This window comes from Phaseolus vulgaris, chromosome 5 (assembly GCF_051622355.1).
Source record: "Phaseolus vulgaris cultivar YP4 chromosome 5, ASM5162235v1, whole genome shotgun sequence".
NCBI lineage: Eukaryota > Viridiplantae > Streptophyta > Magnoliopsida > Fabales > Fabaceae > Phaseolus > Phaseolus vulgaris.
This window is the reverse complement of record NC_143502.1, coordinates 9,191,019-9,263,107: the sequence shown is the minus strand read 5'-3', so window position 1 is coordinate 9,263,107 and position 72,089 is coordinate 9,191,019. Positions and strand designations below refer to the sequence as shown.

General features: G+C 33.0%; 2 protein-coding genes and 1 long non-coding RNA gene across 7 annotated transcripts; 2 read left to right on the top strand and 1 right to left on the bottom strand.

Annotated features, from left to right (window-relative positions):
* The first annotated feature begins 10,009 nt into the window (after positions 1 to 10,009).
* On the top strand, positions 10,010 to 16,673 carry LOC137835099 (C2 domain-containing protein At1g53590). The gene is made up of 12 exons (XM_068643445.2): positions 10,010 to 10,816; positions 11,068 to 11,142; positions 11,821 to 11,964; positions 12,132 to 12,224; positions 12,323 to 12,454; positions 13,255 to 13,407; positions 13,493 to 13,534; positions 13,737 to 13,785; positions 14,291 to 14,383; positions 14,463 to 14,646; positions 15,085 to 15,208; positions 15,393 to 16,673. The coding sequence occupies exons 1-12, from the start codon at positions 10,691 to 10,693 to the stop codon at positions 16,413 to 16,415; spliced, it is 2,238 nt and encodes a 745-aa protein (XP_068499546.2). The 5' UTR covers positions 10,010 to 10,690; the 3' UTR covers positions 16,416 to 16,673.
* Positions 16,674 to 49,294: 32,621 nt separating this feature from the next.
* Positions 49,295 to 64,703, bottom strand: GSL04 (glucan synthase-like 4). 5 transcript variants are annotated; one of them, XR_016520911.1, is made up of 41 exons: positions 64,366 to 64,703; positions 63,787 to 63,887; positions 63,317 to 63,432; positions 63,119 to 63,206; positions 62,883 to 62,981; positions 62,645 to 62,764; positions 62,370 to 62,462; positions 62,193 to 62,284; positions 61,796 to 61,922; positions 61,240 to 61,377; positions 61,090 to 61,166; positions 60,824 to 60,995; positions 59,796 to 59,921; positions 59,591 to 59,708; positions 58,609 to 58,937; positions 58,122 to 58,174; positions 57,958 to 58,018; positions 57,782 to 57,860; positions 57,655 to 57,704; positions 57,329 to 57,415; positions 57,114 to 57,245; positions 56,940 to 57,031; positions 56,785 to 56,869; positions 56,527 to 56,687; positions 56,319 to 56,442; positions 56,128 to 56,219; positions 55,881 to 56,049; positions 55,566 to 55,717; positions 54,883 to 54,989; positions 54,684 to 54,806; positions 54,528 to 54,608; positions 54,257 to 54,425; positions 54,060 to 54,171; positions 53,411 to 53,530; positions 53,192 to 53,307; positions 52,728 to 52,811; positions 51,910 to 52,022; positions 51,595 to 51,824; positions 50,349 to 51,194; positions 50,057 to 50,242; positions 49,295 to 49,757 (listed from the first exon to the last, which is right to left on the bottom strand). XR_016520911.1 is itself a non-coding variant. In XM_068643444.2 (41 exons), exons 1-41 carry the CDS (start codon positions 64,616 to 64,618, stop codon positions 49,521 to 49,523), a joined length of 5,898 nt encoding a protein of 1,965 aa, XP_068499545.2. In that variant the 5' UTR covers positions 64,619 to 64,692; the 3' UTR covers positions 49,295 to 49,520. The 5 variants fall into 5 exon arrangements, 3 of the variants coding, with proteins under 3 accessions (XP_068499545.2, XP_090158324.1, XP_090158323.1); XR_016520910.1 differs by having other exon boundaries at positions 54,119 to 54,171; positions 54,540 to 54,608; positions 64,366 to 64,702; XM_068643444.2 differs by having other exon boundaries at positions 54,540 to 54,608; positions 64,366 to 64,692.
* Positions 64,704 to 65,675: 972 nt separating this feature from the next.
* Positions 65,676 to 67,931, top strand: LOC137835097 (uncharacterized). Its single transcript, XR_011085012.2, has 2 exons — positions 65,676 to 65,808; positions 65,897 to 67,931. It is a non-coding gene; the product is annotated as an uncharacterized LOC137835097 (long non-coding RNA).
* The last annotated feature ends 4,158 nt before the right edge of the window (positions 67,932 to 72,089 follow it).

The following is a 72,089-nucleotide window of genomic DNA, read 5'->3' as shown; positions in this document are numbered from 1 at the left end:
ATTAATGTTCAGAATTACAAGACCCAATCCTACTCCACACTTGAGATGATAAAAAAAACTCTTTGAAATCTTGAAAATTGTTTTTGATTGATCTCTATTTCTTAGTTGTTGCATAAGAGTGTAAAACAACCTTTTTTATACTCCAATTGAGTGGTTAAAAGAGATAAATAAAAAACCAAAAAGCCGTTGGAATCATTTAAAACAGATTGGAACCACATAACAGAAATTTGTTAAGGTTTTCAGAAAAACAACCAGTTGAATTTCCGAATCAACCAATTGAATCAGTTTGACAACAAAGTCAAAACAAAGCCAAGCTTTTCAAACTCATTTTAAAATTCACTAAGTGTCAAACAATCGGTTGAATCAACATTTCAACAGGTTGAAATTTCACACTCTTTAGAAAACTCATCTTATCAAAAAGATTAAGATTCATTTAACCTTGGATCATCTTAAAGAATGGATTAATAATTCAAAGACTACTAGACACACACAGAAAAGTAGCAGTAAAGTCTTCCAACATTCCTCTTGGATTTGGAGACATCAAAGCACCTTGTTCAACAAAAATTTGTCCCTGAGAATGGATATTGAATCCACAAGGAACAGTTGAATTATCAAGTATAAGATTCCCTAAATATATATATAAAAAAAAAAGTTTGTTGGGAGATTTTACCAAGAATTATAAAGAAAGCAAGTCGAAGAGTTTGTTGGTTCAATTGTGAAAATTGAGATTGGGGTTTATCCTTCTTACTGTTTTGTATTTTGAAAAAGTATAGTAATATTCTATCCTTTGATTGATGTTGATGCCCATATAAAAGTTATTTATATCGATTCCTCACATATAAAACTATTAAGAGAGTCTCTTAAATATTGATTCCTCGCATATTTATAAAACTCTTTAGCATTACGATTCGTTGTTGATAGTAATTAACATTTCAAATTTATTCCTAGCATTCAAGTATGTTAAGCATTATCATTTGGGTCAGAAACTTAGAGATACTTTCCAATCAAATCTAAGGATCTATATCATGATAAACAAGCATTACAAATAAAATAGCAATATCAATCATCAATAAAGAACAAAATATTATATTTAAATATCTCCTCAATATATAAGAGTTTGAATAGATTACTCCTAATCCCATAAGATATAATTAGCCACTCATGTTGGACATTACAAGCATGAAAAGAAGATTCATGATGTTTCTCCTTGATGGTTGCTTCCTCTGGGGTTTTCTAAAACCTTCTATTCTCTCAATTCCTCTCTAGGGGTGTGCCTCACACCTCATATTTATCCTAGTTGGGCTTGGAATGAGTGACTTCTTGCTTGGGCGTGATTCGACTCGCCTGGGCGAGTTGGACGAAAACAAGCCCAACGTCTCTGAAGTGATCTCGCCTGAGCAAGATTAGGCTTGCTTGGGCAAGCACTTGAGCATTCTAGCTTTCCCTTTTTATCTTTGTCTATTATCCTTTTGTCCTTTCATCTCCATTTTTCCCTAGAATCCCGAAATTAACACAAATTTGGGAATAAATTTTTCTTATAAAAATTATAATCACAAAATATGTAAAAAGGTTTAAATTCATAAATTAAGGGTTATATTATAGTTATTTTATCAATTAATATTCATAAGTGCCTATATTTAAAGACCACCTCATTGTTCACCCGAGCCAATTATCCTCTCGTAGCCAGATCCTGCAGGATATAACCATTTGTATGTAAGACAATACAACAAGTTAAAGCTTTAGTGAGTTTACTTGCTGAAATAAGATTTATATGAAAAGAAGGGACAGATAAAGCATGCTCTAACTTGATATCCCTATTAAATTGGATGGTCCCTTAGGACATGATTAGGGTTGTTGAACCTGTAGGAAGGTTTACCAAAGAAATTAGTGATGGAGTTCAATTAATAAATAATTTTGGATTTGAAACAATTTGATTAGTTGTCCCAGTATCCAAAATCCATGGTTTTGTGAAGACAAAATTTACTAAAGTATTAAAGTTCATGAGAAAACCTACTGCATTTGCGTAAACATCATGGTTACCTGAATTAATCATCGACAATTGTTGTTATGTCTCTTCCTGTATAATTAATGAATATGTTTGTTGAATGTTAGGTTAGGGAGACATCATCAAAATATTAGATCGACACCTTTATAAGTGTCATTGAGACCCATAAGAAATTGCATTAAACGATCTTCTTCCTTCTTATCATTGTGTGCTTTCATTTGATTACAAGGAGAGGATGAGTGATATGTCTCTAACTTGTCCCAAAAGCTCTTGATTTTTATGTAATATGACGAAACAAACATAGTACCTTGAGTAGTTGTGGCAATGACTTTCTATATCTGAAAAAACGCATGAGTCATTGATTTGCTCTCCGCGTTGGGTAGTTTGAGTCATTCAATTTCCCTAAGACAAGTAGGTGTTCGAGTTTATCTGAATGATGTACGTAGTATGGATTTGATGTATCTGTAACTACATCTTTGAAGTTTTCGACAAACATGGTTGTCGAGAAAAAAAAAGGCGAATGAATTTTTTGCAGAGTCACCATAAACGGTGTTCTCATACCATATCAAATATTATGGACAAGATATTTTTGTATATCCATTCAACGCATGTGTACGGTTTATATCAACCAGATTGGAGAGATATGCTCCATATAATTTGTTACTCCATATGTTATGTCTATCTATCAACAATTACACCAAACTATTGCCTTATTTTTATAACGTATATTATACATAGATACACTTTATATAAAAAAAATAAAAATTCCAATAAACTCTTTTATTATCAAAATAATTGATGCAACTTTCAGAGTACAATTTCAACCCATCATGTTAACAAATAATCTGTAAAAAGAGGCTAGAAAGAAAAAAATGTAGCTGGAAATATTTAGTTTCACCATGCACACTAAATGTTCCAATCAATGACAACTTTTGGACACTTGTTGGTACCAAAATTTCATATTGTGAGTTGTTGCTTTTTTGTCTCTTACTTCCATTCGTTCAGACACAAGCATTATTTAAGCTTAATCTTTTTTTATTATTATCGATCAAATTTTACTAACATTTTATAAAACCAGATTAATATGAGACATTTCATCTTTATCAAACCAAATTCATATGACACAAAACCTTAAGTCGGTTAAATATATTTTTTTATTTTTATAATTTTATGTAAAAGTAGTTTTTTTAGTTTAAACTTTAAATGTTTTGATATTTGTAATAATAAAACTATTTGAATGGGTTATTGTTAAAAAATTTATATAATAAACAAATTATCAGTATAAATTAAAAGTTTAAAAATATTTTATGTTAACTCGTTACTTACGTAAATATTATTATAATCTTATAATATAATTTATGCTAAAAAATTATTTACTATAATAAAAAACATATTTAAAGTAGAAACAAAAATTAATTTTACGTTATAAAGGAAAAACATATTTAAACTAACAAATAAAAAATGAGAATAAAAGGTGATGAATAAATTTTAGAATAGCTGAAAATATATTAATAATCCATTTAATACGTAGTACAAGATTGATCAGATCGAGGTGGCTGATTTATGACGTGTCATGCCTTTCCTTATTTTCTTAATGAAAGAGTGACGATGTTATCTGAACAACCCATTCAAGAATAACGTGGGAACATGCATGCTCAGTACCAATTCAATGCATCTCAAAGTAAATTAAAAGTAATAAATATTGAAATGATACTTTTTTTATAATTAATGCTGATATTACATTGATGATATCCACCTCCTTTTTATTTTTATATAATTTATTTATTTAAAAAATTAGTTGATTTTCATTTTTCAAATATTAATTTGTCTAAAAATTTAGTTGAGAAATTCTTAATTTGTAAATTTCAAACTAATAAATTAGTTTATTCACTTAAAAGTATTTGGTAAAGCGAGTTAATAAATATAAAATGATGTTATGTAAATATTGTTTTATTTTCACAATCAATTTTGAGGTTTTTTTTCAATAAAATTGTATTTTTTTAAGTTATATATAAAAAAAATTGTTTTTGTTTTATTATTAGTCTTTTTGAAATCTAGTTTTTTTTAAAAAAAAAGTTGTTTTTGAATGTTTGTTGAAAATTTTGTTTTTTTTTTCTTATTTGGATTTCTTGTATAATTTGTTTAGTCTCAATCAATTTTTGTTTGTTTAATTCAAGAGGTAAAAGATAAACATCTCATGATTATACACTTGAAAATAATGAGATATTGAATACATCAGTAGATGTTGATTTTGTTGATAAGATTATGTTGAATTTGATTGACGCTTGATTGATTAAGTTTGACACTATGTGAGAATTGAAAGAGAGAAAATCTTAAGAAAGTAAATTATGAATTCATTGTTGAATAAACTTGAGCATCAACATGTCTCTTTTACTACTTTTAATTGTCTACTTTATTTTTCTGCACAACAATCTCAATCCTCCTTTTATTTTCATTGTTATTTCTAACCTTTTTTTTTTACTGTAGATAAGTCTTAAGTACTAATTAACTGAATTTACTATTGGACTCACTAGGAGATGACTTAGGGTCAACTGACCATAATCATACTATCATCTCTTTGGTGTTAGACTGTCTAACACTGCACTAAACAGTCTACATTAATTATCATTTTAATTTGACGGTAAAACAACATATATCACATCTATAAAAGCATCCTGCTTAGATTCCTCATGATATTGAGCTAGAGTGTCCCTCATATCTTTGACACTTTTCATAGAGTTGACTTTTGACAACTCTTCTTTAAAAAAGGCACACCTTAAAATGTATGTAGCCTTGGCATTTAGTTGATATCTCCATTTCTGACCTTCTATCTAGATTTCTCTAGGCACCAATAAATCTGTTACTATACTCTAGAAAAGCAAGCATCTCAAGTTTCCATTCTTCATTCTTTTTCCAACAAATAATGGTGGACGATTGAAAGCAAGTCCTTTAGAGTTCGTTGTACCAAGGATATTTTCCTCTAGTTCTGTAAGGAACTCACTCCAGAGGCGAGCTTTGATACCAATTGTAGGGACAATTGGCTTTATGAGGGAGTTGAATTGAGCTTGGACTCTTCATACAACAAATATTGCAGACAGTCTAGCAAACAATTTAACAAGACAAGATAAAGCAAACAAGCAAAGCAGTCAGTCCCCTTATACTAACTGCTTAAGAGATTCCACTAATCAAGACACATTTATTACACTGAGTATACCAACCTCTAGGTTACAATGAGTACACTAACATTTCTAGGTTATCCTTCTCAATCTCCCCCTAAGATTAAATTTTTTCAAAGAAACATAGAAAACATTCTCAAAAAGAGCACAAGTAAAGCACACACAAGTATAACTTCACTTAGTGAAGAATTTACAACAACCCAAAGATAGATGCTCAAAAGCTTAAAGAACTATAAGACTTATTGCAACTATTTCCCCCTTTATATATTTGTGTAAGATTGTTGTATATCTTGTGTTGTTTTTTATTGTTGATCTTTTTATATAAACTTGAGATGACACTATTGATGACTTGATCAATAAGGTCTTAATCTTCTACAAAAACTCTTTTAAGGTAGACTTTCAACATGGAAGGTTTTCATCTTTTCTTAAAATCTTTTTCTTCAAATAATTCCATAAAACTCAAATAATTTTGCAAGCATTCTATCTATAGAAACAAGTTATGATTTCAATTTAAATTCTTTTGAATTTTTTTTTATGTGTGACTATTTTTGTATTTGAATGCTTCCTTATATGGATAATCTAATAGTTTTGAAGATCACTTAGTTTGTTTGATTAATTCTACAAAATGTGTTTGATTATGACTTGTTTAAATTATAAATAATGAATGAACAAATTAAATCAAGCCTAACTGCAAGTTAATATAAACTGCAACGTAGATAAATCATTTATCACTCGAGAACTTGGTAGATTATCTAGTCTACTAAGATCTTGTAATTGCATCAACATTAAACAAACATTAGTATAATCATATGTATAATAAAGCATGTAAAATACTTATAGAATTTGTTATCATCAAAACTTGAACACTTGCAAAGTCTATTATTAGACTGTTTAGTAGGGTGCAAACTATCTAGGTCTCACCAATTTATATAGATATATAAACACTATTATTTTTCTAAGCCTATCAAACATTAATCATCATTAGGTTTTGCTCTTCATTAATCCAATTATCAATTTCTGCTTTATTATTAATTAATTTATTGATCATTTTAATCAATAAGTCACTTACCTCTCACATGAGATATAAAATCTTACGATCTTAGTGTCTCTCGAGCTATAAGTTTTAACTTGAGTTATACACCTTATAAGAATCCATATTGTAGCTTGAACAATAGTAAGTGGTGTTGTAATCATTACATACTACTTAAGTGTTAATTAAGCGATGAGTCACTACTTGAGCAATGTCGTACTAGAGAACAACATTTATCAAACAACACAAAATTCAACTACAAATTTAACACCCAAACCATACTCAAACATTTCTCAAACATCAATTATATCGATAATCATCTTCAAATAATCAACTAACATCATATACACTTTAAATTATTCAAAGTTTATATGTGAAGATATACATATTAACTTCCATACACGTTGTTGGAGATCTCACATTGACTAGAGATGAGGACATTTCATTGTATATAAGTGGATGCAAACCTTATCTTATAAGTCGGTTTTATAAGGTTGAGTTAGGCTTAAAGTCCACTTTCTAATATGGTATCAGAGTCATTTAAAGCCTATCCTAGCGAGTGTTTAGTGGACTTATCAGGCCACCCGTTATCGGGTCGTTATCGGACCACCCATAATATGTTGTCCCACGCACAAGCTGTCACTCTCGGTGTGAGTGAGTGTGTTGGAGATTCCACATTGACTAGAGATGAAGACATTTCATTGTATACAAATGGATGCAAACTTTACCTTATAAAAAATTTAATTACCACAATTTTTATACATTTAAACAACCATTATATTAACTAAATAATAATTTAAATAATTTTAACTTCTCTTCCTAGGAGATAGCGTGCTTATAAGCAAATATACAGTTAAAATTTCTAAAAATAATAGTAAAATTTCAAATATCAAATCCTACACTAATAATATATCTCTTTTATAAAACTATCAAAAGACAAAGAAAAAATATGAATGGAATTTTTACTAAGAATTGAAATACTTACCAATATCATAACTAAAATTAATTATTCTCTAAACATAAAAAAAAATTAAAAAAGTGAGTTTAAAAGAATATTTTGTTTGATAAAATAAAAAATAAACCTCTATATTTTATTTATATACTTTACTTCTTTATCCATTTAAAATTTATCTTTAGATAAAATTCAGATTTCGTCTTATATTTATCTTTTTTTTATGTTTTATATACGGTAATACACTAGTCTTAAGTTTACTATTAAAAAATAAACTATAACAAATATTAATAAGTAAAAAAATATAATATCATAATTTAATAATACTAAAACTTAAAAAAATATATTTTTATAATTTTTAACATTCAAATAAAATTATGATATTAGATTTAAGGTTCACATTATTATATAATAATATTTTAAAAAAAATTACTTGAAATGAAACTTACATATATTTTAAATTTTTAGGAAAAAAGTTAAAAATATGTTTTTTTTTTCAAAAAACTTGCTTTGAAATGATGTTTACCTTATTTTAACTTTTTTACCATATATTTTCAAATTAAAAAATTATTTTAATGTTTGATTTGTAATTGACACGTGTAAAGCTTTTTCAATAGTCACCGTGTAAAGCATATGTTAAAGCAACGAAGATGTGAACATAAATAATTATTTGTGTGAACATTAATTACACAACCACTTGTCATTTTCTAAATGTTAATTATTTAAATTTTAATTATAATATAATTAAACTAAATTTTAATATTTTATAATTTAATATTTTCAATTAATTTTTCAATAAATTATATATTTAAAATATATTTTTTATTTTCATTTAAATATTTTATTGTTTAATTTTGTAAACTATTTTCTCTATTGAGTGATTAGTATTTTTAATATATATTTCATATGATCGTTATTAAGATGTAGTTATTACTTGTTCATTAATTTGTATATTTTTTAATTTATAATTTGTTTTTAAGAAAATTGATTAACAAGTTGAAATATTAAAAAAGAATTGATGAATAAGTTAGACATTAAAAAGAAATGATAATAATATTAAAAAAAAATCAAACAATACTTAAATAGAAAAATTGTAAACAGTAAATAAAAAATTTCAACATAAATTTAATTAAAATAATTTAAGTTGATGAATTACTTAAATTTATAAACTTTATAATATTATTATATATTATATATATAGATAATGAAGATATTTGTCGGCTACCAAGTCAAAATGAAATGAACAATATAAACCATCCGATTAAAGTAAAAAGTTTTGACTCTTTAAGATGATCACGTGGAATTCTTAATCCTATCCATTGAAACTGCTGAGTTATCAACATTAGCTACTTATAAAAGTTTACATAAATTAATATTTTACTTTTTGTATATTTCTAAAACTATTTATGAAAAAGTTCATCAAAATAAGTCTGAATTATACTTTAAATTTCACAATTTTGAGTTTTATCAATCTATGTAATGTAATAAAGTTTTCAGATAAGTTAGGTATGTAACTAATATTTTGTCCGTACTATTTTATTTGAAAGTATTATATGCCAATTAAAATTAAAATTAAGTAAGATAATTATAATAATAATAAATTTAAATTATTTAGAAAATATATCAAACTTAATATAATAAATATATTTAAAGTATACATATAAATTAAATGAAAAATATAAAATTAAACATTAAATACAAGAAAGAATTATATTTAACGAAAATAAAAGTAATCCAAAAGTCAGCAATTCAAATATCTACATTTTAATAATTTCTTTGCTATTTAATAAAAAAATTAAACTATAACTATAAACAAATATATTGATTAGCCGTCTTAAGTTTGAACACTCACTTAGTCAAAAGACTTCAATTTCTGTGCCGACATATATTAGAAAAAAATAAAAAACACAAAATCCCCTTTGCCGACACGTTGAGCTCCTATTTGTTGACACGTGCCAACAAACGCATGTTCAAACTTTATACTACACTGAGAAATTCAATATCCCTTTACATCCTTATTATAGATATTTCTATCGTTTTAAAATTTTTAAATAGAAATAAATACATGTAATTATGAAAATATAATAACTAATAATATAATAAATTTTATATTATTATAGTAACATTAATATAACTTTAAATTTTTGTAAACTTTGTCAGAATAAATAACACTGAAACTTTGATTGTGTGTAATTAATATAATTTTAGAAAACTGATTTTTAATTGTGTAATACAAGTTCATTTAATTAGTTAAACAGTACTCAAATCTTACAGTGGTGTGTGTCTGAATTCTACTGAGATTATAATATTTTTTGTTAGGGAAACATTTATAAACTTTTCTTAGAACTCAATCTAACAAGAAAAACTAATGGATCGTTTAGTTCTGTTCGAGCATCTTAAAAATTGGAGATCATCTTATATTTTTTATTAATAAAATTACTATTTCAATGTAGATATTACAAATATGAATTTTATAAAATTGAAGTAAGTTATTTAGTGAATTAATCTTTAAATTTTAGTCTTTTCTCGATTTTTTCGATCTATTGTATCAAAATTAATCCCACTAGCATTTTCTAATCAGTGTGAGGTTTTGTTAAAATTTATTAGTTCTTGTATGATGCAAAGGTTTCGGTGTTTTTCGATGTTTAAATTAGCATTCGGAATATAATATGTAATGATAATAAATAACATTTAATATCTATCTTTACCTTAATTATCATATCTATTTATAAGATTATAATAAATTTTAGTGAGCCTAAATTAAAATAAGTTATCTGATAATATTAAAGTTACATTTCAATTATCTGTTACCAATAAATACTTATTAAGTTTTTAAGAAACATTTCGACCACATAAGTGTAATAGTATTTTGTGTTGCAAAAGAAAAATTAAATATCAGAAGAAAAAAGAAACGTGGAAAATTTAAAATTATTATCCTTTTGGTATCAGATAATGCCTCTGTTGTTGGTGATTTGCAAATTCAGAAAAAGCGGTTCTTTTTTGTGTTAACTTCGGTGTCTCTGTTGTTACCAAATTCTGCTACTCTTTTTTCATTTAGCCGCGTTACTTCTCTTTTACGGCACCGTTTCACTGGCTCTTAATCAATACGAAAAGAGAATTGAAATGGTTCAATCCCCCAGCCTCTTAATTGGGACATACTCGCTCAAACTTTCCCTTTTACTTTCTGGAACCATTTTTTTTTAATCTTGGAATTCTTTTTAACTTAAGAGACAAATTCCTGTATCTGCATGTAGTTGTCACAACAGTGGCGTATCTCCTTCTGGATTTGGATATTCAATTATTTATACCTTTTAGGTTTGGGGGGGGCAAGACACGGATTCAGTTTTTTAATATACCGGATTTTGGGTTCCTTCATGGGCATGCATTTTGCTTATCAGGTTCAGGGTCGGATTTGGATCAATGGGTGCCTATAAAGTTTGAAACTTTGGTTCTAGGAGTGGTGGTTTCAGTTAAGGGGTAGTTTTGCTGTTTTGACTTTTTTTTAACCTTGTTTTGGGTTGAAGGGGATGGATATGACGGAAGTTTCAATCTTGCACCATGTGGGGATTGTGCTGATTGCGATTTGGATTCTCTCTGCATTCAATTGGTGCCACTCTGTTGTTTACTTTGTAGCTCTGATCTATCTTTTCCTGGTGAGGGTCATTGGATGGAGATTTGACAACTTTTGGATATATTTGATTTGCTATTTTTGTCTTTCCCTTTTATCTTTGGTTTTGCTATTTGTTTAGTTAGTTGATGATGTGGATAAGAAAATTAAAATAAAGATAGGGGCTTAGAGAAGGAATCGTTATTTGGGTGTTTTGTGGTGTTTGTCTAAAGAGTAGAGAAAAAGATGTAGAATATTACTATGTTTCTGACTTTGATTTTTTTTTTCTTTGGAAAGGTTCATGAGCGATATGTTACGAGGCTGCGGAAGAAGTTGCAGTTTGAGGAGAGGAAGCAAGCTAATCAAAGAAGGGTAATTCTGCTGACTTTATTGTGGTTACTTTGATTTTGTGGATAGTGGAGTTTGTGGGGAAAGTGGTAACTTAATTTGTTTGAAAAGTAAAGAAAATGAACAGTGGTCAATGAAGAAAAAGGAACTGGTATCAGAATAAATTCTTCTTTTTAAGGTAAACCGTTTCCCTGAAATTGAGGCAGAAGCTGACCTTGGAGAAGAGATGAAGATAAAATTGAAATCCATGCTACCCCACCCCATCAGTGTTTTGAATGAATTAGTACAGCATTATTCATGGATAAGTTTCTCTTGGATGAAATTCCAAGATTCTCTGTTTTTGTGTGGGTGTTTTAGAAAACAATGCTTTCATGTTTTGGTCCTACCATGTATATATCCAGTTTACTGAGCTGGAAACTAATTTTATTTGAAAATTAATTGAAAGGTTTTCTTCAATCGATGTTGAAGACGAAATTATATGACTTAATTGAATAAGGAAACAACTAAAACTATGGAAAAATATACAACTCTCTCCTGTAGTAAAATACACTATATATTTTAATTTTTCTTTTGTAAATTAGTATTTAGTTCTTTTATTTTATAATTGCAAGTTTAAATTTGAGACATGGAGTTCTAACTGCATGGATTGTGCTATAATGATTTACTGATATAATTTGCGTAATGTTCTTTATTCTACTTCAGGTGCTTTCAGATTCTGAAACAGTCCGGTGGTTGAACCATGCAGTTGAAAAGATATGGCCTATATGTATGGAACAGATTGCCTCTCAGAAAATATTATTCCCTATCATACCATGGTTCTTAGAGAAGTACAAACCTTGGACTGCTGTATGGTTCAAACTGTTTAGTTATTTGTCTTTGATTGTGCTTGATCAAACAATATGAATTTCATATTCTGTCTGACTTGGGTTATTTTTATGTTTGTGTGAATATAAAGTTGTTTACTTTGACTTTTGGTGTGATAATATATTGATATATGTCAACTACATTTGCAGAAGGAAGCTGTTGTTCAGCATCTATACCTGGGGAGAAACCCACCTTTCTTTACTGAAATTAGGGTTCTTCGCCAGACTGAGGATGACCACTTGGTATGTGTAATAAAGCAGCATATCAAGAGAATATCTTGTTCTGCATCTGTGAATGTTTTTTTTTTTGTTTTGACTTAGGTACCGTGTAATTCATGCAGGTTCTGGAGTTAGGAATGAATTTTCTTACCGCTGATGATATGAGTGCAATACTTGCTGTCAAACTAAGAAAAAGATTGGGGTTTGGAATGTGGGCAAAACTGCACATTAAAGGAATGCATATTGAAGGGAAGGTATGTCATTGAAATTTTGATTTTACAGTGACATATTTGTTAAATAATTTTGTTTTTCTGTTATTTGCTCAATACAAGTTCATGGATAAAAGCATGGATTCAGGGATATGCATGTGCCAAGATACAACGGGAATTCCTTATGAATTGATTCTTAGAAATGATCTTTTGTATTGAAGAAGAGTTGATAATGGAGTATTGAGTGAGATGAAGTGGTGTTGCACTTTGTTAGTTATCATTAAATAATTATATTTGAAGAGAAGGAATACAGAATGACAGAGGAAGTTATATTTTTTATTTGAGGAAATAGTTCTATTTGTTTATATTTTCTATTTTTTAAATGTAGTTATAAAAGGGCCATTTTTGTTTTCACCTTGTTGCCGTGTTCAAAGATTTATTCTGTTCAAATATTTGTGAATAGGTAACAAATTGGCAACAGATTTTTTTTCCTGTGAATGCAAGAAAAAATGAAATCTGGAAATGTTTTCAAAATAAGCATGGCCCTTGTTTTTGTTATATTCAAGTATTTCACCATCCTTCTTAAGTCTGACCGTAAAGTTTTTAATTATACTTTAACCTTTATTATACCTAGGCTATTAGTATTGATGAAACACTTGGTGGATAATTATTATGAGACTTGTATAGTTGAAAGCTAATTTCATATATCTAAATGCAGATTTATAATGTCTTCTCTGGTAGTTAGGAGAGAAAAGGGAATAAAATAGAATTATAAATTATTGTTGCTATTGTTGTTATTATTAATCATTTGATAATGTTATTTTATTGTTCTATTCTCTCTGTAGATATTAGTTGGGGTAAAATTTCTACCGACATGGCCTTTTCTTGGCCGTTTGCGTGTATGCTTTGTTGAACCTCCATATTTTCAAATGACTGTCAAACCTATGTTTACTCATGGGCTTGATGTGACTGAACTTCCAGGCATTGCTGGGTGGCTAGTAAGTATTTTTTTTGCTAAATCTGCCTACGTTCTTACTTGCTCATGCTGTAAATGATGTCTAATTTTAATCCTTTCTTTATCAGGATAAGTTGCTGTCTATTGCTTTTGAACAGACCCTTGTTGAGGTGAAGTTTGTCTCTGTTGTTCACTTTTACCCACCTTCTTACTTAAGTATTTTTGCATATTCTTATCCGTTGGCTTCTTGGGATTGAAATAATGTGATATAAATATCAAATGTGTTAGAAATCTTTGCATCTCTTAGTTTTAGAAAATTATTGTATCTTTTTTAATTATTTATCTATATTTACATATTTTGAATTTTTGCAGCCCAATATGCTGGTTGTTAATGTTGAGAAATTTGTTTCGTCAGAGCAAGGTAAATATGTAATCCTTTTCATTTTGCAATAAATAATTTATTTGTAGCCTTGGTGATTGAGAACATTAGGTATTGTGCTCATCAACATATCATGAACATTTAGGCTACCAGCTTGTGGCAATCAATCATTGTTCAAATAAAGTATAAAATGTCAATTTTACTAGTTGTTATCTCCAATCTTTCAATTTTACTACCTATTCAAGACATATATGGGTTTAGTTCTTCGAGTAGGAATGCATGGGGTTTAACTTTTTATGTAACATTTTCGGAAGTAATCATGATTTCAATTATGGAAAATTCTGGAGAAACTTATGGTTTTCATAAAACAAAGTCATTGATTTTCTCTCATCACATATCTTCAGTGGAGAAAGGACATTTTTATTGCTCTCTCTGGAATCCCTATCGTACAAATCCTTTAGTTTAACTCTGGATGGCATATTCAATCCTTAATATATTTGTTTTGTATTATTATATACTCATCCATCCCTTAATCTTAATATTATAGAGTGTTGGTTCTCTGTGGATGAGAAGGAGCCCGTTGCTTATGCTAGAGTAGAAGTTATTGAAGCATCTGAGATGAAGCCATCAGATCTAAATGGTTATCCCTTACCTATGGTTCTTGTGAGCTTTTTTTTTACAATTTTTATTTGTGCCTGACAAATTATAGTATGTTTCAGGATTAGCGGATCCTTATGTGAAAGGTCATATAGGTGGATACAGATTTAGGACAAAAGTACAAAGGAAAACACTTTCTCCAAAATGGCATGAAGAATTTAAAATTCCCATCATAACATGGGAATCTGATAATCTGCTGGTTATTGCAGTTCGTGACAAGGACCATTTCTATGATGATATCCTTGGGTTTGTTCCATTTTATATACTTTGTATTTTTTAAAATATCTATGTGTGTGCATGCACAATTATTTGCCTTTAAGACGCTGGTTAAGAAAAAGGGAGAAACTACTTATTGAAAGGGAAAGCATCATTCCCATATACCCAGTATTTTAGCTTTTGTTAGACTTCCTGAATTTGTCCATTCCTAGAATTTCAGAATGTCTGTCCCTGACTAAATTTTTTCTCTTTTATAGATTGATTACTGAGTTGTATTTCTGAATCATGAAAGTTTAAATTTCGAATGAGTCTGACAACATTTCTCTAAATTTTTTGTTTGATCAATTTTCTACTGTTTGATCAAATGTCTTGCCATCCTTTATTCATTGTATGTTTCCCATGATTTCCTGCCACTTATTCTGTCACTGGTGAATTCATCCAAATAATTTAATGCTGTGCTGTTTTCAGGGACTGTTTTGTGAACATCAACGAATTTAGGGATGGCCAAAGATATGATATGTGGCTGCAACTTCAGAACATGAAAATGGGGAGGCTGCGTTTGGCAATAACTATTCTTGAAGCTAATGGAAAGGTAATCTCCCTCTCAAATATATTTGTACTTATCAATATTTAATAATGCAAAACATTCTGATAAGAACAGAATACAAAAGAAAAATTAAAAATAATAGCATGTGGGGCAATAAGTTGCTCCTATGGTTTTTACCTTTGGTTAGTGTTTGTCTGTTTGATTTCAATTTTGAGTTTTATCTGTACAGGGAGTTGATACTACAAGTGAACAGGAAAAAATGGACTTTAAAGTACCAAAAAATTCATCGGCTGCTAATAACACTACTGATAATAGTTCCTTTTCACCTGTTCCACCTGAAAAATCTCAGAAGTTGGCAGATAACTATGAGCCTATAGACATTGAAGGGCAAAAGGAGACAGGAATTTGGGTTCATCACCCAGGAAGTGAAGTTTTCCAAAGGTGGGAGCCTAGGAAAGGGAAGAGTCGGCGCATGGATACTGAAATTCATGGGGAACCTAATGATTTGGTTGGTAGCGGTAGTTCAACCGTATCTGGATCCTTGAACAATGACAGCAGCAGTTCAGATAATAATAATCCTGAAGAAAAGCACCGAATGAGATCAGTTAGGAGGGGCCTGCACAAGATTGGTTCAGTATTCCACCGAAGTAAAAGGGGGGAGTCTGTTGGAGAGGACATTCCATCTCCACATGATAACATTAGGTCAATGAATTCTAAGGGGATGATCGGTGTGCAGTTTGTGATGGATGAGAACATTTCTGACTTTCCAACTCCTAAGGCTCAGGTAGAAGGGGGATCAAATGAAGGGAGTGGTCCTGAAAGCCCTGCAAAGGGACATGTCAAGGATATGGCAAAGCATATTTTGAAACATGCAGAAAAATCAGCTCGAGGCTTGAGACATGTTCTTTCGTGTAAGTCAAGGAAATCTAAAGATGAGTCTCTAGCAGTTCCAGAAAGAGTAAATGAATCTGGTTCTTCAGATGATGAATCTAACGCAGTTCAGTCTCCCACAGTTGCAACAACTCCAGTTGGCTCTCAGGCTTCGGCCCCTGGCAGCAATGATTCCCCCCTTTCTAGGGTGCCGGTGGTTCAAACAGTTCCATCTAACACTCATGAGGATAATGAAGCACCAAGGGAGATAGTTAATGTAAAAGATGAACCTGAAAAGGCATGCTACCCTCAAAGGTCAAGTGAAGAGTTTGTTAAATCTGATGAATTGGAGCATGTTAAAGAAGAAATTGTGGGCAGATAAGGATTTTGCCACTTTATTCCTCTTAAGAATGTCTCAACCAGCATACATGGTTCAGCATTTCATACCCCTGTTGTTTGTCTTGTACAGTTCGGAGTGTTTCTACAATACTGGCAGATTTTGATTGCAGGAATAGTAGTTCTAGTGATGGATAGACTTTTGTTACTTAAACAAGTTTGGGTTTCAGATGGTGCATTTTGTAAGCAACTAAGCATGTAAATAGCTTTAAATATATACAAAGAGAAAACATATTTAGAATCAGATTTTGCTCTCCTATAGCATCAAGAGAGCTGAGAGCTTATTAACCATTTTTAAATGTAAAAGCATGCAATATTCAAGATGGCTAAGGGTGAATCTTAATGTACTTGATGCCTGTTGAAAGCAAAAACAGCCTGAGATAAAAGTATGTTGATAGCGTAAAGTGATTACCTGATTAAACTTTCGTTTACAAACACGTACTCATGTGGTGATGAAGCCCTCAGATAGCAGCCCTTGGATTAGCCCCTTCTGCCAGAAGGATGATCCGGATTATGGCACAAGATTCAGGACTAGTCAGGTCAGGTTCATTCTCTAGCCAATGTCTTAGAACCTGAACCTATTGTTCCTTAGAGGATCAATATGAACAGAGTGTCTCAGAACCTATTGTTCCTCAGAGGATCACTAGGGACAAAGTCTACATGATTGAAGTTGAGTATCATCTAGTGTTCTTTGTTTTTAATTTTAGTAGATTAGGTTTCACATATAGATTGGAGTGTACTAGGTAACTTGGACTTGTGTCAAATTCATTTTCTCTTCATGAACACCTAGGTTTAGGTATTGGTATCCCTGGCTTTTAGAAACTAGGCCTAGGGGGCGGCATTGACTACAGTTAACCATAGGACCGCCCCTCACTCATCTTGCTCTCTCTCATCTTGTTCTCCAAGTTACTTCTTCCTATATAAAGGATGCCTTGTCTCATGTAATATCACCTCGAATTTTGAAATAGAAAAGAAACTCTGCATGTGTGCAGGAGTGTTTAGTGAGTCTTGAGTGCTCTCAAATTGTTATCTTGAGTGTAGTGTATGTTAGAATATATGGCTTTAAACGAGAGGGGGGTGAATTGTTTAAGAGGAGTTTTTGAAAAAAATTTCAGGTTTAACAAAATTCTTTTTGTAAATCTAGAACAATAATCAAGTTAGCCAAGAATTTAAGCAATTATACAGCAAAGCAACAGAAAAACAATTGGTTTTTTCTTCGAAACAATCAATTGTTTGTATCAGTAAAGCTTAAAACAGAATTTAAATGAATTCAGAGTAAGAGAGAAATACACCAATAGTTTATACTGGTTCACTCTTAAACCAAGAGCTACATCTACTCCCCAGAATTCCCCTGGGTAATCAACTAAGCAATCAAACCAGATTACAAAACACAAACCACCAAAGTAGTGACCTTGAACCTTTCAAGAAACACACTACCTTTGACAAACCACACCAAGAGTATTGATCTTGAACACCCCAAGAACACACAACACTCATTGACAACACAACACTAGAAATACAATAGGTTTAAAAAGGATTACACCTGATCACAGTACAATCTGAATTGAATACAATTGCAATCCTATTCCACTTTCTCTTGAAAACTCAAAGCTTGATGTGAATCTTGAAATCTTAGAACCAAATCTCTCAAACTGAATTTCTCAAAACTGTTTTTTTTCATATTTAAAAACATAAACAAACCATTTATATTTTCCAAAGATTGGTTGAAGCAATTAATAAAGGAGCGTATTCAGTTGGAAAACATTTAAAGCAGATTCACCATTCAAAACTGAATTCTGTTAGGATTTTAAAAGGTTGAAACCACGAAACAACTGATTGTTTTGCTTGACAGTTAAGTCAACCAAACCAAAAACAGTTTTCAACCTTTTCAAAACTCCTAAGAGTAAAACAACCGATTGATTCGACAAAACAACAGGTTGTTTTTCACTTAGTTCGAAAAACACCTGATTTCAAAAAGGTTTTCAATCACATCAGTTTTAGATTCAACAAAGGAGTGGATCACACTTTATTCTACCCAAATCTCATCCAAACATAGCAGCAACACCAACCTTTCATCAATCACATTGGATTTGGATTCTTCAAAGCACATGATCACACTTATCAACAATCTCCCTCTATTTGAAGACAAATCCCTAGTTGCTTGTGTTGATCTTGATTGAATTTGAAACAGCACCTGCAAAACAAAAGAACTATGCAATCCAGAGCATCTCTCATAGCAGGTTATGATGGCACAAAAACCAGTTTTCTACATAACCATAATAGTAGAAAAACCAGCCAAAAAACTAAGCGAAAACATACCAAACAACAACTCCATAAACCATATTTTCTCCCTATTTGTCTTCACAAATAGACTTTAGGAAGAGATGAAAACAGAATAGTCCAAAATAAAGCAATACACACATTAAAAGAACAACAAAGACTTGTCTTCCAAGCTTCACAATCTGTTGTTTCGTGATATCAATCGATTGTTTTTCTTCAATCTTCTTTCCCATACTGCAGCTCAAAAATTTGGTTCTGAACTGCTTCAATCTGTTCATCAAGGGTATGAAAACGTGTATCCATGCTTTGAAATCTGTTGTCAAAGTTTTAAAAATTTGTAACACAAAGATCATGAAGATTTCTTTGGTTTTCAGCAAAGCTATCTAGCCTATTGACCATATAACTCTCAAAGGAAGATATTGAAGGAGTTATATTTCCTTGATGTCCAACACTTGTTCTAGCACCTAATTCAGTAGCAGGTTGTTCTTCATCTTGAACATTCATACCAACACCTTCAGCAACTTCTTGATCTTCTTCATCATGTTCAGCATGAGCACCACTTGTGGAACCACCATGATCACCATCCTTACTTACCCATCTTCCATTGATCTTGGTAAAACCCATGTTGCTTAGTGAACCATTGTTCACTTCCTGTGTTGATTTCACCAACTCAGATGTTTCATCATCAAGATTCACTTCAAAATAGTTTAAGAATTTAGAAATCAAGATAGCATAAAGATAATGATAGTCACTTAACCTCATAGATTTTTGCATGTGTTCCTTGATGATATGGATCCAATTGATCTTGACTTTGCTCATTATGCAGTATATGCAGACAAGATCTTCCTCAGTGAGAACAAAATGGTTGCTCCCTCTTGGTGTTAGAATCCAAGTGACAATGAGAGCCAACAATCTTTCATTCAATTTCAACCCTCCAATCGAACAAGTTCTTACTTGTGCTTGAAGATTCTTCAAACAGCTTTTGTCATATTGAATTTTGTTGAAGTTTTCCACCACACCAATGTTCCCTTTGATGATTCTCAAATTAGTATACTTTAGGCCAGTCACAATAGCCCACACTTCACGAGTGATCTCCATAGCCACACCCTTGACATGAAAGACAAGATTGTTACCTTCATACTTTAAATTGGTGTAGAAACCCGAATAAGATCTGGATAGATGTTTCCTTTCATCTTTAAGAACCTCTTCAACAGTTGTTCTTTAAGAAGAATTTCCACATCAACCAGCTTTTGACTCTTCAACCAGCTAAAAGAGACAACTTTTGGATTGTTTATCACTTTTCTATTTGTTTCAAAGCGATATTTCTCAATCAATTCATTGTCTCCTGAAAATCAGCCTTCAAAACGTCCTTTTGACCTTACAACTCTGATTTTAATCCTTTTTGATGATGGAGGAGTGGAATCCATGAAACTAGAATGTGAGAAATCAGAAAAACAGAGGAAGATATGAGATGCAACAAGAGATATGCCAATGGGTTGTTTTTGTGTAGAAAAACAGCTGCAGAGGGTTTTATAGCAAAACAGAAATCCTCTTTGATCCTTTGGTTACAGTGAGTTTCGGTTTTCAAGAAGAGGAATCTGGTCCAATCTTTGCATAGAACCACGTCAGCCCTTACCAGAAAATTACATGGTCAGCACATGTGGATTTGACTAGTCATAAAGGCACTTGAATTTCCAAGATATAGAATATATTCCTTTTATGACAAGAAGCAACTTTCTCCTAAACCAAATTAGACCTCATGACTGCTTTATTGACTCATAATCCCTTTAAAAAGAAATCTGTAACAGATAGAATTCATAAAGAAATTAAATCAATTTTATGTAGTGCTGTCAGAGAAGAAACAATCGGTTGTTTCAAGAAAACAATCGGTTGTTTCGAGAAAACAATCGGTTGTTTTTCTGCAGCAACAACAATGTTTGAGATTTAAAACAAAAACAGAGAAGAATCAAAATGTAATTGTACATATACAAATAGATGAAGATTTTAGCATGAATTTATAACAGAAAAACAAAGATAAAGAAGGTCTTATCCTTTTGTCATGAAGTCCTTTTCAATGAGTCATTATTTATGATCAAGAATGCTTCTTTTGGCTTTCAAGATACCTTGAGTTGGTATAGAACCTTAATTCAGTTCCAGACAAAATCCTTTTCTTTCAAAAGCTTGATCAAATAACTCAAGACTCCATGCTTCTTTTAGTATCCCTACAACACAATAAATTCAAGCAACAAGATTTGGTCCCCTTACAAATGTGGGTCCTTTTGATTCAGCTTTATCACTAAAAACTTCAGAGCCTTTGGGAATCCATCTCATAATACCTTTAGAAACAAAATATTTCCTAATTTTACAGAATCTAACTGAGTGACCTCTCTTCATGCAGTACAAGCATGTAACAACCGGTTGTGTCGATCTTAAAATCAGTTGTTTTTCTGGCACTTTTGAAAAAGGTTTTGAAATCCCATTTTTCTTGTTTTGAGGATTAAACCCCAAACCAGATTTTTCAAAAACACATTTTTGGGATGCCAAGACAGTCTCAAAGTTGGATTTACCCTTTGAAATTTTATCCACAGTTTTTACAAGATAGTGGACCTTACTCTCAAGAGTTTTATAACTTTTACAAATTTTAGAGTCACACAAGTGAGAAGAATTTTCGCAATGCATTTAAAGATTTTCAAAATCAATTTTTGACTTTTCCAATTCTTCTTTAAGAGTCTTGACTCTATTTTCAAGCCAGTTATTCAACCCTTTCAATCGATTGTTTGAGAGAGCCAATCGATTAGCTTCTTCATGAGTTTTTTTAAAAGCTTGAAGTAATTGATTATAGTTTTCAGCATTTAAGCAGGCACAAGAACTTACACTGCTTGAGCTGCTTGAATCATCATCTCATTCAGCCATCAAACACAGATTGACTTTTTCATCTTCATTTGATGAGGAGCTTGATGAAGAAACTTCATTTTCATCCCAAGCAATATAGGCTCTTTTTGACTTTCCTTTCTTTTCTTTATTGCTTGACTTCTTTTCCTTGCCTTCTTTATTTGGGCAATCAGCTTTTATATGCCCTTGTTCTCCACAACCAAAGCAAATGTAATTGTTAGAATTGAACTCACTAGTTTTCTTGTTTCCATACCTTTTTTTGTTGGATTCCTTGTTGCGGTTTCTCTTCAAGAATTTTTGCTGAACTTTTTGGACAACAAGCTAAGATTTTCTTCCTCACTTTCATTACTTGAGTCTTACTTATTCTTGTGCTTGATAGCTTTCAAAGCAATGTTCCTTACATGCTTGTGTTCACTTTCTTGAACATTAATTCTATTAATCTCCAACTCATGTTCTCTAAGCTTTCCAAACTAGGAGGTTGTAGTCAAAGATGTCAAGTCCTTTGATTCTGAGATAGCAGTGACTTTAGGTTGCCAAGATCTATCAAGACATTTGAGAATCTTGATGTTCAACTCCTCTTTGTCAAAGGTTTTTCCAAGACTCATTAGATGGTTGATAATGTGAGTGAATCTCTTTTGTACTTAAATAATTGATTCTCCTTTGAGCATTCTGAATATCTCATACTCTTGTATTAAAGTATGTTTCCTTGCTCTCTTCACATCATTTGTTCCTTCATGGGTGACCTCTAGAGTATCCCACATTTCCTTAGCATATGCACATTGTGAGATCTTGAAAAATTCATCCGTCCAAAGGAGAGGTTATGATATTCTTGGCAATGCAATCAAACTTGGCCATTTTATTTTCAGCATCAGTCCATTGGGACCATGGTTTTTCAATAGAAGATCCATCCTTTTCAAATTTCATAATAAAAGGATCATTTTCAATTGCATCCCAAATTCCTTTATCAAGAAATTCAAAAAAGATTTTTATTCTAACCTTCCAAAACTGATAATTCAAACCATAAAACAAAGGTGAGCTGTTAATTGAGGCACCCTCCCCAAAAGGTAGTTTATCAGCCATAGAAAAAAAGATTTTAGGATCAAACTTGAATATTTTTCAAGTACCAAGCTCTTGATGCCAATTGTTAGAATATATGGCCCTAAACGAGAGGGGGGTGAATTGTTTAAGAAGGATTTTTGAAAACTTTTTCAGGTTTAACAAAATTCTTTGTGTAAATCCAGAACAAGAATCAAGTTAGTCAAGAATTTAAGCAATTATACAGCAAAACAACAGAAAAACAATCGGTTGTTTCTTCGAAACAATCAGTTGTTTATATCAACAAAGCTTAAAATAGAATTTAAATAAGTTCAGGTAAGAGAGAAATACACCAATAATTTATACTGGTTCACTCTTAAACCAAGAGCTACATCTAGTCCCCAGAATACCACTGGGTAATCAACTAAGCAATCAAACTAGATTACAAAACACAAACCACCAAAGTAGTGACCTTGAACCCTTCAAGAAACACACTACCTTTGGCAAACCACACCAAGAGTATTGATCTTGAACACCTCAAGAACACACAACACTCCTTGGCAACACAACACCAGAAATACAGTAGGTTTAGAAAGGATTACACTTGATCACAGTACAATATGAATTGAATACAATTGCAATCCTATTCCACTCTCTCTTGAAAACCCAAAGCTTAATGTGAATCTGGAAATCTTAGAATCAAATCTCTCAAACTGAATTTCTCAAAACTGTTTTTTTTTTCATATTTGAAATCATAAACAAACCATTTATATTTTCCAAAGATTGATCAAAGCAATTAATGAAGGAGCATATTCAGTTGGAAAAAATTTAAAGCAGATTCACCATTCAAAATTGAATTCTATTAGGATTTTCAAAGAAACAATCGGTTGAAACCACAAAACAACCGATTGTTTGGCTTGACAGTTAAGTCAATCAAACCAAAACAGTTTTCAACATTTTCAAAACTCCTAAGAGTAAAACAACCGGTTGATTCGACAAACATATTGTTTTTCACTTAGTTGGAAAAACACTTGATTTCAAAAAGGTTTTCAATCACATCAGTTTTAGATTCAACAAAGGAGTGAATCACACTTTATTCTACCCAGATCTCACCCAAACACAACAACAATACCAACCTTTCATCAAACATCTTGGATTTGGATTCTTCAAACCATATGATCACACTTGATCAACAGTGTGCCTCAAGTGACGGTTATTCATCACTCATCTTGGTCTCTTTCCCCTCCAAGTGGTGCGATCATATCTTCATCATCATAAGCTTCTCTTTCCTTTTCATCTTTTAATTTCTTCTTTTGCGCCATTTCGATTCTTTTTATGTTCTTGTGTTACTCTTTTCCATTTGATTTTTATCTTGTTTTTTTTTTCATCTTATATGTTCTTTCTTTCTGCACATCATCATTTTCATCACCATATAATATTATTTTCTCTTTATCCTTTAGAAGAGAACCTTAACACTTAACTACTTGGTTAAGTTCGTATTTAATGACAATCTTATTTGGATTTCTTATCATATTCTTTTAAAATCAAAAACTCATTACCAAAAATTCATCAACAATTAAAATTCCTTAAAATGTGCAATCTTAAAATAAAATGACATCATATGGTGCCATCAGAGTGATTCAAACCTAATAGATTGAAACAATATATTTCTTTGTCTCACTTTTGATAAAATTTTCAATTTCGTCTTACTAATTTTAAATTTACTATTTGAAACAATTACTATTGTTTAGTTTGCTCCGAGTCAATACAATTTTTTTATTGATGTTGTTCTCTTAAAGTTTTGGTATCATTAGATGTTAAGTGGGAAAAGCTCACCGGGAACTTTATATCTAACGTTGACAGTTACTTGTTGGTTTAAAGAGAAAAAAGAAATTTATTTTCTTATTATTAATGTACCTAATTGTATATGAAAATCCCAATAACAGAATACAATTAGTAATATATATTGTACTACTTAGATATTCTCGAATAACTGAAAAAAATTAACAATGGTTGTTACTTATTAACCGTAATGGATAATTACTCAACAAAGAGATAGATATATTTAAGTACTTTGTAACTAACCACATCTTTTGATTACTAAATCTTTGTTTCAAGGTCAAAAACATATAAGTGCATGATAATTAGAGGAATTACTCACCTAATTCTTACTCATCACTTACATATATATTTGATATTTTAGTTCTTACGTGTTTCGAAAAATCTTTTTGCTGATGAATTTCTCTTTGGTTCTCTCTCTATTAGCAAAACCTTGAAAAATTCAAATGAAGCATCAAATATTTTTTTTAATATTGAGAATATGATAAATATTGAAATATATAGGATTCAAATCCAACTCATAGGACTCAAACCCAAGCCCCCAATTAAAATTGTAAGGAAACTGCAACATCCGAACCCAAGTCCTTCCAATGACTAGAGAAGCACTAACCACTAGATCAAATAAGTTCTTTGGTCATATTATCATTTTTATTATACTTATTATTATTAATATAATTTATACATATTAATATAATTAATAATAATAATAAAATAAATTATATTCATATTATTAATATTATTCATATTATTAATATTATTACTAATATTAGTATTATTACTAATATTAATATTATTATTAATATTATAATTAATATTATTATTAATATTATTATTAATATTATTAATATTGTTAATATTATTAATATTGTTAATATTATTAATATTGTTAATATTATTAATAATAATAAGTATAATAAAAATCATAATAATACTAAAAAATTTGCTTGGTGTAGTGGTTAAATTTTCTTTGGTTTTCCATATGTAAATCTGTTTACATACGGATTTTAATTCCCGCTCCATGACGCCAAAAGTTACATACGGATATAATCCGTATGTAATACTTGTTTACATACGAAATTTAATCCGTATGTAAAAATCCGTATGTAATGTTGATTTTACATACGAATTTTGATCCGTATGTAATAATCCATATATAATTTGCGTTTTTCTTGTAGTGTAAAAATAAGACAACTCAAACTACAATATGCATGAGTGAGAATTTGCTTTTCAAAAAGGAAACTTGGTGTAGTGAGGAGGAGAAGCACAAAAAGATAAACAAGAAGGAAATTGACACCAAATTGTGATGATCCTTATCAACTAACCGACTTCTATATATTAACACTTTGAATAATCGATTATATACATTAATTTTAATTTTTAATAAGTATTTTTTAATTCTATAAATAAAACATATTTGAATTAAGTTTTTCTAGACATTTTCAAACTTTTATTTGTGCTATGCAGCGAGTTGAACAAAGGTTGTGTTGTGGTGAACTTGTGTGTGCTTATGTTATGATTAATTGGTAACTTTTTCTTTGTATTTGTTGTTGTAGCATTCTAGTGGTTGTTTCTTGTTGATTAAGATTTGATAAGAGATATACATATGCAGTTGTGTCGAAAAAAAGTTGATAAAGATGATATCCTCTTAGCATCAAGATTTGTTTTGGTTAATATCCACTACAAGAATAATAAGATTTAGTTGCAATATAAAGCGTGGGTCACACTATTTGCGTAGGTTAAGCCTACACAAAATGAAGAAGAAAAAAAATAAAATAAATAGTGCCCGTCAAACACACGAAAAATCCACACTACAAGAAAAAAAGTAATTAGTTTCCACATATTTGTGGGGGCCAAATGTGGACGCATTTTTCGTCGACCAAACCCACGCAAAACGGATGCAAACTTAAAAAAAAATAGAAATTTTTTTATAATAATAAAATTTTAAATTTTTGAAGGTTTAGCCCATGCTATGCTTTTGAAGCTAAGTCCCCGCTATGCCTTTGAAGCTAAGTCCCCGCTACTTAAACGTTTTGAAGGTTCAACCCACGCTATGATTTTAAAATTAAAAATAATAAAATTATAATTAATTTATTTCATAATTTCTAGTTGTTGAAAAGTGTTGAACTCGAATATGAGCCAGAGAGCCCACAAAACTGCTGAGCGAACATTTCTTCCTCCACTCCTTCTTCTTCTTCTTCTTCCTCCATTCCACAAAACTCCGTGTCAGTGACCATGTTTCGACTGTGAACGTGCGACCGTGAACATTCATCCTCCACTCCTTCTTCTTCTTTGACCATGACCGTGTTAGACTGTGAATGTGCGACCGTGAATGGTGAGTTTCACATTTCTTCCTCCGTTCCTTCTTCTTCTTCTTTGACGACTGTGTAACCCTAGGTTCTTGCTGTAGGTTTCTCATATACTTGCTTTTTCTTACAATTATGATGCTGATTTGTGTAACCCTAGGATGATTTTTCTTCTTACATGTTGATTTAAGAGGATGCTAAGTTCTCGAATGATTTTGATGCTAAGTTCCTTGTAGGTCATTGATATAGGACTGTGAATATCTTAGCTTTGTGAGGTTGGATTTTAGCAGGATGGTCCTTTAAGTGGATTTTAGCAGGATGGTCCTTAGTTTTCTAGTAGTGGAAGCATAGTTGAATCTCTAATGTCAATATATTATTGACCACCCGAATACAAATAGTCCTTTACCTGACATGTTAAGAATAATTTGTGTAAAAAGGGTATAAGTGAATACACATTGGATTACTGAGGGAGTTAGGAGTAACAGTGGTCCTTTGCGTTATTCGAATTGTCTGTGGTAGGCAGCAAGAATCAAATTCCCCTCAACACCTTTCAAAAATGATTTATGCTATTTTAATATACCTTCTAAAGTTTGATAACAAGAGCCTGTGAGATCACAAATTATTATATATGTAAATTGAAAAGATGTTCATGTTGTCAAGTAAAGAGTGGTGGAAATTCAGTTGTATGATATCAATTAATAATTTCTCCTTTGTGATAGATATTAATTGTTGCTTACATTATATAGGAGAGTGACTCTCGTTCCAGCAACCAACGATGCCTTGCTTTTTGGGTTCAGTTTTCCTTGTCAATGATCATGGAAAGGGGACTTTCAGTGTTATTGAACTGGTACTTTTTTCTGCTGAGAATTTAATTGATAATTTGAGAAAATCTAAAGTGTATTTAGTTTACATTAATCATTAAACTCGCCTAATTGTTAATCAATTTTTTTATCATTTTTTATTAACTCTTATACTGTCATTCCATAGTTTCCTCTTTGAGGCTTTAAACTCCAACATTCTCTTCCATAGAGTATATAACAAGTCATAGAGCAATGTGATAACACTCACTTCTATAGAGTACAAGTGGTCATTGAGCAATATGATCACAATCACTTCCATAGAGTACAACTGGTCTAAAACTTTCCTTTAAGCTTTATAGGTACTTTATGATCACAAATATTTTGAGTTGAAAATCACTTTACAAGTCAAAACTAATTTCACACCATTGTGATATGGTATGATAGTTTTGTTTGATAATTCTTATATATCACTACTCATAGAGCGGTGTTATATTGGCTAATAATTTCATCACTACTATATACATATATTCTATGCAGAAAATGGATCGAAGATGGATGTATGAACGACTTGATCCTTCAAGAAGACTTAACAAACAATTCATTTCACATATTTAATAGAAGGTTGTCTTGTTCTATCATACGTCCTCATCCCTTGATGAGCTACACTCTTTCCATTTTAATTTGATCATGTTCCAAAGCCTAAAGGATTTTCAAAACCTACGAAACAGACTTTGACAGACACATTGAAAAGGCTAATTTATAAAATGACACTGAGACACTGCATATATATGTATATATATAGAGAGAGATAGACTCAAATGAAATGAATAATGTACATAGAATCTAAAGTGATAATCAATACTTACTCCTTGTATATTCATCTTCTTATAATAGTAAGCCTCAAAAGAATATTAGTGAGTACTCATTATTTTGCAATGAAAGAACTGTCTCTTTATAAAAGAATCTCAATAAGATAAAATTATAACTTAGAAGAAAAGGTATATTCACCTTTCCAAATCAACTATTTTTTCCTATGATAATAAGCTTTACTAGAAGAGGTGAGAAGACATTAGTAGTTTGATGTCCTTCAAAGTGGAGGTGCTAGCGAGGAGTAACTGTTGAAAATGTATTTACCAATATGGCACTTCAAGAAGGAGACGTGTCTTTGCTTCATAGTTCAAAGCTTATTTCATCTTCTGAAATTTTTAAGCTGAAGGTATTATAGAAATAGTTTAGTGGTGCATGCATATTTTCAGAGAAAAATATATCCTTGGGAGGGTCATTCATAGTTGCTCAAAATTTCCAAGAGATCCATTTACATTCGGATGAAGCATAACACATCTTCATCTCTCAAGAAATGGAGCATGATTTGTCATGTTTCTTAAAATAGTGGTTTTCTAATGGTGTTTCCCTATATATGCTGCAATGTTTGATTTTCTTTACCATTCATTTGTGTTCTGATAGTGTATTTGTGTATTATTTGTGTTGACAAACTACAACAAAGAAGAAAATTTCTTTTGCTTTCTCGTTTCCTGCTGAACTTGATATGCGGCATAGAATGTCTGAGCTGTCTCAGTTCGACTTGGTGTATGACTTGTCAGCTGTACTGATTCACAAGGGAACTGGTGCTAATAGTGGTAATTATATTGCTCATATTAAGGATGTAAACACTGGGCAATGGTGGGAATTTGATGATGAGCATGTTACTAATTTGGGTTGTCATCCATTTGGCGAAGGGTCTTCTACCTCTAAATCCATCAAGACTGATGCAGTTCATTCTAATTGTTCTCAAGCGATAGTAGCTGACAGTAATGGAAATGGTTCGCATGCCTCTCATTCAAAATCTTCACTTGTGAAGACATTTTTGTCTAGTGATGCGTACATGTTGATGTACCATCTTAAACATACAAAAAATGTTGGTGAAATGGGGAGTGTAATTTGTGGTGCTAAGCATGATGAAAGAGAGGGTGTGGAAGTTGCTTTGCAAAATGGTGCTTCTCTTGCATCTCATCTTTGTAATGAGATTCAAAATTTCAATGCCTCATATGATGAAGTTTGTCAGGAGTACAATAACAAGAAAGAGTTGGAATTGGGTCGTATTACTAGAAGGAGACAGGAGGTTCGATCTGTTTTAGCTGAAGCTCTTGTTCAACCACTGGAAAAACTATTTTATTGGATTTCTAGCGAATGGCTTCGCCAGTGGGCTGACAACATTTTTCCAATGTTAGTGCTTTTCCTTTCAAACAATTATTAGAGTCAGGTTAATTAATGTATTAGTATTTTATAGGAGGCTTACTTTGCAAGGTATATGCAGTCCTCTTGACAACTCGTCTGTCCAATGCTCACATGGGAAAGTCCCAGTTTCAAAGGTTACCTTAATGAAACGAGTGTCCTGTAAAGCATGGGATACCTTGTTCTCCAAGGTAACTTTTTGTTGGTCTCCTGTTACATATTTTTTGTGGATTATTAATTATCTACATGTGGTATAGTGCGGTTAAAGTTTGTTTGGGGTTCAAGATATGATAGGATGATACTGGCATAAAAACAACTTACGATATGAATATGATAGAATCCAAGCATGATAAGCTTAAGCCAGTCAAATGTTTGGTGCACCTCAGATAATTAGATAACTAAATTATGTTACCTTTTCCTGTATTCAACATGGACCAAATAATGGTAAGATATGATAAAAATTATGTTCAAATGACAAAATTACTCTTCCATTAAAATTACATTTAGTTTCTCATATTTTATTGCTTTCTAACTTAGTTCCTCCCTCTGAGGATAAGAAATGCTTTGCACGGTTAACAATGATTATGTTTTGGGAAAGGTCAAAATTGACAAGCAACTCTTTCAACCTATTTTTATGTTTTCAGTTGGGCAATAATGGTAGAAAAGATGAAAAGAAAATTTACAAGATGTAGTGGAGATAAATCTAGTTCTATAAGTGAACTTTAGAAGTTGGGGGAGTGGTTGTGTTGCCCATGACCACATTTTTTACTAGTGATGTCTGTAAGGAAACTAGTGTTTATTGGGGGCTGATGGAACATAAACTTTCTTAGAAATGCTTATGTGAGGAGGAAAATTATGTTTACTTAGCTAAATTAATTACAGTTTCTGGCAAGAGTAGAGGTCGATGTTATGGCACTACAGACTTGGCTTCCAACATTCGCCATGGAGTGTCTTCCCTAACCCAACCTTCAATACTTGCTCCTTCCATTGATTACTTTTCTCATAATGAACAACTTCATCAACAAGTGATGCAAGCAAATGAAAGAGCAATCAAGCAACTCAAATAACTGCTCAAGCAAATCAAAAGTGTGCAATGTTGGAAGATAAAATAAAGTTCATGGAGCAAAAGTTAACCATGATGATGGAGCGACAACATGGTGACAACTTAACAAGCACAAGTCAGGTTCACCCTCACTATGCTCGGAACTTTGATGATCAACCCCTGCCTTGAGTTCATCATTTTGTTAGTTTTCTTAAAACAATATCTGTGTATGGTACTATAACTTGCTTTTCCTTGTATTAACTAGATTATGTTTCATTACCACTCTAAAGTTTCTTTTGGAGAAATTACCTTCATTGATGTCGTATACTGCTCTTGGTGAAGTTTGATAATGTACAAAATAATCAGAAAGTAGAAGTTTCTTTTCCTTTGGTGGGTGATTAGATAGTAGCAGATACTGATTTGTTGTAAGCAGGATAGACTTTAATAGCTCAACTTATGATTATGATTATTCAGGGGGGAGTTAGATATCACGAAGTAGCTGCTAGGATTATGATGGTTTTCTACTGTAGTTTTGGTGCTGGTTTTGTTGGTTTTTATGTTGTACAAATGTTGGTTTGCTGTTGCAGTTTTGGTACTGCTTTTTGCTAGTTTTATGTTGTATAAATGTTGGTTTTTTGCTGCAGTTTTGGTGTTGGTTTTATGATGTGCAAATGCTAGTTTTCTGTTGCAGTTTTGATACTGTTTTTAGCTGGTTTTATGCTGGTTTATGCTGCAGTTTTGGTGCTGGTTTGGTGTTGTTTTGATGCTGTTTTTGCTGCAGTTAAAGTGCTTTTGATGTTCTTTTTGGAGCCTAGGCACTGTTGTTTGTAGGTTTAGTAGCAGGGTGTTAAGCATAGTTTGTTTGAGTGTGTGTCCTTGTTCTTTGGGAATGTTTGTAGTCATCTGTTATGTAGATGATCTCTTTAGTTTTGGGCTCTTTCTTGTTATGTTAAAATAAGAAAGGTTTCAAATTATTTAAGATTTAACTTCTCTAGGTTGACATGACCAGAAAGTAGAAGTTTCTTGGAACCTTATATAGCTCAACTTCTATTTGTCATCAAGTTACTATATTTTAAAGCGTGCTTTATGTTTTTCTTGGTATTTTGAAGAGCGTGAAGGTAAGTTTGTCTTGGTATCTACAACTCAACCTTAGTTAATTAAAGTAATTTTAGTTCAATTTCAATAAAAATATCTTCAATAAAAAACCACAGATATCACGTTTCTACCTTTGTATTTTTTGTACAAAATTCCAAGTTTATTATCGTGGGCCTTGTATTAGAAAATAAATTTTCTTGTTCTTTTCCTTGTTCCTATTAAAAAAATATTTTTTCTTGCTCATTTTAAAAACAATATTCAATTTTCAAGACAAGTAAAAAGTATAAAAAAAAGTTATAAATAAAATTTTTTTAGTAAGAAAAACATTTCTTCATATTAGATTGCTTCCTAAAATAATTTTATCTTGAATAATTATATTGAAAAAAAATGAAATAGGTAAAAAATAGGATAAATGTCATAAGAAAAAGAGAAGTAGAGTAATTTAAAATCGATTTATTTTAATAAAAAAATAATTTTCTTTTTAAAATTGATTTATTTCAATAAAAATATATTTCAAACTGAAATTCTTTGTGTGCTTGTAGGCTAAGCCTACACTTTTTCAAATAAAAAATATTTTGAAGGCTAAACCCACGTTAATTTGTGGCTAACATGAAGGCTTAGCTTACGCTTATTGTGTGCCCCTCGTAGCTAAACTCACTCTACTTGGACATTTTGAAGGCTTGACCCACGCTAATATAATTTTGTATGGGCTTAGCGTGGGTCAAAATTACAATTTTTTATAACTACTTGGACATTTTGAAGGCTTGGCCCACGCTAATATAATTTTGTGTGGGCTTAGTGTGGGTCAAACTGACAATTTTTTATAACTACTTGGACATTTTGAAGGCTTGGCCCACGTTAATATAATTTTGGCAATTGCTTCCTGCACCCCCACGTTTTTCTTCCTGCACCCCCACACTCTTATGCAAAGATTAAATCGTCCTTAATAGTTTTTAAAATTCCAAAAATACCCTTCACCTAAAAAAACCCTAAAGAGACGCAGGCAACGATTCTCTCAGTGCACAGCCGTGGGTTTCATTTTCTAGCAGCAGTCGCACCTACAAATCGATATCCTTACAATTTCAGACATTTTCTGCTGTTAATATAGAGTGCTTTTAATCAAGGTAAGTTAGTTTCTTTACTTTCAGATCTGCACATTCGGTTTTTTTATGGATATTTGTCTCCGTAAGTGTTTTCTTGCATTCCAGATCATTGAATCCGGTAGAATCCCGAGTTTATGCTTACGGTAAAATCCTAGATTTATAGTTCCGGAAGGTTCCGAATTTTTGGATTCGGGAAGTTCCGAAATTTTGGATCTGGGAAAGTTCTGAATTTTTGATAAAGTATACATTATGCTATTTTTGAATTTCAAAAGCCATCATCAATTCTTAAAATTCACAGAAGTATAAGGGAAAATTAATAATTTGGCTTTGATGTTAATCTTACCAGCCATGTCAACCTCATTGAACCGATTGATGATGACAGCCCACTCTTGTTGGATGGACAACTCTGCTAAAGTATCATCATTTGAAATATCTAAAAAGCTTAATCGTGTCCAAATGAAATGCACTGAATGCAATGGTATGCTAGCAACACCAAAGGAAGTCAATTCACAAGCACAAGGAAGGCCATGAGTAGATCTAATGGTGCACCCACAACGAGATTTATCTAAACCAACATATTCAACTCGATCACTCTCTTCTGCAATATACTACAAGGCATATTTTGAAACGAAGCCAACCAATTTCTTATATCTTGTTACATTGAAGACATGACTCACTACATACAAACTCTTTTCAAATGAAGATTTAATTGCATTATGTTGCAAGATGATCATCTTATTAATGGAATCCCAACAAAAGCATAAGTCCCCCATTGACGTCTCAAGGATCCTCTTTAAACTCCAATGTGCAGCCTCAACCCTGTTACTTGTCGTGTTGCCTAAGTGCATGACTTTATCCGTCCAAGCCTTAACAAACTTCTCTTTATGTGGATTTAACCAAGTACTAATCACATATTTAGTAAATATAGGCCATGGTGAACAAACAACATTAAAGGCCTCTACACGATGTTCATAGGACTCTACATTTTCACAATCAACAATTGCTCCCCAAGATTTCATCACTTGATCCCATGCCTCTTTTGGATAAACAATCATTTTACATTTTTCTTTAACATTTTTATCAATGTGAAAACGACATAACAAATTAGCAGCTTCGAGAAACACAACATTTATTGCATTCATTAAAGCAATATCTCTATCACTAACCACAACCTTTGGGTATGAATCAACTCTCAAAAACAAACCTTTTAGCTTCTCGAGGGCCCATACAAAGTTATGATGACGTTCTGATGCGAGTAACATAAATGCAGCACTGAAGGTCAATCCTGTTGAGGTTACACCAACAACTTCAAACAAGGGCATCCTATACCTATTAGTTTTATACGTACTGTCCATCATCAATACAATGTTAAAGGCATTCAATAGCTTCGCTGAGTCAGGGTGTGTCCAAAATAAATCTTGCACAACATTTCTCCCTTCTTCAAACCTAGACCAATAGATATACATATCTCGCTCAAGTAACATCATCAATTGTTGCATTTCAGTTCTATCACCTCGTACTGATCTTTTGTACATATATCGTGCATTATAAACTTGTTTTATTGTGCTGACATTTTTCTCATTATGCTCTTTCATTGTTAGCAAAATATTTCTAGGCTTCACCGAACTCTTTGTTATGTCCATAAGCATTGACTTCTCACTGCATGTGAACCTACCAGCATATGGATGACCAACCAATGTATTTGGCAACTCATGATTATGAGACCCACAAATTAATTTCAATATCCATCCTTGACCATTCTTTATTGGATACCCTCGTAATCTGAAAGGACAACCACATTTCCTAGTTCCACTCTCAGTAACCTTTAAATCCTTCTTATATCGTCTGTATTTACCACCTCTTTCACAACCTAATAATACAAATGTATTCCTTCCTCGTTGGCCAGTTGAAGTATCTAATCTCAATATCACAATAACAAAATCAAAGTGAAATGCAACTTTTCTAACCCACTTTAGGAGCTCATCCCGAGTACGAAATATCTACAAAAGTTATCATAACAAATTATTTCATTTACTAATTAACAAATAACTTAAACATACTTTACAAACTTTGTTGAACCAAGTGGTGTTCAAGCTTTGAAGAATCCAAACCCTTTGAAGGATGTTGAAGGCTTGGCTATGCTTGCTGTTGCTGAGCTCTCTTAGTTAGGATCTGGGGTAGTTTGAGTTTTGTAATCCACTCCTTGATTGAATCCAAAGCACAGGCATTCTCAATCTTTTTAAAGAAAAGTGTTTTTCAAACTAAGTGAAAAACAACTGATTGTTTTGTCGAAACAACCGATTGTTTTATACTTAGGTGTTTTTAGAAAAGATTGAAAACTGTTTTTCACATGGGAGAGCTGTTAAAACTAAAACAACCGATTGATTCGTGGAAACAACCGATTGTTTGTTTTGGTACCATAACGGAAAAACTGTTTTAGCTTTGACTGAGCTTTAAATGTTTTAACTGATTACGCTCCAGTCTTTAATGATTTGACCAATCTTTTAAATGAAATGAATAAGTTTGTTAAGATTTGATAACAAACAACAACCTTTGATATAAAACTGAAAAATAGTTTTGAAGTTTTAACAAGAAGTAGTTTTGATTTTCAAATAGTTGAGATTGCTTAGAGATTGAGATTGATCAAAGAGTGTGAGATAGGATTTCTGCTTGTATTGATTTCAGATTTACTTTTGTAACAAGTGTAATCCTTGTATCTGTTGAACAAGTTTCTTCTGTGTGTTTGCTGAGAAGTGCTGTGTGTTCTTGAGGGGATCAAGATCAACATTCTTAGTGTTGGTGTGTTGGCCAAGAGAAGTGTGTGTCTTGAGGGGATCAAGGTCACTTGGTTGTGTTGTAAGTGATCTAGGTTTGATTGCTTAGTGGAATTCCTCAGTGGTTTCTAAGAAGATTGGATGTAGCTCGGGGTTTAACCAGTATAAACATCTATGTGCATTCTCTCTATCCTTAACTCTTTAAATTCAGTTTTGATTTTGTAAAGTGGTATAAACAACCAATTGTTTATGCGAAACAACCGATTGTTTTTCTGGTGCTGTTGTTTTTGCTTATTGTTTTGGCAAACTGGATTCCTTATCAATTGTTTCTTGAGATAATTTCATTCTTGACTTAAAAGTTTTCGAAATCCCTCTTTAAACCATTCACCCCCCCTCTAGTTTAAAGCCATCCATTCTAACAAACTTAACCTTACCTCATCTGTAGTAAACACATTTATACATTCATCATCATCCCACACATCAACCCCATCATATAATTCTTGTTCAATTTCTTGACTATTGTCCATGATTCTACAAAAAAAACAAAAAAAAAACTAAATCATTGCATTTCGGATCCATGAATTCTTAAATTTCGGATTCTTAAATTCGGAATATATTACCGGATCCTGATATCTAGTAGCCTCGAAATCCCCATAACCGTCATGCCTTTAAAAAAAAACTGTAGTCTTACCTCTAACACCCAAACAATACTTCGGCAACATTCTGTATTGCTCCACCTTGGTCCGAAGAATTGCAAAGACTCCCAACAGTAGTTGATATTTCAGTGATGAAGACGAACTGCTACAATGCAAGTCCAGGAGAGTGCCCTTTTCAAATTATAGGTCAAGGGTACTTTAGGAATATTTAGAATTGTGGGGGTGCAGGAAGAAAAACGTGGGGTGCAGGAAGAAAAACGTGGGGGTGCAGGAAGAAGAAGCCCACAATTTTTTATAAATTTCTAAACTCCTTGTAGGCTAAGCCCACGCTTCACCTACGCAAAAAACACCCGCCTTGTGTCGTCCACGCCCGCCAATATATCTTTACGTCGAGTATATTAGCTTCAAAATTCTTATTAACGCTATGTCGACGATAATCACCCTTTTGTGTAGGTTTTTCATACTTAGCCTCCGTTTTTGGCCCACGATAATAAATTTTTTTTTTGTAGTGATCTTTTTGAAAGTGTTTAAGAGTTGATTGATTTGTAAAATCTTCTTAAAGATAGTGGAACTAACTATTCTAAGATTGAATAGCTGAGATTAGATGTAGGATATTATTGGTCTGAATCATTGTGCAATATTTCTTTTCTTATTTTTTTATTATGTAGCAATTCATCTTTGAAATTGCATACAATTTTTTCAATTTGAAAATAATTTTAAGATAACTTTAGAAAAGAAATTTTTTCTAAAAAAAATTTAAAAAACCAATTTACGCCATCGAGGTTTAGACAAATTATTCATTATTTTCTAACAACTGTTCTCAAAGTTAGTTTTTTAGAACAAAGATCTTGATTTTTTCTCAAATTTTTTCCAAATCTTTTTTTTAGGAGGCCAAAAAAAAAAACCATCCATGTTTTGTGGAGAACTTTTTTGATGGATGGAATTATTTGTGGAATTTATTGGTTGTAAGGATTGGAGTTTTATTGCGACTAACAACATGTTGAGCAAATTATTATTATTTTTTTGTCTAAAGAAAGAGTATAAAAGAGAATAGGTTAAACCAAGGGTAAAACATAGCATTCTTTCTGCTTTTACTATGAATATTTGTATGAAAATATTTCCTTGTAGAAATGCTAAAAGATATGTGGATGAAACTAGAAGAGATGTATTAAGACAAAGATAACCTTACTGAAAAAGGAATTGTTGAATCAAGAACATAAGTAAAGGAAATTTGTTGCATGATGAAAGGTAACTTGGAAAACTCAATCATTATAACCAACTCTCAGTGGTACCTTGACAACATTTGTGCGAGACATATGATTAGAGATAAAACAAAGTTCAACAAGTTTAAAGAAAAGGAAAATGGATTTGTCACACATATTGTGACAATAACAAAGGAAAAATTCTTGCTCTAGGAGATTTTGACACAACTGGTTCAATGACGATTAAAGATGTTCTGCTGGTTGAATGCTTAAAATATAACCTCTTAAGCATAAGCCATTATGTGATAAAGGTTGAAGGTAATTTTTGAATTACATAGCTGCATAATTGTTCAAAACCAAATGAAGTTATTTATTTTGGTGTTCCAATAGGTCTGACGGAGATGATCATTGTAGGAGTTAGGAATAACATTGCCCTCCCCTGGATTTGTGTTTCGAAACCAACCTACACTCAAATCTCTTATAAGTTGAATCCAGTCCATCTCAAAGAAAGTGAAGATTTTGAAGGACGGAAGGATTATGTTGATGTATTTGAGCTTCAAATATGTTCAACATGTTATTGCAAGAATAACATTCACGCTACAATGTTTTCAAGCTATATTAACAACGAGCAAACAAAACCTTATTTGCATTTAGGTCCATGCGTTTGAGCATAATCGAGAAAGCAAAGTTCTTCATATAAGTGGATCACTCTAAATGTACTTGTGCTTCAATATAGGTACTAAGACAACGAGATTGTTTGAGCTGATCAAGATGAACCCTTTAGGCTTGCACAAGATCCTCCTATTAAATCATTATGTTTAAGGATGACAAATTTAATGGAGAAAGATACAGAGAAGTGATCACACATGAATTGCATTTGATAACACAATTCAAGTTATCATATCATCACACAAATGGTCTTTCATTTGATAATTGAATGCTTTCACTAACTTGATCGTCAGAGTGTGATCAACAGGTAGAGTCCCCTTTGTCCTAATGAAGTGACACCATCATCACACAAATGGTCTTTCATTTGATATTTGAATGCTTTCACTGACTTGATCGTCAGAGTGTGATCAACAGGTAGAGCCCCTTTGTCCTAATGAAGTGACACCTTGAAGCAACAATTGGAGACAAAGTAGAAGAGGAGCTTGCCCATTCAGTCTGTTCGAAGTCAACCAGCGAGAACAATATGCATTTGGTGGCTACGTCTCCTATTGTTAATAAAGTTACTAAGATTTGGTGTTTGTTGGTTCCTAAAATTGTCCAAAATTTCTTGATCAATGATCAATTTATTTTGTAACTTGTCTTCTGCATGATAAATGCTTTAGCTTTGCAGGTGTTTATGGTGCTAACACATACTTGGCCAGACAATTTTTGTGGAGGGATCTTAATTTCTTCACAGGGCTTTGGTGTATTATGGGAGATTTTAATGTTGTGCTCTCGGCGAATGACTACAAATGGGTGGTAATGAATTCCTTGATTGGATTAATATTAATGATATTTCTTGTATGCCTTTTACCGGATCTTGTTATACTTTGTGTAATGGAAAGGGAGGGTTGCATAGAATTCATAGAAGACTCGATAGGGCTTTATGTAATGGAGTGTATATGGATGAATGAGATTCTTGTACTTATCAGATTCTTGTACTTATCAGATTCTTGTTAAAAATTGTTTTGATCATTTCCCTATTCTTGCTAGTAATTCTTTAAGGAAGGTTAGCAATTTTCGTTTCTTTCCTATGCAACTTCAAAACACTTCATGTTTGAAGTTTATTCATGATTCTTGGGCTAATAAGGTTGTTGGTTGTCTGATATTTATTTTGCAACATAAGTTTAAAATGTTGAAAATTGAGCTCCGAGACTGGAATAATTTATTTATTTTTGATAATGTTCATAATGTAGTTCTTCTTAAGTAGGGCTTCCTCCTTGGTATTCAACAAAACTTAGAGACTGCTTGTTTGTCTGATATTGATGGGTTTCTCTGTCAAGAAAAGATTACTAAGGAGGAGCTTGATCATGCTCTTCATTGTCAATATTTTTTTTGGAAAGAAAGGGCTAAGATGTTATGGTTTAAAGATGGAGATCGAAATACTTCTTTTTTCCATGCTGTGGTCAAAAGGAGAAATAATTCTAGTGGGATTCATCGTCTACGAATTGATAATGAGGTTACTGAGGATCCTAAACTCATTGAGGATCATATTTTGGAATTTTATAAAAATCTTTATGCTGAGTCTTTTTCTAATGTTCCGGGTACAAGTAATATGGAAGATTTTATTGGTACTTATATTCCTGAGCTAGTTTCCTCTGAGGAGAATATGATGTTCATTAAATGTCCTGATTTTTTGAAAATCAAGAATGTTGTTTTTAATCTTAGTGGTAATAGTGCTCTTGGTCTTTATGGTTTCTATCATTTTTGCTGGGAAATTATTGGGACGGATGTTTGCAATGTTGTTCAACAGTTTTTTAAACAACACTGGGTTCTCCCTGGAATGAACAGTAATGTGGTATCTCTTATTCCTAAGATTTAGGGTGTTGAATCCATTAAAGATTACAAGCCAATTGTTGTTGCTAATTTCAAATTTAAGATTATTTCCAAGATACTGGTTGATAGGCTTGCACTTGTGGCTGCTAGAATTATTTCTCCTAATCAATATGGGTTTATGCAAGGTAGACAAATTAAGGATTGTATTGGTATTGCTTCTGAAGTTATTACCATGCTTTCTAAAAAGGTTAGAGGAGGTAATGTGGCTTACAAAGTTGATATTCATAAGCCTTTGACACTTTGAGTTGGAAGTTCTTATTATTAGTTTTGACACGCTTTGGTTTTCACCCCTCATTTGTCGGTTGAATTCGTACAATTCTCTGTTCAGCTATGCTTTTTATCAAAATAAATGGCAGTCTGGTGGATTTTTTTTCCTTGTAGTAGAGTTGTCAGACAAAGTGATCCTTTGTCTCCTTTACTTTTTTTTTCTTGCAGAGAAAGTTCTTAGTAGAGGTATCTCTAAGCTTGTGAATGATAATAAAATTCTACATATGGTAGTCTGTAAGGTTATCCCACTCCATCTCATATTTTGCATACTGATGACATATTTGTTTTCTCTAGGGGGATAATAAGTCTCTTAGAAATTTGAGTATTTTTCTTAAAACATATGGTTATTTTTCTAGTAAATATGTTAATAATTCTAAGAGTAGTTTTTTCACCATGGATAATTCTACAAGATTTGTCACCAAAACTCAACGTATTCTTTCTTGTAGTCATGATTATTTGCCTTTCAATTATAAAAGAGTGTCTATCTTTGTTGGTGCTCCAAAGTGTCGATTTCTTCAACCTTAGGCTGATAAGGTCAAATTGAAGCTAGCATCTTGGTAAGGTAAATCTCTTAAGTTGGTCAATACGGTGATTACTGGATTTCTAGCTTATAGCTTTAATATGTATAAATGACTTGTTTCACTTCCTAAGCAAGTTGAGCAGTGGTGTCAAAATTTTATTTGGACTGGTGATATTATGAAAAAAGGCATAGTTACCGTTAATTGAGATACGATTTGTTCTCTTATTAAGAATGGAGGTTTGAATATTATTAATCTTCGTCATGAAAATAATGCATATCTTTTTAAGCTTGCTTAGAACTTTGCTTATAGCAACAAACCTTGGTCTTTTCTCCTGAAAGCTAGGGTTCTTAAATCAAAATACGAGTTTAGAATGGTTTATAGATCCTCATCTATTTGGCTTGGAATTAAGAAGTTTTATTATGCTATACTTGATTATATTTCTTGGACGGTTGGTACATGTATTTTTATTAATTTTTATAATGATAAATGGTGTTCTACTACTTCTTTAGCAAATATTGCAGGGTTATCTGATGGTGCTAGCATTCCGGATACAATCTCTCAGTTTTGGACAGGTTGTGATTGGAATATTCCCTTGTCTTTATAGCAAATGCCTCATTTATTTAATCATATGATGGTTAGGGAGGAACATGATATTCCTAATTGGATTCTAAATGAGTTTGGTCGTTTCACTCTTAAATCAGCTAGGACTTTTTTCTTGGAACCAGGAGTTCCCTGTGGTTAGAGTAAATTCATTTGGTTTTCATCTATTTCGCCTTCCAAAACTCTAGTACTCTCGAAAGTTCTTCATGGGCAGCTTCCTAAAGATCAACATATTCAGAACAAATGTTTCCATTTATGTTCTATGTGAACGCTTTGTGAAAAACAAGAGGAATCTATTCACCATTTATTTTTTGAATGTTCTAATGCTTTGCATATTTGGATTTGGGTTCGACAATTTTTTCTTACTTCTAATTTCTCTAATAGGATGATCTTCTTTCTTTTATTAAGAGTGATGGTAGTCCTTTAGTTAAATTGATTAAGCTTGTTGTGATAACTTTTTCTATTTGGATGATACGTATAGTACATGGGATACCTAGGTCAAGTAAATGTTTCTTTTAACTTAAATACGTATGTGTTAGGGCACATAATAGTTAAATTGCATGCATGGCAAAAGATAATGTTGCACCATGAGTGATGTGCCCCCGTAAGCGGATTATTCCCCTGATATTGGAGCATAAGTTGGTGCCCTGCTGACAGGTGATTATTTTGTTGTTATTTTATCACTCCCTAGAGATAAGATTCCTTTCTATTGCTGCACCTATAGAGAGCGCCCCTAAACAAAATGTTTTCCTATTGAGTATGCTTTCAGTTAAGATTAGATTCTCGTGAGAGAAAGTTGTTGTAAAAGATAAACTATAAAAGGGGCTAGAGACCCCAGGTAAAGGTACATTGTTTCTAAGACTGAAACTGAATACTTATTGATTTTTAGTAAACCCTTTACTGGCTTGATCGTCGGAGTGCAATCAACAGGTAGGGCCCCCTCTGTTTCAACGGAGCTATGTTCTAGAGCAACAAGAGATAAAACAGATTCTTGAAGAGACAGACGGAGCTAGAACTTTTCACCAGAGTCAACAGGCGAACAAGTCAACCGACAAGAACAAATGATATGTTGGATTTCAACATCATTAAGTTTTTTTGGTATTAATACTCGTATTGGTAAAGTTCTTCGTCCTCTTCCTGTTAGATGGGAGTTCCCTTCACCAGGCTGAGTTAAAATTAACACTTATTGGGCTACTAGGCGATATCCTGGTCTTGCTACTTGTGGAGGTACTTTCCATGGGAGTATGAGGGAGTTTATTGGTGTTCTCTACATTTCTTCAAGTTCAGACTACTATGGTTGATAAGTGTTATGGAGTTATACATGCTATGGAGGAAGCTAAAGAGACATGGCTTACTAATGTCTGGCTTGAATGTGATTCTGCCTTGGTTTGTGTTGTGTTTACTGCTAGGACTAATGTTCCATGGATGTTTCGTATTCGATGGAATACTTGTCTTAATTACTCTAGGAAAATCAGGTTTAGGGTTACTCATATTTTTCGTGAAGGAAATGTGTGTGCTGATAAGTTGGCTAATTTATGATTTATTCATAGAGAACCATTTCATTGGTATAATAGGCTTCCATCTAGTGAGTTCTTAGAATTCTTTATGAATATGTATAGTCTACCTCTGTATCGTTTTTGTTAACATATGGGTTTTGGTCTAATCCTCCCATATTTTTTTTTATTTTTTTTAATAATAAATTTTCAAGTGATGGCAGATGATTGTTGTTACTTGAGGTGTCAGCCTAGCTGAGATGTCAAGTTGCATAGTGGTGCTTAACATGATAACTTTTATAAAAAAAAAAAATTGAACTAGGAGAGAAAGCTTAAAGATTGTATTCATCATTAGATGCAATCTTCCCTAGTTATTAGACCTAATGATTCATTTGATCATTGAAACACTAAACCTTCATATCTTAATCAGGAGTGATTGTTTGGCAAATAGTACTCAGATTTAGTTAGGAGCAACTTGAGTAAAGAATACTCCTTGAAAGGTTCAGTTAGGAATGGTTGCGATTTGAAAGAATACCTGATTAGCCATGAGTGACTAGGTGTAAAGAATACTCAAGGTTAGCCAAGAGTGGTTTGAGAAAGAATACTCTATGTCAGCCAAGAGTGGCTTAAGGAAAGAATACTCAAGGAGACAACCAAGAGTGACTACAAGTAAAAAAAATACTCATTTAAGTTAGAAGTGACTTATGTCAAGAATACTCAAGCGGTTAGTCTGGAGTTTCTATGAGCCTAAAGAATATTCAATGTGTACTTTGTAGCATTATTTTGCTTAGTTGAACTTGACTGGTTAGTCAAGAACATGATGTAATCTGTTGAGACAAATGAACTAGTATAATTTTTTTTTATCAACAAAGAATTAATTAAATTAAAAGGGAAACACTTTAGGGGTGTTCCAACCCGTATACAAAACCAAGATCTTCAGCAGATAAGTGCTTCCAGATTGTTCCTACATTCCTAGCAGTAAAGACCAGACCAACCTAGCTCAATTAAGCATTCAGCTCACACCAGAACAAGTGTTGGTCCAACATTTCCTAACAGGAAAGAAACCAAAAAAAGAAGCTGGAACGGAACGTATAGTTGAATCTGCATAACTCAGCAATCACCAAAAAACACGAACACAAAACCAACAACTACCAACCTAAGCTTCACACCAGCTACCTTAATATTGCACTAAGCCTGGTAGAGTTCCACCTGTTTTCACCTACCGACTGCTCCTACTGGATGCACCAAGGAGGTTCTAGTTTTAAGATAAAACTAGATTCAGCAAAGCAACTCCTCTTTGCTCTCCTTAGCAACTCATACCACCACGCCAGGAACACCAGAAAACAGGATGACAGATGGATATCAGCCACGCAAGGCACCTCATTCACAACCTACAGGGGTGAAAAACATAGCAGCACGAAATCCTGTCACAGAGAAGACTGACCAACAGGCCTCTCCATAATAGCTCCAACACCTCCCTTTAAAGCTTCAATAACAAACTATGCTCCACTAACAGACCCCAATATTATTTCTACCAGCAGATTCTTATCATCCAAATCGGCTTATTAGACCGAGACATTCTTAACCGAGTAAGACTATGATCTGTATCCCTCTTTAGCACTCCTTTAGCACCTATACATTCATCTTTAATAGCAACTAAAGCAGATAGAGGATCCACAACTCATAACACAAACCAAAAAAAACCACCCAACTTTTATAGCACCAACCACAAGATTCTGATATGAGTGTACTTAACCTCTAGCAACCACAACCCAATGCTAAAACCCTCCCCACAGTAGCCTTCAACAAGGCTCACAACAGACCCTCCACAGCAGCCAGTAGTTACACTCGTTGTTACCCGACTTGATAGCCTCACACCCAAGATCAACCTAGGCAACAACAAAATCAAAGATGGTGCACTCTCCTAATCCTGCTCCCTATATCTACAATCTAGTACCTGCAGAGCTGCTCCTCCAAGGCATCAAAAGGAAAAGAAAAAAATAGTTGCTTGAGGCTTGATCTCTACCTCTTAACAATGAACTAGTATAAATGAGTGTGTATTGTTTTCGTTGTCTATACTAGCTTGAGAAGGAGACCTAATTTGTGAGTGCATAAAAAGCTTTTCAAACCAACGTTTTATCTTATATTTGTATTGGACGGTCAAAAACTAAGACTATGATCCAATCACTTGTTGAAGCAAACATGAATATGTGTTAGTAAAGTGATTTAGTTGAGTTGCAAATCTGCATCCGACATTACCTCTTCAGTTGAAAGATAAGGATAAGAAAATTGTTTAAGTGTGTCTGTCTAATCATATTTATTATAAAGTTGATAATTGTCATTTAACACTCAAATTAAAATGATTCCAATGTAGATCGTCTAACCAATGCTAGATCATCTAACGTTAGATAGATGATAATATAATTATGGTCAAATGACCGCAAGTCATTTCCAAACGAATCCAATAGCGAGTTCAGTGTATAGAATTCGAAACCTATCTGCAAGCAATGAAAATTAACAATAATAATAAAGGAAAAGTGGTTGTGATTGTTAAGAAGGAAAATATAAGAATTTAAAATAGTAGAGAACACATGTTGACTCCTAAGTTCCTCCACCAATGATTTCCACATAGTTTATCTAAAGACTATCCCCCTTCAATTCTCACACTGGGTTAAAATAAATCAAACATGTGTTAATCCACTTTAATTATATCTTATAAGCAAAACATGCGTCTACTGATGTATTCAATACCCCACTTGTATCCATGTGTATACTCATGAGATGTTTTTCTTCTCTCTCTTGAATCATGTACCCAATAAATTAGTCAGAACAATACAAACTAAATAAGAAACCAAAATTTAAGACAAGGAAGAATTTCAATCATGCGTTTAAGTACAACCTATCACAAAAACCAGTTTTCTAGGAGATCAGAAAATTGAAACAACTACTACAAAAAATTAAAAAATAAGACTTTTATTGATCATAACCTCAGAACTCAATGGGGAAATTACAAAGGAATCAACTAAAAATGGTTTAGCCTTCCATGTGAAGGCAAAACAAGAATGATACAAAAAAGAAAATAAAATAAAATAGGTTTAGAGTGTGTTGTGCGACTATAAGATGTGATTCAAAAGATCTCTTCTTTCTTCCTCTGAAGTCTCTTTTATAATCTTATTTTCCTTGCACAAAATTGGATTCAAAATCCGCATCTTGATATTGTTTTACAATTATTAAATGTTTCTTTTTTCTCGTTTCAGATTATTAAAGATATATCTTCATTCCTACTCCGTCTCATTTTTTTTCTTCTTTTCCAGATATTTTATTTCCATTTTTTCTTCAAATTTGTGCATTGATTGTAATTGATTTTATCACAACTATAAGAGACATTGCAGAAGACTCTCTTGAATAATATCTTCAAAGTATATTTGCTCTATTTTTGAAGGGTTTCATAGAAGAGTTTTAATTGTAGGATTTTGAGATAATATCTCTGCAAAAAATTTGCTTTCAATTTTTTTGAGATATTTGCATATTTAATTATCTAATTCTTTATCTTAGATTTCATTTCCAATTTTGATTAAAAAGAAGCAACTTGGGTAAAAAACACAAAATTAATAGAAATAAGAATTAATGCCAAAACAAACCCAATTAGAAGATATTAATTAAAATAGTGAATTTATCCATGATTACAGCCCAATAATCTATGATTAAAACTATTAAGTGTGAATAGAATTAGGCTCATCAAAAGTCTGTTCAAGAAAAAATGCTTTATAATTCATCAAACGAAACCTATTAAAAGTATTTATAAAGAGGTATCTCTTTCAAGTACGCATTTCTTAACAAACCTTCATAGATCAAATATGCATATGATGTTTTGTGTGAGACGAAATAATCATATTATGGTCCTTAATCCGAATGAATACGAAAATATCTAGATAAATGATTATAAGAAGTTGATAAAGTGCACATAATTTTAGTTTAAATTGTTTCACAAACCAAATAATCTTTTTAGCATTATTAATTAATTGATAATTTTTTTTATCAAGAATTATTAATTCTCCATTCTTATGATTTTCCCATTTTTAACAATTTGGTTATAAATTTTTTGAATTAATTTTTGATTATTTTTTTAATCAGTTTGATTCTAAACACTCTTACTAACAACTCACAAAACACGTTAACTAACACTAGGCCTCAATCCTTGTATGAGAACTTCTTCCTCCACCCCATGCTTTTTTTTTCACCTCCATCTAAATTGTTCATGATTAAAATTTCACCTCCATCTAAATTGTTCATGATTAAAATTTTTGGATTGTATATTTTGAATTCAATATTTCAAAATATATTTTCATATTCAAAATACTTAATCTAAAAAATATGTATTTATGTTACACATCATTCTACATTATACAATCTAAAATATATTTATAAATTATATAATTTAAAAATATATTTCTAAATTACATAATCTAAAAATATATTTCTAAATTACATAATCTAAAAATATATAATTTAAAAATGTATTTTAAATTATACAATGTAAAATAATTTTTGAATATAGAAATATATTAAAAATGAGAAATACATATCAAGATTCTACCATTAGAATATATAGGTTTGAATTTCAAATTATATCATTAAAGTGAATTTCCAAACAACAATTTACACTTATAATTATAAGTGCCAAAAGATAAAGGCAATTACTTTCCGCATCATATCATATCACTGCACCCAATATGAAAAGACGAAGATATCCTTAAATAAATAGGGTTATATATATGTATTACGATTTTTTTTTATCTGGAATGAGATTTTGAATTTTGAATTCCAGATATATTTTTATGGAATATATTGTTTTCAATTTTGGATTTTTATTTTTTGTAATGAAAGACATTTTCAGAAATAAAAATTATATTGGGTGGAGGTTAAAAATGATTGGGTGTAGGAAGAACTTGCCAAAGATAAAGCCATTTCTTCCTGCATCCCTACATTTTTCTTCCTGCACCCCACAAGATTGTGTAAAGACAAAAGTGTCCCTATATAAATTGTACATTTTTTTTGTATTTCAGATTATGAAATCCAGTAAATTTTTGGATTGGCGCTTCCGGTAAATTTTTGAATTGACGCATTCGGTAATATTCTGGATTGATGCTTCCGTTAGTACATGAATGATAGTGTTAATCCAAAATAAAAAAATGCTAAACATCCATAATTGAAAAAACCATTCCGGATTCGCCAATCCGTAATTCAAAATATGCATTCTGGATTTGGAAATCCATAATTAAAAAAAATCATTTCGAATCCACCAATCCGTAATAGAAATTAGCTTCCGGATTCAGCAATCTGAAAATCAATAATTTATGCAATCTTTGCTTTCGGAACACCCCCTCATTCGAATGCAACATAATTCACTTCCGAATTGATGAATCCGTAACACATTCTCAAATCTCGAAATTGTGGGGTCAATTTCGGAATTTAAAAATTATGGGGGTGCAGGAAGAAAAATGTAGGGTGGAGGAAGAAACTGCCCTTCCCTAGCCTCTTCAAACCAGCCCCTCACGACACCTCATTTTTAAACGGGTGTTTCTTTCTAAACTCTACATTTTTCTTCCTGCACCCTCACATTCAATCTGAAGTTACAAAACTATCCTTGAGAGTTCTTCCTTCTTCTTCCTTCTTCTTTTCAATTACGGAACACCGGAGTTAATTTTTCTTCTTACAGATTAAGCATTCTGTGATGATTTTTTCTCTTTCGGATTATGTGTTTCATAAGTGAATATCGGAACCCCATTTTCTGAAAACCTTTAAATCCCATAATCACCCCCAAATTCTTAAACACAATCCATTAAAACGCACCACCACCTCCATAGTAGCTCTGCTGACCTCAACGTACCCTACAATAACGCCAACGATCACAGCAGAAAAACAATATTGTCATGGAGAAACGACGTAAAGCTTTGATAAGGGTAAAAAGGAAATTGTCGGAGAAACGACGTCGTTGGGGAGGGTGAAGCACAAACACAAACACGGAGATACGTATAATCTCTAAAACATGAAAATAAGTGTCCTACGAGTATCGTGTCTAATACGGACACGTCATATAAAAAGAGTGTCTGAGCTTCATAGGTGTGACGGAGCCATTTTTTACTTATTTTATTTTATGCATTATTTTGAGTATAGAATAGTGATATTTGCATGAAACAAATGCTGTGTTTAATTCCCTTTTCTTTAACTAATTCAACTACACATTGAGAAACAATAGTTTTGTTTTTGTACATAAATGAACGTGTACTAATGTATACTAATATGAATGCAGCTGTACATGGTGTGTAACCATTGTCTAGTTCCTAAAATCTTCCTATAGAATATCAAGACATTAATGTTTGACTGTACACAAACAAGTACGAGAATGATGGTCAAGTCCTGTGCTTCTTCTTTTTTCCTGATAGAATTGGTTGGATTTGCAAGTGCCTTTTGAATGCCTCATTGAAAAGGAAACGAGCATGGAAGGCTTTAATGATTGGTAGCCATGCCAAAATAGCTATAGGTCCGAAAAGAACTATCCCCATTCCATAATCAAATTCTCTTGCAAGTGCACGTGTGAAGTCCCACAGCCCTGTGTGCTCTATCTTTGGCCTTACAGCCTGTGCAATCTGAACCAATAAAAAACATTTCATGGTCTCAAGTCCAGGGAAAAAAGTATGCCAAACAAGGACAAATTTACATATAGTTTGTTAGGTAGGTTTAGTTCCGTTTTTCAATCAGAATTGATGTTTCATCTTTTTATTTTCATGAAGTTTCCTTCTTCTTTTTTGCACGCAGATTATCTAGATGAAACTCCAATTCTAATTGGAAACATCACCAAAAGTGTCTATGTAACTGCATTTAAGTTTTGTCAGCCAACAAATTGAAAATGTGACAGTTTAGCTCAAGCTTTGGTTAAGATTATTACCAGTATCAAACCCCACGCAGTTGGCATGAATGCTAGACAGCAAACAAAAAGGTCCATCAATGACAATTGACATATAATAGAAAGAGTAAAGATGAGGGCAAGAACAGCCAGGAACAAGAATGCTTTGAAAAGTCTGAATCCGAGCTGATAGTTAGCACTCAGTAGTTTCCTTCCAATGTTAACGGCCTGCATGGATGTTTAATTTATGTTATTAACATACAATTGTACTATTTGGAGGATTTTGCTTACTAAATTTCTTAATAGAGTAAGGGAGAAGCCATGAAGAAGTTACCTTCACCAAGAGGAAAATTGCAACAATCACAATCCATGAAAGGACATAAACCAAAAAGTTTTTGCTATGCTGAGAGATGTCTAGATGATAGACCAGACCATACTGATAGATGAAAAAACGGAGAGAAAGCAATATTTCAGCAAACCTAGAAGCAAGACCCGACCAACGAAGATGAGTTTGCTCATCATGCCACCAAGAATGCCAACTTTTATCTTGTTGAATTCCTATACCACCCTGTTGTCTGATCCATTTATTCCACTCTTTCCAGTCATCTACTGTCTTGGTCCAACTGAACCCAGCAGGGTTAAAAAGAAAAGGTGCACATAACCAAGTCAGAGACATAAACCAAATGGCATATGTTATCAACACATATGCCATGTCACTTTGGTAGGACCTCCTGAACATGTTATAAACAATCAACAGCAGCAATAACTCAAATGCCTTAACAAAGTGGCTTCTTGAATACAATCTATAGTTCTCAGTGAAGCTAGCATGGAAGACAACTTTACGTCCAGTTGGTCTGTACTTTGCACCCCCATGCAGAAGCGTTCGACCATAGTAATGTGTTTTTGTTCCAAGGGCGAAGGTGAAGAAAACAGCAGCGAGCTGCAATTGCATAAGGACAAAGTCCTTTAAAGCTGTGAGGAAACCTTTCTCAAGTCCTATTTCCATCACCATTGGCAAGCCTGTCAGAAGTCCAAGTTGTATGAATGACTGGGAGGCAAGAGCTGTTTCTAAGGATTGCACATTCTTTAGTCGAGCCTCAACGATAAGCGCTCTTTCCAACCCACTAAGCACCAGGTATAGCTGCCCGTAGAGAAATACATAGATTCCTATCACTGAAATCTGTGGAGTTATTCAATAAATTTAGCTTAGTCAAACAGGATATGGCATGGCACTGTCATGTATAAAGCATCAGACAAGCTGGTGCTACTTAGAATTTGGGAAATGTCCTATGTATTATTTCTTTGTGTGATACTTTGCATTTATCTAAGATGTAATGCTAGATCATGGAAAGTAAAAAATGTTCTCCCCTTCCCCCCAAACTATCATGTACACAAGCATATTTGCATACATTAACCTTAGTGAGCTTAAACTGTTTTTGCTTTATAAAGAATAACTTGTTAACAATTCCAATACTTCATGTCTTGTAGTGAAAATTAAATAGATAACAATAATAGGATATGTAAACATTGTGTTTCGATTAAAAGAGTCTAAAAAGAATTTGATGGCTCAATGAAATTACCAAGCTGCTGAAGTAAAATCCAATTGTTGTGAAATAGCATGATAGCATCCGGAAAAAATCGAATTGCCGCCCAAGGCGGAATATGTCACGGCTTATAGTTTGCTCACAGTTTCCATTTGCTACCTTAGCTTCAAATTTTGAGATCTGGTTAAGAGCTACATCACGACCTTTGCCAATTTGCAAGTATTCATGATAGGAAATACATCCCCGTCTTAGTGTTGAATTAAATCCTGCATGACATAACCACATTTGTACTTGTTTCCATTATAAAAAAACATGTGGTCAGAATATAGTTTTGAACTCATCAATTCCTACCAGCGAAAACATCCTCACTCAAGTTAATCGTTTTAGATGCTTTGCTTATTCCTCCCCTTGTGATATGAAAGACCCTATCAAATACATCTGGATGCCCATAGTGGAACCGCACCCTGAATGAGAGATAATACATTAGAGTTAGAAAAACATGATTGAAAAAGTTGGTGATATGATGAGATGAAAGTAGTAATTAGAGGAGCAAGATTTTGAGAGCGGAACAGAACAAAAACGAAAAGCAGAATGAGTTTGCCTTATCATATTTCATATATTTATATATACAAGAGAATTCTACTTTACTGATACATGTAGACTACTTTCAGAAAATAAGGATCACCGTTAGTTTATTAAAGAGAAACTAGAGTATGAAATCGTCCTTGAAAAACTTCCAATCAGTAATATTAAGTAAAAGAAATCACTATCTTGATTGCAGAAAGCCAAACTTTTGCTTGCCTTGCATCACAAGTACAAAAATTACTGCTGTGTGTGTATATACAACTACGAAAACAAATCAAGTATATAAAATTATCAATTAAAAATTATTGTAGGTTTGGTAGATAACTTGGATTCTTAAATGAACTTTTCCTATTTTAGAGTTTCTCACAAGAGTTTTATATTAACAAAAACATTATTTTAATATAGGTTATACAAAAATTAGTTCCATGAAATTGAATAAAGTTTCCAAATAGATAACTCTTTCAATTTTAAGGAACTCATTTTTGGAGTTCACATTCAAATAATGTTTTTTTTCGAATAAAGAAATCTTGTAAGAAATACTTATAGTTCCTTTCATTTTCAAAACAACGTTTTATATTTACTACCTGAGAGGATTAGCGAGAAGCCTTTGACCAATGGTGACAAAGCTGGTCTCTTGATATGACATGAACCATGCCAGAGAAGACACACTGAAATTAGAAAGCATAGAGAAATCCTATTAGTATATTAATTAACTTACTAATATTAATGCAAGACATTTATGAGTAAGGGGGAAAAAGCAAGTACAACAAACAAAATGTGAGTGTAAAATAAGACATTTGGTTTCATACTATCCTCTGGCATCACGTTTATATTCTATTCTTGAGACATTTGGTTTTATATGTTTCTCATATTATGGTAACATGAAATAATGTCTTAGACTTGGACCATGTTTATGCTTCAAGGAACATGTGATTAACATTGTGCATAATATGAATATGTATATTTTTCTGATGAAAGGAACCCTGTTGAATCTCCCTTATTGTCACCACAATGCGATTTTTTTATGCATGAGATGCAAAGGACTAACCTTCCTGTGAAAATGTGTTCCCTTAAGCCAAGTATTGTAGGAGGACGCCTTCCTTGGCGCCGAAGAAATTCTTGGAGAAGGTTTCTCATTTTCAGAGCTTCTTCCAAGTAATTATCCTGTCAAATAAGATACTCTTGAGAACATTGAAATGAACAAGTTTTATAATATAATGATAGAAAATAATCAATTTGTAAGAAAGTAAACAAAAAGTAGTCCTACTTGGTTCATGTCAATTGTTTGGAGTGCTTCACCTCGAGTGAATATTATTGCATTGTTTTGGTTTTCAGGCTTCCCTTCTCCAAGATGTGGTGGACCTGGTAGTTTTATTTGATATATTGTCTATAAAAGAAGCAGCAGTTTTATCATGTCAATAATGATGCATCCGAATGGTCATGACTATACATGTAATAATAAAATTAATGATTTGGACTGTATCAAAAAAATCATCTGATTTGATAAAATATTTGAGATTAACATTAAAGAAATATGCCAGTTTTGAGCCTAGGCACAGTAATTGTATTCATGGTATGACATCAAAGTTTGTTAAAATAAACGTTCAGTAGGAGGATGTTCATTCCAATCTCATTCTCTTAATCTTATCACTGAGAATATTGATACATATAGTTTGGAATTTGCTATAGTTACATTTGATCCTCCCACATGAAATCTAAGCAATGTGAATGTAGAAGTTTTTATTTTTTATGAATGTGATTGTGGTTAATATAATCTATTGGCACTAATATCTCTTGCAACTGATGCTACTGCTGTTTAAAAGGCATTGTGACCTATTAAAAAGCTCAACCGGCTTGTAGGTACAATCCTTACCAATATTTCTAAGACTAGTTTTTTTCATGATGTTGAAAAATACCTGTTCAAAACCATTGACAACTTTAACCAGTTTAGATGAATATACTTTGTGAGTCCTACCCTGCACTATCTTCTCCTTTTCCTCAACATAAGCAACACGAAGAGATGGATACCTGCAGGTAACACACGCAAGGTTTATTGTCTGCTTATTTCATATCAAGAAGAAAGTCATCTTTCTCTTTCCTTGAAAAAGGTTACCTTGTCATCAAGTCGATCATATCTTGATAACGTGGATCATTCATAGCCTTTTGTGATGCAAATGATTGACAGGAAATAACATAGGTGTATTTCATGTCTGCTAGTGCTTCTAGACGAGCAAACAATGCACGGTTACCTCTTTCAGCAGTCTCATAACCCTCAAGAATATCTGCTTTAACACAACCAGTCCCGAAGTTATTTGATTATGTTGATTTTTTCCCTATATTTCTTTCCACCAAAACAAAATACTGATGAATAATGTTACTTATACTTGGTCACAAACCTTCTTCTTCAGCCATGTCAAGAAATGCTTGTAATTTTAAGGCTTCTCTGTAGTACATCATCCCTCTAACTGTTAAAAATTGCAATGATCACATAATGACTTATAATTGAATGCATATCCAAACGAGAGTGGCAAAATCCGAACCTGTTCTGCTTAGCGTCTGGCCACGGAATGAAGCCCACTGTCTAAGATCTTCTACCTCGAGTTCATCTTCTAAATTTCGTCTGTTTTCACAACCCATGCGTTCCAAAAAATTTGTCCATTCATCTATTGAAATTGTAATAGGTATGAGATGAATTCAAATAGAATGTTTAAGATACAAATAATTTCATATGTAAAGAACCTGGATATATCTTTTGCATGTAGAAGATGATGGAGTCCTCCTCTTTATCTGAACCAAGCTCCTTAAGCGAAAAATTAATGTCCTCGATGTAATGTGGTGTTATAACACTACCAATCATGTTACATATAAGAGAGGGTTAGTGATTTTACTACAGGACTATAATAGATTTTACTAATCCTTTTTTACTAGTTTTTAAGTCATTGTGTCATTTATCCCTCAATCTTAATGTTAATACATGTTGGAGATCCCACATTGACTAAACATATAACCAATTTACCGTATATAAGTGGGGACAAACCTTACCTTACCGAGGTAGATTTGTATGATTGAGTTAAAGTTAAATTCACTTTCTATTATTGTATTAGAGTAAGAGTCTATCCTAATTGAGATTTGAGTCCATTGTGCCACCCGCTATTGGGTCCCCTCAATTCCCATGCTTGATGTCCTCGGTTTGAGAGGGTGTGTTGAAGATCACATCGATTAGATATAAGCAATTTATAGTATATAAGTGGGACAAATCTCACCTTACCTGGTTTTGTAAGATTTTGAGTTAGGCTTAAACTCACTTTCTAATAGTAAATTAAGTATTAAGAGAGAAGTGTTATGAATGCCACTACAAGAACATAATGTACAATTTTAGTCAACCTATCAAAGGAAATGCAATGCTGGACATATGTAATTACCAGAATGGCATCATATTGTGAACTTTTGGAGCATCAGGCATATCTGTGAACAAAGAGGTAGCAAAGAATGATATGCGCCTTCGAGCATCTAAGTTTGCAGGCATATCCATTGCTGTTTCTTTGACCGTAAGCAACAAATGAAAACGCTTGATCTGCCATGAACAGGCTGATTATATCAGAACATAACATGAGTTGATTTCTTTCTCATTACTATAAATATGTGCCAGCATTTTTATGTGAAGTTGTGCGCTATAATAACTAGTTCCTGATGAAAAGGGAATGACAATAAAACATTATAGGGGTAATAAACATCACCTTTTCCATCATAGGACCATTTTCTGGCAATGGAAATTGGATAGAATTCTCATTGGAAAATGGATAAAAATCCCTATTCATTTCCACGGTTTCAAATAGTTGATCATCATTTCTAAAATAGACAAAGCCACACTCATTTTGATCGGGAAACTGGAGCATATCCAATATTCTGTACAGATTTAGTAAGTAATTAGAAGCTGAAGCATAGTAATATATCAAAGGACAACATATTTTTAAGCAACAATACCTGGAATCAACCATCATATCATTCACCACCAACTCAAATATATCTAGCAGGGCTTTCACAACTTTGTGCTGATTGTCTTTTTCTCCCTCCATCTTATGGAATTTATATCAAAGTTACTAGGACTCAAAGTTACCGATCATACAAATTTGTCAACATACTTGGCCTTTAGTTTAGGTCTAGGAAACAATTACCAGAAGTTCAGCTAGCTCAACAACTTTAGCATGTAGGGCTGGGAGAACTTTGATGTTAAAGTTCTGTAGAAGAGTTGTTTCTTGGATATTCTTTTCAATTTCGCTTAGTATATCACATATGATCCTATATATGCACAAATAATGATCCAATAAAAAATCTTGCTAAAGGGTCAGATTGAATCCAGAAAAACATTCTATTTCTTTTTACCTTTTCTCCATGCTACCCTCAACCAGAATTTCAAGAACATATTTTAGCGACTGGTAACACTCTCTTACAGCATAAAACATGTATTTGTCTTTTGTAATTTTCTTGACAAGAATCTCTTCCTTTCCCTCAAAATCTTTCGCAATGGTCAAAGCTGTAGAAAACTATAATATGTACAAGAAGAGTTCATTAACGAATAAGATGTACAGCTAATAATACTAAAACGGTAATCTCATAATATTTTGGTTAAAAGTACTTTACCTTATTTGCCAAGAGGAAAACAGGCCAACGAACCTTGGAAGAAAACAATTCGGAAGACACAGGCATCATCATCAAATCCATCTCTCTGTTGAAAAAATCATTGTGAGGTGCTGGAATAAGGCATAGCAGTGCAGGAAAGTAACAACAAACATCACCTGTTACTGATCAAGTCTTCAAGACGTAGTTGATTTACAATTTGATTCCATACAACAACAAATTTGGCAGTGGCATTTTTTTCATCCGGCAACTGCAACACAGATTAGTGGTCAACATAAGGGAACAAATATACTGAAATAATCTTATCTTACTATTGCTAATTTAGAACACACCTTCTGAAATATATTGCTGAGGAAACCTTTTCTTTTCTTTTTACCACGTTTGGAAGATGGTGGGATCAGACAGACGTTAAATGCTGAAGGTAAGGAGTCAAATCTACTTCTCAGCATTCCGAGTGTTCTTATCTATTTTCAAATTAGAAATATGAGATGACCATTTCGTTTCTGTGGTAAAAGAAAGAAAGAAGAAAATAAAAACCTCAGCTTACCTCACCAAGGTGATGCAAAATACCATAAAGTCCACCAATTATTGTACAGAAAACTGAATACCAAATCTGGGTGTCCATAAAATATACCTTAATAAACAAAGAATGAAATGATGTTAACAATCAATCAATATGATTTTCTTAAAGAAATGGTCATTAATTGAAGGAATTTTATCTTAACACATAATGACTGATTGACCACTTCATCGACACAGATTTGTACTTCAATCAGTAGAACATGTTTTCCCCACTTGGTAAGTACGTTTAAAATGACAGATTTGAAGTTAAAAGGAAAGAAGTCTACGTGTAAGAAAATGATTCCAACTCACAATTACTACAGGGCTCCATACAGCTACAATTGCACCGGCATTACTCTTGACTGCAGCACATCCAAACTGTTATCAGAGACATTAACTGGTCCTTTGTGTAATGAAAACAATTAAAAATGCACCATACCTTTTGGAAAAAGCTCGTGCCATTCATAATGCACCCCAATTTTCATAATCTGTCTGGTAGGTGCTATGAGTGGTTTTATCTGCAAGCATGGATATTGCATTGGTCACTGAGAGTAAGTTGGTAAACAATTAAACCAAATTGATGTGGTCGCATAATCGGTGCTCTGTTATTATTACCTCAAAAGTGTAGCTAAACAAAAATTTACATGATAACACCAATATCCAGAATAATGTGTACCTGTATTGGAAAAAAATTCAACATATTTATATCAATTAGGATGGATATACACTAAAGCAACTAAATGCATATAATCTGAAGCCAACAAGGTAATATGACATACTTTAAAACTGAAACCTGGTCTTCTTGCATCCCTCGACCAACATAGATTCTAGGCTGTATGATAAAAAAAATGGCGACACTCAAGTTACAATATCTAATGACATGAATGAATATTATAGTCAATTACATGCACATACAAAACATAGGAAAATAATTTATACTTGTAAATTCTAGAGCTGAATGATGGAGATGAAAATGAACACATCAATCAGATGTAGTCCTCCCAAATGAGGGAATGGAAAGAATAAAAAATTCATTGCTCTAAAAGAGTATGTATGTATAGTGATATTACTAAGATGTTAAAAAAATCACATTATCTAGTAAATGGACTCATTAAAACAAGAAACAGACCAAAGTAGGCACTGGAATGATTATTAAGATCAGGAGTGTAATTGTAACAGAAGTTCACTAAATGGCAAATTGGATCAAGCAGTTCTGCAAATTTAACATGCTGTTGGAAAATATAGTAACATATAAGACGAACTTACCTGAGTCCACCAAGACAAAACTCTGCATATCTTGTAATTAGAGACCTCAATATACTTGGCAACAGAAGGGACAAAAAATAACACAACTTCAACTGCATTAGTTGTCAGGTATATTGCCGCTGCAACCATATAGGAAGTAAAGCACCATTCCTCAATCAAACTTCCATACTTGGTGGAATAACAAGTATATTTTCTTCTCGAATTAGCATAGCATGCAGGAAGGACAATAGTCCATATAATGGCTAAGACCAGCTTCATCACTAGTTTCACCTTTTGAGAATATTCCATCGTATATCTTGCTTTCCACGAGAAGGAAACGTCTAAAATTGCTGTGAAAAAAACATGGGAACCTTTATTATCATGATTATATGAGGGGAAGAACAAGGGGCACACTATCCATGTATAATATCAAGAATGTTAATGGTAAACTGTTAAGATTTTAAAATTACTTATTTGGATCTTTTCCGTCATTGAGTTAACTTAACACGTCAATATAATCTGATGTGACTGTTACGAGTACATGTATGTTACTGAGTAGTTTACTATATCCAAGTTGACAATATTTTTTGTTTGAGAAAGAAGAAATTAACCATTGAGATGTTACCATTATGGTTGTGGTAGGTTAAAGGGGATCACCTCCCCAAATTGGCAAATTAAGGTTAATGTTGAAGTTCTCAAAATTTTATTACTTTTTAGTTGAGTCATGATTTAGAAAGTAACCTCCCAACACAAATACCCATGAAGATACATGTACAAGGAATCAAGTGACTAGAAGCAATCAATGGATTAGCAGTGCAACATCCCAGGGGTATGCCATTCTATTTACTATATAGTCTGGTCCAATAAGGAAGAAGGGAAACCGTTCTGGACAGCTCCTCCTTAAGAAGTGGTTAATAGTATAACATTGATACTTTTACTTCTATTTGTTTCATCCAATTAAACAAACTTCAATGCCAATTAATGATATAAAAGATCACCATACCTTGAATTAGTTTAAGAATTGACGAGGTAATGAAGATGCTAATTATGTCCTCGAATACTATGGCATCAAACAACTGTAGTGGAGTTCCCAAGTCATGACAAGCAATGATTATTATGGCCTGAGAACCAGCACAAGTCAAATTCCAATATTATATATTATAAGTAGCTGAAATTTGTATATTATCCGCACTAGATTTTGAGTAAACCTGAAGGGATAGAATATAAAAGCTCCACATTCTATCAAAACATCTAAAAATTTGCCAGAATGAACGAATCTCTACAAAATTTGTCTTTCCCAGCCACTGTGATTCATGGATTTCCTCCTTTTTATCCTGTGCAAGGAAAGTAAATAAAAGCAGGTATATTTTTCAGTATAGAGTGGTAGTTTCTTACAAGAGAAATTGAATAACAGGGTTAACATTTAATATGTCAAATGGGAGTACAAAAGACTCAATTCTTTGTAGTTGTATCAAACTCTATGGTAGATGTACACAACCTTACTCTCACATGCAAAGAGGCTGTTTCTAAGATTTCAACCTGTGTGACCTAGAGGTCATAATGCTGAAGCAACTTTCTTGTTGAACCCTGGCTTAGTCTTTAGTTGTACCATATGCATTTCTTTTATGAATAGATTATAAGGCTACGAATTCAAAGAGAAATATCCCTACCTATCTTTTGGGTAATAGAAATAATGAATGAATTCCCTCTAGGACATGACTCCAAGGGAAATAGGAAGTAATGGAAGTCCAACATCTTTATTGATCAATATAAATATTCTGAATCATCCTCCAAATTAATAAAATGTTATGGAACTTTTATTCACGGGTTACTAGGTAAAACTAATGAACTATGGAACAAGATAAACAGCCATCTTTGAAGTCAGAGAGTACTACGTAGACTTTAGGTCATGCTGGAGACTATGACAGTTCAAGAAATGGAAACATCATAGTTAGCACTAACTTAACTAAGAAGTCAATTGAGATTCATATTATTCAAAAGAATTTCTGAAGCAAATTTCATTTCATACAAAAGTAAATAAGCAGAGGTATCCATGATATGTCTACCTAATAAGAGCCCCGAGTTGTGAGTACTATATATAATGATGAGTAACAACATATGATGAAGAAATATAAAATTTAAATGTCATTTGAAACTCCATATAGCTTTAGTTTAATGGTTCAAATTCACTAATATAAAATCTGAAGTATAATGCATCTGAGAATCTCAGAATCACCTCTTGTTCTTCTTCTTCATCCCTTTTTTCTCTCTTTTTCTTCCCTTTTGTTTTACCAGGTGACCTACCAAGATCATTCTTGACATCTGCTTTTGGTTTAGTTCTGGATTTTACAAAGAAAAAGTCATGATCTAGACGCATGGGCCAACCAATTTTGAAACAATCAAGAGACCTGCATATATTGAATAGCAGTAAGGATCTAATGATATGGAATGAAGGGATTATAAAAACAACTGGAGAAATCTTAGTCTAATTGTAATGCTGACCAGAAATACTCATTCAGATCATCATAGTTTCTCCATATAGAATGATCAGATGCCCCACCATTGCAATTGTCAACTTCCTTTGGATTGAAAATAAATTAGTTATATTGAAGAAGACGATCCAAAACAAAAGAATGATAGATTAGAGAGTACCTTTCTTATAACAGTGTATATTGGTGTGACAACATTGTTAAGGAAAGACTCTGGTTCTCCTCCGTATGCAGGCATGACCTTTTCCCATGTCGTTAAGCTGATAGCACCACTTAAAATACCATGCAATTCATATGCCATCTACAGAACTCACAAAAGAAGGACGAAAATAAATTAGATAATAATCATATGATTAAGGTTGTTAGAGATTTCAATCAGTGAAGAAAATAGCTGTGTTGATGAGTGCATTATATAACTTCATCATGTATGCCGGGTCAGTTTTCTCTATGTTAAAAGAATAAAAAAGCATAAACTTATTAGGATTCTATCAACAACAAGGAGGAACTTTACATGGATCAAACAACGCTACGATGTTTATTGTGAATCATGGATTCAAGATTCTTCTATGAACTAAATTTCCTTACATACTCTTTGATCATGAAATGTTTAAAAAATCCAAATGGCATTTGTATTATCACATAAAAACAAAAGATATTTTCATAAACCAATGGACACTTTCTTTAGAAAAGGAAAATAAAAATTGGTTGTTTCAACGTACATGATGAAAAATATAGCAGAGGCATTCGGGCATGAACCGCAAATTAGCTGCCTCCCCCCATATGAGCAGGTAAAGCCCAATATACAAAATTTTATATTGCTGGGCTTCCTGTTTCACAAAAGGTAAACTGCAACACAAGTAACAGGCTTACTGAGTAAATAGAAGGTCAGAAAACAGAAATAATGTAGAAACAAAACAAATTATGGTTCAAAATTAAATAAATAAAACAGTAGAAAGCTTGAAGGAATGAAGAATGTTCAACAGAATGAAAAATCATCATTATCATCACAATCCAGATTCAGAGAAAAAGAGAAGGGTAACACCCTGTCTTTTATCAGAAGAACAAACACAGTATAAATTATTGAAAGTTACAATAGAATTAGATCAATAAACATACCGGATATTGCTTTTCCTTTCTAAAAACTTACACCAGTTGGTATAGTTTTTGAAAAACTTTCTCATCAGTTCATCCACACCTCCTTCCCCTAACTGATTTATAAAAATGATGATAAAGTTTATATTGTCAATTATCATAAAGTAAAATCAAAACATACATGATCAATAGCAAATGAACCTTCAAAGCAGATGTCTGGTTGTGAGTTTGACGAGTTTGCATGTTGGATAGGAGTAGAATAAGATGTTCCCTTTGGTTGGCAACATTGGCTTCCTATGGTCAAACACAAATATAGAATAAAAATTTTTGAACGACTAGAAAGAGCAATGCTAATCATACATTATTACATCACGTCCTCAAAACTGAACAAATGGGGAGCTTTTTTCTATGCAACAATCAAAATCATACAGAAGCAAAAAGGAATGTTTGAGTTCAATTTAACTAGGAAAAGTGACCTGAAATCCAAAACAATGCTGAAGAAAATCAAATAGATCCACAAAGGACCCATGTCTCTTGAAATCTTGGGCTGGGGGTAAACCGCGAACATTGCGAATAACTGCAATGGCAGCCTTAATCTGTATCAATTTTGTTAGTATAAAACTCAGTCCATCATATTGCAATTGAGTCTTCTGTTGCTTGGACATAAGACATCAATGAAAGGAGAAAATGTGAATCATTCAAGAAATGTCAGACCTCAGGTTGCTGCATAATTGCATGCTGAATGCCTCCTTGCTCAAGTGGAAGAATGTTAAATTCAGTTTTTCTATGGATTGCATTTCCTTGAATAAGTGCCTATGTTGGAAAAAGAGAGAAACTCTAAGGAAAAGAAATGCACGGTAAATTCATATGATTCCTATTTCTGACTAAGCATGTCATGAAGGGAAAGGGAAGATAAAAAAATATGAAAAGGACGAAACAAAAAGGATCACCTGAGAAGCAGCTGGGTCTGTAACTGTCTTTAGCACCTCAAACAGAACAGAAGCAATATCTCGTGCATTTATCAACTTCTGTCTTCGACTGTTTGGATAAAGCATCATATGAGTTACTTTAGTAGGCTATTAAGGCGTTTGAAAAATTTTGTTGAATGGGAAAACGATGCAATTTTAAATTTAAGCACACTTAGGTACCTTTGTTCTAAATCGAATGCTTTATCATGTCTGCTATAATAATCCCTGTAGGCACGGTAAACATTCTTAAGCTCACGAATATCACTTGTTCCCCTCTTTTTTGTAACGTGCTCATCCTGTAAGTCAGAATTTACAAAACAACATGCAATGATTAACTTCCCTAACCTTATAAGCAAAACAATCCTATAGATGTTTCTGATTGAGAAAATATAAATGGAGATAATTAAGAACTTCATATCTTATGCTTTTCTTTGTATATAGATAAGTCACAACACGAAAGCTCAAATAAATCATGACATAAAATTTTAGTGGCTTTTTTTATTATTAACTAAAACAGAGATCATTCTTAATTTTACAGTCACTTACTGCTATACTTGATTTTGTTGTAGACTTATTATGCTAGGCAATAAAATCCGTTGAATTCATATTCACATTGAAATGAATAAAAATTGAAAAACATTCTTGTTTACCTGTTCAAGTCTGTGAAGTAGTGAAGTTTTGAATTGTCTAACACCCCTTCCACTAGAATTTTTGTCCAAGTTGTGTGCAATCACAAAGGCATGAACACGGCCTGCAAATTTGGTTTACTGGGACAATGTGAAATGCATATATTGATGATAATCAACGGAGAATCTCATTTTTGTCAAGTAAAAGACTACGTACTACAAGGAATATATAAAATTTCTAGTGGAGAGCCTTCATGGCTTACAATCAAAGTCAAAAGTCCAACACATACAAATTGCACTGTGCATGGTACAAACAACTGTTTACCAATTGAAGAATGATATAAACAAGATAACAATATCAAGAAATTGAACAGCACGGATATTTTTTCTCTCCTTATTTGGAGACAAAGAATTGTGTTTTTAAAGTATTAAAAACATTTTCAATCCAAGTTCACACATTTCAGAAAAGAAAAAGAAATAGAAAACCAGTTGCAGGACCTTCAATTATGCACCAATTTCAGAAGAAACTGAATTTCCCTGAATCAACAAACAAATGAAGAAAAAGAAATCAACAAAGAGACCCAGACAATGAAAAGGACTCACAAAGATATGCAACACGAGGCTCCTCCTTTCCAAGCAAGTTAGCCACTCGAAGGAACCTTTGGATTTCAGAAGCAAAAACTGTTGGCAACCTCTCACTGTCAAAGGGTTCTGGAGCATATTCCTCGTTGTTGGTGCCATTGGTAATGGCCAACGTAACATGGGGTGCCTCTGATGTCGATGCTGATGCTGTTGATGTCTCTCCTCGCTCGAAATAGATGCCTTCAATGGGTTCTGCAGGCACAATCTCTGACATTGCTCTGATCTAAGAAACCAGCAAAAGGGTGACACGCATGCATGGTATATATGTTGAATCTTCTCCATAGTGTTTGCTTAGTGAGGTAAGCTTTGGTGCACTTTGCTTTGTGGACTAATTGGAAAGTTGAATGCATTCTTTTACTTTTTCTTTTGGAACTGTTTCTGATTTTGTTTTAGCTTTGTAGTGTGTCTGTGCGCTTTGCTTTGTGCACTGATTGCAAAGCTTAATGCCTTCTTTTGCTTTTGCTTTTGGAGCTGTTTTTGTTTTGGCTGTAGCTTTCTTCCCCTCTATGAAGAGAAGGAGGGAAAAAACATTAACAAAGACACGTGTTCCTGACTCACTGCTTTCTTTACCAAACTCTGAACACTTATTGCATGGTCACAACTACAACAAAGACCACAAACACGAGTTGTTAACTCAGAATATATAACATTATACAAGGTCCTGTAACGTGACATGTTTTCCCATAACAAATTTCTTAATGCTTAAGAAAGTAAGGTGCATGAAATTTAAAGATATTTAATTCATAAAGTAAAAAAAGTTGCCTGAACTTTTTGCTAGTGATATTGTAATCCACCCCACTATTATAATCTTGTTTGCTCCATGCAAATTGTTTTATAATAAGGGCTCACTGAATATGACATGTAAGAGGAATGTTAACAAGGGGAGGAAAAAAAGAACAAGAGAGAAAAAAAAATTGCTGTACTGTATGTAAACTATTGTATGATTTGTTGTATAACACAAATCAACATTTAAATGGAAAGTATCACTGTTCATTAAAATGACAGAAAAAACTGAAAACTTTAAAAAGGTTTCAAGGGTATACTAAAGCAAAAGCCATAATACCTTAGACAATTAAAGTAAGCAATGATAGCTTCTTTCCTTCTGATTTTGGTGATAAACTCAAATTCCTTTTCTATTCAGTTTAGACAACAAAATTAGAGCATTAATATAAACACTACAAGTTGGAATTAAAAATTGTGATTCATGACCTTTGGTTGAAGTGTTAATTACTTTTCCAGTCTGGTATTAAGGTCATCATCCATATTGTACTTTTGAAAGTCTTGGAGTGATTGAGTTTCCATCACAGAAAGTCTTTAAATTTGGGACATCTAATCATATGCATAATCATGCATACTGTGTGAAGTGCAGGAAACTTCAAGTTGCAACTTGCCTTGCAAAAGCTTGTAAGCCTTGGTAACTCTTTCCAAGTTCAATTCCTCTAATTTCATAAAAATATTTCACCTAGAGCATCATTTTTATTCCCAATTTCAGGTTTTAATTCCTTTAATTTCAAAGAAGCAATCTCATTCAGTGCATCACCTTCATTTCCATGGGGAGCATCATCATGTTGTGCATCACAATGCCTATTTTCAACAATGTTCAGTATGTTATTGGACATTGATATTTCAAGCACTTGGAGCAGTCGAAGGTCCTTAGCCACAGCAACTAGAAAAAGATGATGGAGGGTGGCATCATATCTAGTAATTTGTATTTTATTCAGGTTGCAAAAGGATTTTTGAGCTTGTTGATTGTTATTGACTTCAAACCATTCATGACTCTGATAAACAGTTTCTCCAAGTTTGGGAATGTAACCTATCACCAGCAACATATCAACTTATCTTCTAGCAAAAAGAGTTGAATCTAATTGGGAAGTTTAACTCAACCATGCTCAGCTTTCCTTGTTCAACAAATATTTTCACCAACTCATGGCAAATCTCAAGATGTTATAGCTTGACTAGTGATCTAGCCAATGAGGATGAGAACAAACTCACTAAACAATGACAACATATATCACTGTCAAAATCGTCAAGTTAAGGAGTGGAAGTTCATGATTCCAGATCTTAGGTAAATTGATCATAGCCAGCTCCAACATTTTAAGGTGAACATTGCAACCTATTGACACAATATTATTTTGGATATTAATTGATGGGGGAAAGTATATTACCAAGCTAAAGCAAATTATTTATATAGTTTTAACAAATTCCAACCACCAAGGACAAGTGCGTTAGGAGATTGCTAGCAGGTGAGTTACAAAATTACATCTATGCAGCATATACATTCAAACTTGGGCAAAACAAATGAATTATGGGTTTGTTTGGAGAAACCTTCTCCATAAACCCTTTTAGGAGAAAAGATAAGAAGAAAAAGATGAAATCAACTTCTACATAAGTTAGATTTTGGAGAATTTAATAGAAAATAAGTTCTGTAAAGTAACTAATGCATAAGTTAATTGTAGGTTATGTATTGATATAATTTTTTCTTTCATATTTTTTTCTCCAATCACTTATAAGAAATTCCTCCAACCCTATATCAACAACATATTGTTTATTTATTAAGTCTACCATTTCCTTTTTCAAGAAAAAACTCAAGTATGGGGTGTTCAACTTTTAATCTGCATAATATAGATCTTATATAGTGAAGTACTCATATACCTTTTCATTGAACAGTGCACGTGAAACAGAAACGCATTATCTTTTTGACCATTTTTATCTATCCATTCACATTGTAATATTGGGGTTAAATTTGTAGGAATAGTTGGCCCCGGGGGTTGAATGGAGCATGAATCATGAATTTAAAGATAAAGTAAAACAATGTACAAGCAAAGAAAAGAGAGAACTAGATACAAATTTATACCAGATCACTTTATTACTTGGGCTACATCCATTTCCAAGCAAACCAATTAAGAGCTTTTCACTAACTAAAAATACTTTGGTTACAACGAGTTTCAATACCTCTCCAGTAATAAATATTCTAACCTTTTCAAGCACTCCAAGTTTCAACGCCTCTTTAGAGTATTTTGACCTCTCCAGGTACACCATGTATTCTGCACTTCTCCAGGTACACCAAGTATTATGCACTTCTCCAAATACAAGTTTTCTGACCTCTCCAGGTACGTCAAGTATTCTACACCTCTCTAAGTACAAGTATTCTGACCTCTTCAGGTACACCAAGTATTCTAAACCTCTCTAGGTACAAGTATTCTACACCTCTCTAGGTAAGAGTATTTTGTCTCCATCTCTCCAGGTACACCCGTCTTAATCTCCCTCGGAGACTAAGACCTCTCAAGATATGAGACAAACACTCTCAAAAGAGAGAACAATGTAAGATCAGAGGTTATACTTCAAAAAGTGAAACATTTACAATGGATATCTCACAACCCAACATACTAGATGCTCTATTTACAACTAATATAATCTTCTGTACAAAATGACTTTCTTTCATGTTCTTGTATGTGCTTGTGTCTTTTTGTTCTTCAACTTCTAGTTCTTTATATATAGCTTTTGAAAAGATGACGTTGAAACTTAAATAAGCACTTAATCATTTTGGTACTAGACGCTCCAAAAGGAAATTCTTTTTCTAAAGATTTTTATCGCGCCATGATATTTTTGGTCTTTGAAAACTTTCTTTACTTGTAATATTTGAATGTTGAGACTTGAATCTTTTGCGCTTGATGTTTGCACAAATCTTGCACTATACTGCATTATTTTCATATTAGACGCTTTAGAAAAAACTTCTGATATGAAGATTTTTGCGTGTCTTGAACATTTATACGTTAACTTTGAAATTTAAAATCCTTTGATTTGTGTATATCTTTAAACTTCGAAACTTGATTCTACTATAATCATTGTCCGTGCAAATTTCTTACTATAGCACCTTCATTTTCCCACTTGACATTGTATATGGAAACTTTGGCTTTGATATTTTCTCCCCATCTTTAGTGTTATAAACACTTTCTGAAACAATTTGAAAATAATTATCAGTAGTAATCATCATTAAATCAAATGAATAACATTGAATCATATTCATTTAATTTCAAAATCTTAATTCAAAAGACCTACTATACCAAGTAACTTAATTTCAAAAACTTTGTAAGTTTGTATAAATTATAAATATTGAAGTAAATCAGAATTTATCTCAGATTTAATTCTCAAAACTTAATTTTGAAATCAAATTGAATAAGTAATCAACATGTCTCTTTTATTAAAAAACTTTCTCGTTTACTACTGTGTTTTTTAAAACTTTTCAATAAAATTAAATAATTATTAAGAAGTGGACTTTGAGTTTAACTCAACCTCATAAAATCAACTTATAAGGTGAGGTTTGCAACCAATTATATACTATGAAATGTCCTAATCTCTAGTCGATGTGGGATCTCCAACATACCCCTCACGTCAAGACTACCAACTCGTGTGGGGGACTATATATTATGGGTGGTCCGATAACAGACCGATAATAGCTGGTCTGATAAACCCAACAAGCAATTGTTAAGATAGGCTCGAAATGACTTTGATACCGTATTAAGAAGCGGACTTTAAGCCTAACTCAACCTCATAAAATTAACTTATAAGGTGAGATTTGCACCCACTTATATACTATGAAATGTCATAATCTCTAATCGATGCAGAATCTCCAACAATAATTAAACTTAGCGTCGTCGTTGGAGACACTACGTGAAAAAACAAAATTGACTAAATTGTCGTCATTGGAGACTGAAAGAATATTCTCTGTTTTATTCAATCTGTCTTTCATCTATAGCAATGATACATATATATAACCATAGCATTAGAACCATACAAATTCTTTTTCTCACATAACATCTGTAATTAAGACTAATTATAGTGATTATATTCCTATAATTAAGTCTAATTATAGACTCATTAATAGTGATTATATTCCTGTAATTAAGTCTAATTAAGTCTAATAATGATTTTGTCCGGTAATATCCCCTCAAGTTGGAGCATGTAAGTCTTGAATGCCCAACTTGACCAAGATGGCTCCAAACTTTTTAGCACCGAGAGCTTTGGTGAAAAGGTCAGCTAGTTGTGTATGTGTGGGCACATAGGATGGAAGAAGGCGCTTGTGAATGATTTCATCTCGAACAAAGTGGCAGTCAACTTCAATGTGTTTGGTGCGTTCGTGGAAGACCGGGTTTTTAGCAATGTGAAGTGCTGCTTGACTATCACAATAAAGACGAATTGGGTCAGGATGAGGAACATGTAGAGAAGCGAGAATGTCTTTAATCCACTTTAATTCTCGGGTGGTCTTAGCCATTGATCGATATTCAGCCTCAGCAGAGGAGGCAGAAACCGTTTGTTGTTTCTGGGTTTTCCAAGAGATTGGGGAAGTGCCGAGTTGAATAAACCATCTGGTGAGAGATTTCCGTGTCAGTGGACAACTTGCCCAATCAGAATCACACCACCCAAAGAGTTGTAAGTTGTTCTCTCGAGGTAGGAGTATTCCTTGTCCAGGATGCCCCTTTAAATATCGAACAACACGAAGAGCAGCTTGCCAATGCTCAGAGCGTGGATTTTGCATAAATTGAGATAAAGCTTGGACACTGTAGGCAAGGTCAGGTCGAGTGAAACACAGATAAATTAACCTCCCAACAAGTCTACGATAAGTAGCCGGGTCAGAAAGAAAAGAACCAGTAGCGGAGCTCAATTTGTGATTTTCTTCACATGGTGTAGTGGCGGGCTTCGCACCCAACAATCCGACTTCAGTAATGATATCTAAGGCATATTTCCTCTGACAAAGGAAGATTCCGTTGGGGGAGCGAGCAACTTCAACCCCCAGAAGTACTTGAGGCGGCCTAAATCTTTCATATGAAAGCATTGATTTAAGTAGCCTTTAAAAAATTGGATGGCAGTACCATTATTCCCTGCAATCACAAGATCATCAACGTAGACTAGCACAACCAACTGTATGTCATTATTATTGAGAGTAAACAGGGAATGATCCTTCGGGGATTGTTGGAAGCCGTAACGAGTGAGAGAAGAAGATAGTTTAGCAAACCAACACCTGGGGGCCTGTCGGAGGCCATATAGAGACTTTTGAAGCTTGCACACTGCCCCTGGTTGAGATTCTTGGAAGCCAGGAGGGAGTTTCATATAAACCTCATCATCAAGATCACCATGGAGAAACGCATTGTGAACGTCCATCTGATGAAGCTCCCAATCTTTTGCGGCTGCTACTGCTAGAGTTGTGCGAATGGTTACCGTCTTTAAGACAGGAGAAAACGTCTCGTTGTAATCCAAACCCTCCACTTGATGATTGCCAAGAATTACCAATCGAGCCTTGAATCTTTCAATTGTTCCATCCGAGTTGTATTTGATTTTGTAGATCCATTTACACCCAAGTGCCTTCTTTCCAGGAGGGAGAGCGGTGAGTTTCCAGGTGTCATTGAGTTCGAGAGCATGAATCTCCTGTGCCATAGCATCACGCCACCGGGGTTCTCGGACCGCTTGAGAAAAGAACAAGGGTTCCTGCTCGGTGTGTAAAGAGGCAGGAAAACTTTGATGATGGTTAGAAAAGGAATCACAATTCACAAAATCATGTATAGGATACAAAACACCTGAGGATTCTGTTGAAGGAGGTGACGGAACAGAGGGGCTTGACGGTATCGTGGTGGCTGCGACAAAATCGCGTAACCGTACGGAAGGCAGCTTCGCGCAATGCCCTCGCCCAAGGGGAACCGCGGCCGTCAGCGGTGGTGAAGAAACCGACGGCGCCGTCTCCGTCGGACGCGGCGGTGGATCCGCGGGTAGCGTCGAGGCTTCTATACACGGATCGGAGTCGTTGATAGTATGGTCGAAGTCATCTGTGATGGTAGCATCCTCCTTGGCTGGGATGGGAGATGCAATGGGTTGGTTGACGATGCATTCATCTAGGTTTGAGGAGGCAACTTCATGAAGAAAATGTGGGTCCGTTCCAATTTCTAAAGAATTGGCAATAATTGGGTTTTGCAATGGTGGTGCAGTGTCCATCTTTTTGGCTTCAAAATATGGAAATTTATTTTCGAAAAAATGTACATCACGAGAGACAAAGAAAGTTTTTGTTTCCAAATCAAATAATTTCCATCCTTTTTGGCCATATGGATACCCGACAAACACACATTTTCGGCTACGACTATCAAATTTATCCCGCTGTCTATTTTGATTATGAGCATAACATAATGAACCAAATACTCGTAAGTGCGCGTAGCTGGGTACACATCCATGGATCACTTCATAAGGGGTTTTTCCTTTTAGAATGGAGGATGGTGTGAGATTGATTAAGTAGCCTGCAGTCAAAACGCATTCCCCCCAAAATTTAATGGGAAGATTGCCTTGAAACCGTAATGACCGAGCAACATTCAGAATATGCCGATGCTTGCGTTCGACGCGTCCATTTTGTTGCGGGGTCCCGACACAGGAAGTTTGGTGAAGGATACCTTGTTGAATGAAATAGTGTTTTAGACACATGAATTCGGTTCCATTGTCAGAGCGAACCATTTTAACACATTTGTTGTATTGCCTCTCAACGAGTGTGAAATTTTTTTTCAAAGTCACTGATACCTCTGTTTTTTCTTTTAACAAATAGATCCAAACTTCCCGTGAACAATCATCCACAATTGTCAAAAAATATGAAGCACCACAGGATGAAGGAGTTTTATAAGGACCCCATATCTCCACGCCCTTTTTCTTTG

What these genes read in the sequence shown, in the direction of transcription:
- LOC137835099 (XM_068643445.2), top strand. Translation starts at nt 10,691, where the DNA reads ATGGATATGACGGAAGTTTCAATCTTGCACCATGTGGGGATTGTGCTG. An exon ending in AGCAAGCTAATCAAAGAAGG is followed by an intron (nt 11,143 to 11,820) that starts GTAATTCTGCTG and finishes ATTCTACTTCAG; the next exon opens with GTGCTTTCAGATTCTGAAAC. An exon ending in TTGAACAGACCCTTGTTGAG is followed by an intron (nt 13,535 to 13,736) that starts GTGAAGTTTGTC and finishes GAATTTTTGCAG; the next exon opens with CCCAATATGCTGGTTGTTAA.
- GSL04 (XM_068643444.2), bottom strand. Translation starts at nt 64,618, where the DNA reads ATGTCAGAGATTGTGCCTGCAGAACCCATTGAAGGCATCTATTTCGAG. An exon ending in CACAATATGATGCCATTCTG is followed by an intron (nt 54,990 to 55,565) that starts GTAATTACATAT and finishes CATGATTGGTAG; the next exon opens with TGTTATAACACCACATTACA. An exon ending in CTTCTCGCTAATCCTCTCAG is followed by an intron (nt 52,023 to 52,727) that starts GTAGTAAATATA and finishes TCTCTCATTCAG; the next exon opens with GGTGCGGTTCCACTATGGGC.